The following is a 72,089-nucleotide window of genomic DNA, read 5'->3' as shown; positions in this document are numbered from 1 at the left end:
CAGGAGAGTGTTCACTTGTGTAGAAGCGTAAGCAAATCAGGTATGTTTTTGGTCACTTATCAATTGCGATACTATAGTTTTTATTAATCTTAGTGTTTGAACCTTAGATTTAATATCCCTAGAATATATTTGTCGTGCCAGATTTTATATCTAAAAGCAATTTTATGAGTTAATAGATGTGGCGACTACTGGATTGTATTTTGCTTACTTGTACTAAAGTTCGCCACACCTGACGACTACTGGATCATACTGTGTGCATTAAAGGAACCAATAATCGTCACGGGAATAAACACTATCAACACAACTTTCGCCCGCTTTATTAAATAACTGTGAGTCTTCCTCTCTCACTAGTTACACCCAGAGTCCGAAATCCTGAGGAGAAGGGGAATTCCCCCACAATATTTTTAGAAGCAAATTCCTCCCACTAAAAACCTTCTGCGGGAGAACAAAGTGAAATAATGTGAGAATAATTAGAGTAATTCAGATGTAATTAACATGTGTTTCATATCTAAAAATAGGTGATCTAGTGGTTAGCGGATAATCCTTTTATTTTTTGTACTCTCCAGTCCATGAAGAGCAAATGCACGAAATTCAATGTTGATGAGAAGGCTGATACTTAAGAGATGTGAGGCCGTAGGCCTAGTAGATGCGGGGGTCTGGGGTAGCCAAAGGCTAGTCTTCTACTAGTATTGAATAAATTTAAGCATAAGCAGAGAAACAAATTCATGTCGTCCTCAATGTAAAAGTTACCTATCACTTAACAAATTTCTCGTTCATTTCGTGGCTTAGGCCCCTACACAAGTTGACTATGCTACCTTTATTGTTAACGTAAAACACTTACACACCACAGCAGAGCAAGATATGTAACGTACTTCAGTAATGTTGATTACTCCGCATCGAGCCTGCTCTAAATTTTAAGATATTCAAAAACTTGCGCAATAGTTGTTTATTATCATAGAAAAACGTATCAAAATTACTTCTAAAGTATAATACAAGAAGTGATTAATTGCGCTTACTCTCGAAGCTAAGCACTTGAAGTGTCAAAACAGTAAATAATTACTCTGTTTTCCCAATCCTGTGCCATTTATTTTCTAGTATGTCGTATTAAATTTATACTATGTATGACAGAAAGAAAAATGTTTAACTCAGTATTAATGATCATTACAGGGTAAAAGAGAATCATTACCCTGTCCAAGAATGTCCCTGTCCCTGTCGTAATGTAAGAATAAAAAAAAAGAAAGAAATGAAACGATACAAGACTAAATCAAATAAATAAAAACAATGAATTAAGAATTGAGTATGTTTTTCAATATTCAAGAATCAAAAGTTAAATCGGTTTAGGTCCAACATGAAAACAAAATTCATATATTTGAGTTTTTTGTCAAATAAATCAAATAAATGTTTGCGTTTATATTGGGCATTTAACAGATTTTATATTTCTGTAAAAAAAACTATTTTTGATTTTTTCCAATTTTAAATTACACCCTTGTTTTCCATATACAGGGTGTTTCAAAACAACACCGACAACTTTTGCGAGGTGGTTCCTAAGACAAGAAGTATAGAGCAACCTGGGTGCGCAATTGCTTCCTTTCGGAGTTATATTCTGCCGGAAACATGAAAACAATGAACATTTAAGGTCCATAGCTGCAAAACTATGGGATCTACCGTAGTCGGATCAAGACTTCACTTAGGAACTAGTATGTGCCATATCCAAATATAAAAGTTTCAGAATTCTGCGTTACTTCCGCAACATTTTTTATAGAGTTAGTTGTTGAGTACTTCAAATTATATGCCAGTAGCCCAACTTCCACTTAAAAATTATTTCGTGAGTACCTTAGAATTTTTTGCGGGGGATAGTACACATTTCAATTCCTAAGTGAAGTCTTATCCGGACCACAGTAGGTGCCATAGTTTTGGAGCTATAAACCTTTAAAGTTCATTTTTCATGTTTTCGGCAGCCTATAATTACAAGAGGAAGCATTTGTGTACCCAGGTATGTCTATATTTCTTTTTGTTATCACCTCCTAAACGTTCTCGCTGTTGTTTTAAAACACCCTGTGTATCTAAGTTATTTCCTTCGTTCTGAATACCCATATCCTGTGACCTTACATTTACAAATAAAAATATCGATTTAAAAGAGCAGGAAAAAGATAGGTGTTTTGATTCCAAGTTTGAAATTGTCGCTCAGGAACGGAAACTGCGGGCATAAGAATAGAAAAATTTGAGTTCGAAAAACAAGGAAGCTAAATAAATTAGATGAAAATAAATACCTAACAAAAAGAACTTGACTAAAAGGAGAACTAATAAATACACAACAAGCTTTCGGGCGAGCAGAGATATCATGGGAACAACAAAGAAACGAATATAGGAATAAAATCGCAAAATTAACACACAAACAGAAGGCGGACACAGACATAGTTATACATGAAATAGAAACACTAACCAAAAGATTGAAGAAAAACATGAAAGGACACAAAAAACAGAAACCGATTACAAACAACAACTATGGACAGAAATAATTAATAAAGAAAACTAACTGAAAAAGAATTGGAGATACAGGAAATGTAAGCAAAAACAAAACCGGCCTTGATAATAAAACCGAATCAAGGAGAGACGTCAAAGCAAACAGCAGAAAGATTAACAGGAATTACTGATCCACGAAAAGAGAAGTTAAAGATAACTGGTTTAAGAACTACCAGAAATATGGTACTACTTGAAACAGCAACTAAAGAAGACATTAGGAAAATAATGGCTACAGAAGAAAAACTAAGGAGGAAACTAAACTTGCGAGGAAACTAAGAAGAAAAACCCGCTGCTGATTACATATGGGGTACCGTCTGAATTAAAGAATGAAGAACTACTTCAAGTTTTCATCCAACAGAATTTCAATGAAAACGAGACGGAAGAAGCCAAAAAAGACTAAACCAAGGTTTCGAGCAGGAAAGAAACAAGGAAAACGATGCCACTTGGTGATAGAAGTTGAACCGAAGATAAGGAAACTATTAGTGGGAAAAGCAAAAGTATACATCGATTATGAGGCACATAGAATAAAAGATTTCCTGGTCTTTCCACAATGTTTTATCTGCCGAGAATTCGGTCATGTTACGAAATATTGCACAATAAGAAAAAAGTTAAATACAGATATTGTGGCTCATTGCAACATAAAAGCGACTAATGTGAAGGCAAAGGAAAAAGGATATGTATACCATGTAAACTAAGACACAAAGTATGTCAAAATCCACAAACGGAACAATGGGTCTCATACAAAGTAACAAGAGAAAGGATAATTTCTAAAATAAACCATGGAGAGTAAAAAGAAAGGATTAGTAAATACAAAGAGTAAAAGGCCAATTAAAAAACGTAGGAACAAACAGATTGGAAAATTTTCTAGAGAGAAAAAGACAACTACTTAAAGAAGAGAGATAAAGAAACACAAATATATGATACAAAATAAAAAGAAAAATCGAAAATAAAAACTCAAGAAAACAAAATGGAGAAGTTAACAAAAACGATAAGATAAAAGGAGAACTGGAAACACTTCTAGGAAATAGGAAAAAGAAGAGGAAAAAGAAATTTAACGAAGAGAATTATAAATGTATGCAACAGACCCCGAACACTAATGAATCAGGGACATCATTTGTCTACCGTGAAGGAAAATATCTTTTAAAATTCAAGAAGAAGATATAGGACAAATCCAAGATAAGGAAGTTTTAATTACAGACAATATTCCAGTGAAACCATTAAATGAAAAAAATAGTAATAAATAATATACAATTACACGAAAATATAAACCATATGTATAGGCTAGCAAAATTGGAAGAAAAGCAGATCTTAATGTCTGCATTAAGACAGATAGTAATAGATATTCATATAAATGGAAGAACTAGAACATTTTCAACCTTGGAGAAATTGAACTGCGAATTTATGATCTCTCAGCAAACGGATAGGAGTTCTAAATCTAATGGATGAGGTGTTTGAGATGCGAGGGATATACTGGACGCTAGAAAATATTTACAAACAACTGATGCGTGCGCATTGTATGGTATACTTCGACCCAACGAAAGCAGAAACGGATGCTTACATATTTTATACGACGTATGGATAAAAATCCGCAGTATTTGAAAATTATGCAGAATAACGCACAAGGAAGTAAGATAGCCACACTGGAACTTAAAACACTATACGAAATAAAAAAGATTAATATCGCAGCAATACAAGAATCATATTTACTAAATGCGAAATTAACAATCTTTCCGACAAGCTAAAAATAATGTACGGAGGACAAGAATCTATAGTTATCATGAATAGAGAAGTTGAAGTACTAAAACTAACTCAATATAGTAACAATTGAATAGCAACAATTGGAAGTTAAGTGGGAAAATATGAAATTCTGGCTAATAAATGCGTATTTCCAATACAGCTTAGAAACACGTAATTTCATAGACAAAATTCAACAGATAACACGACAAAGGAATAATACCTAAATATCGTTCCTTGCCGATGCAAATGCAAAATCAATCTTATGAGATGCCCCAGAAATAGATGATAGAGGAGAAATAGTTGAAGATTTTGTAATGCAAAACGGACTTGTAATCTCAAACATCGGGAACAGACCAACTTTTGTTAGGAATAGAGGCAGCTCTCATATTGGTGTAACATGCGGAACATTTTAAATAACAAAAAGGATTGAAAATTGGCAGATTGGAAATAAACTCACTCTCAGCGACCACGAAATAATACTATTTGATATGAAAATTGAAAAAGTTCAAAAGAACATTTTTAATATAGCTAAGACAAACTGGATTAGTTTCAAGAATAAATTAAATCTATCCCAAATAAATGAAGATGAAAACTTGACGGAAATAATCAACGAAATTGAACAAGCAACAAGAAAAGTTTTAAAAGAGGTTACTCCGGAAAGTCAAGAAAGAAGGGTATATGAAGACCTTTGAACACCTAAGCTACAAAGATTAAAAGACTTGCAACGTCAGCCCGGAAAAGTTATCAAGCAACCTATAACCCAAAACTAAAGGAAAGAAGATTAGAAAAATATAGTAACGCAAAGAATAAATATAAGGAAGCAATATCCCCTTTAGGATCCCATGGTACAATTTGTACCATACCGGTGTTTCATGGTACATTGCGTTATTTCTCTTCTATTTGAGCTTTTTCGTCCGGTTTTTTTTTGTTTTGTTTTGTTTTCCAAATCCAGAGGCCTTGTAGAAGACATTACGTATGGTTTCAGACCGTCCTGCGTCCAGACATAGGAGGTGATGACGTCATAAGTTGAAAATTTATTTTCTCATTTTCTAAGCCTATGTTCAATATTTTTTGGCGGGCTTATTTTTCTACGTAGAAGATTGAAATTTTGCACAAACATTCAGTCCATCGAGTAGTATTTACCAGATGTTTTGTTCCGATGTCAGTGCTAAAACAGGGGGGAACCAGAGGGGCAAAGGGGTAAAAACAGGGATGTTTTTGCCCCCAAAATCCCGTTTTTGGTCATTTTCCCGCCTTACATACATGATAGGACCACGTGAGTCATACCGTCTGAAAGGCAGTTCCATTCTGAAGAGAATGACGGTCGAATTATTATTCTAAGATAATTAGGGCCGTCTCAGTGAATTTTTATCCGAATATACTTCTGTATAGGGTAAAAGTGGGGCAAAGTAGGGAAATTTTTTCTGGCGGGCCTATTTTTTCACGTAGAAAATTGAAATTTTGCACAAACATTCCGTCTACCGAGTAGTATTTACCAGAAGTTTTTTTTCGATTTCTGCGTAAAAACAGGGGGGTCCAGAGAGGCAAAAGTTGAAAAAATGGAAATTTTGCCCCAAAAAATCCCTTTCTTGAGGAATTTCCCACCTTAGATACATGATGGAGACATGTGAATGGTACCGGCTGAAAGACAGTTCTATTCTGAAGAGAATGATTGGCGGATTATAGTTCTAGGGTAATTATGGATGTCTCAGGATTTTTTTTCCCTCAGATCATTGTGTTTTATGGTACTTTGGGGCATTGTGGGAATTTTTGATAAAAATTCTGCCGCCCTTACTATTCAAGATAGAAACTTGAAATTTGGCACACACATTCAGTACACCAAGTACTATTTATCAGATTTTTTTTAGATGGCTACGATCACACAGGGGGGTCCAGGGGGGGCCAAATTTCGAGAAAAAAATTTCCCCTCCGAAATTTTCACTTTGACATTTTTTCTCCCCCTTCTGGTATATGGTATGAGCATGCAAGTGGTACCACTTGAAAGCCAGCTCTATTCTGAAGAGAACGAGGTATGGACCATGATCCTAGGATAAATAGTGACGATGCAGTAGCTGCTTGACTGAAAGTCTAAAAAATAGCCCAAAATGCCAGGATCCTAAAATGGATATTAGTGGCTAAGAAAAGAAGTTGGGATTTTTACCTCAAGAAAAATATTGAAATAGATAATTGGGGTGTACCATACAAACTCATAACACAAAAAATAAATCCATTAGTATTAAACACAGTCAAGAAATTATATAGATCATACACCTCAAACAGAGAAGAAACTCGAAATCTTAGCGAACATTTTTTCCCAGGGGTCAAAACAATAACGACACAGAAAGAAATATAGTACTAACAAACAAAATGGGTGAACTACATACAGGAACTGTATAAGAATCGGATAAAGTCACTAACGAAAAAATAGAAAACATCTTTAGAAAACTTAAAAACAAGAAATCTCCGTTGTAACGTGCCACTATGTGCTCCGTCCTGGGCCGCTGGTTGTAATAACCAGGACAATTATTAGTATGCGGGATTCGTAATTTCTATGTTTAATGGCTAATATTTGCAAGTAAGCATTTAAAAATTTCCATGGAGAATTATCGGGAGTTATTCTATATTTAGAGTGCATTTCAGACTAGTTCTAGCTTAAATATTACCAGAAAACTGCTATTATCTTTATAATTAAAAAAAACTGTGAAATTCTAAGGTAATTAGGATAATTAAAAGTAACTGATTTTCTAGCTGATAAATTTTATAACAAAATTCATGAAAAATTAAAGATGCAATACAGAAAAATCTATAATGAATTATCAACAATTTTTAAGCAAAATTGAAAATCCAAAAATATATATCTGAGCTGACTGGTACTATGCTTTCTTTTGAACAAGAATATAACTTTCGATATTGAATCCAATAAATATAATAAATATAATACCTCGTAATCCTTATAATTCCAATATGAATTCAATATTTGATCTGCAGGAAAAATTTAACAATATATATATTGAGAATATTAAATAATCAAGATTTAACACTCACCCAATTAAATATGCTTTGAACAACCATCAACAACCTTCAGGAGGACTGTTTCGAATAACCTCTGTTAACACGCTTTTCATATTATCACACCAAATATAGATATTTCGGTATAAAATATAGAACTCTCACAAAATTAATAGATTGATTTTTTTTGATAACTATTAACAATTTAATATCACGATAATATTTCGACTAAACCACTTCCTTGAATACCGTTAAAGATTCACATTAAGCAGAGATAAACCTTGCCCAGTTCGACATATTGTTTCGAATGGCTGTTCAAACTTCCTACAGCTCATTCGAACGTATGTGTTTTCAGAGATTTCCGCTAGAGGCGCTCTAGTACCCTGAAGTGTAGGTACTGAAAGAATAACCTTCTAGGATATCATTGACATTATAACTTTGTTGTTTTTTTTAATGTGATCTCATCACACGTAACAAATATCGCCCTCCCGGCTATAAAAAGTTGGCACAACTTTTTATTTATATTTGAAACCATAACAATATTCATAATACTCATCAAACATAGCACCATCATGTTTCCAATCACTCTTGCGCTTCGTTACATCTGGTTGAGCTTCGTTACATACATTCCATAAAATTTTCCACAGCGGAATTTGGACTAATACAATTTTTTACATACATTTTCGGGGCATAAATACAAGACATCCAGATCTGGAACACCTTGTAATTCAGGATTAGCTTCTAATACAACAGGATCCACCCTCAATGGGCTATCCATCTGGTCCGACTGGATGTTGGGACTGCTATCCAAAGATGGACTAATAGATGTGGAAACACTGCAAAATCCCTGTGCTGGATCTCCCGGATGTCTACCTCCATCCGTATCAAAAGTCTGAACTGTGGACCTTTCCACCAAGTCTGAGTCACGCAGAAATAATTTAGAAGTCTTGTGGTCAGGTTCACTGTAAAATAGATCACACGAACGAGTATCTCGATTTAAACAAGGGGGGTGGATATTTAGTGTATAATGTAACTATGTCCACTCTTTCCAAAGGGAGAAATAATTTATTATTCACTAAATCAATGTTCGCTTTCAGGAGTTTTAGTTCATTTATTCCCAGTATAAATAGTGGTTCTAAATTTTCAACTAGGAAAAACTTTAGTCTGTAAACACGATTTTTAAACTTAATGGGTATAACTACGCACAGATCCAGTGTTAACTTTTGTTTATCAACACCTACACCAATGAACTTCTCATTTATTATCTTCACTGGGTATTTCAACTGCCGATTCCATTGAATAAAGTTTTGTCTATTAATTAACGATGCTGTAGAACAAGTATCTAAACCTCCTCTAATACTTTTACCTAAGACAAAAGCATCGACAAAAGCCGCAGTCAATGTTCCCAATGAGAAAGTTTTTCTATTTTCACTTTTATTTCCCTCAACACTAATTTTGATCCCATCAATAGTTTGTTCGTTTTTATTATTATCTTCTATTTGTTTATAATTACTAAAAGAACGCATATCCTTTCTATATAATGGTTTGCTATTCTTACTGCTGTTCCCTCTAGAGCCGTCATTGCTTTTAAAGTTACCGTAATATTGCTCACGTATTCCTTTTTCACATTCCCCCACATTCACAGGATTCACATTGAACACCATATTCTTTTCTCCCAAATGTTCACTATTATGTTCCCCTCGGGATCGAGTCCGGAACCCCTCCATAGGAGTCTTCATCCGATCATTATATTTCGTATGTGTGTTGTAACCCGCACTACAATTATTGTTTCCACCTCCTAACAAAGTTCTTTCTAAATCTGTTTCTTCCCTTTCTGGAACTTCGGACCTCTCACTTTTAGTCTTTAACCGTGACCGTCGACTATTCCCTGCAAAGCTTCTTTTATCATTGCTATTATTATATCTAAACCGTTTGTTATTATCACCCACACTACTAGGTAAACCATTAGTTTGAACTCCGGTTCCTATAATCTGAGTCGGAGCCCTTAACCGGTCACTTTTAGCTGCAGAGCGTCTTTCCGAGTTCACATCCATATTTAATTTAACTAACTGTTTATTTAAAAGGTATTGTTTGTTAGAAGCACAGTTTGCAACGCGATGTTGTCCACCACAAAAATAACACTTAATCTTATTTCTAGGATTTTCACTTTTTTCCGAATTCCTCACCAGTGCGGTATACATTTCTAAATTACGTTGATGTTTTTCGTATTCCATTATATTACCCATAAGATCATCTAATGACATTGGATAGCTATATCTATAAATTTCAAATTTAATTTGAGGTTGCATCCCCTCCAATATAATATCCAACAATTCACTAGATCTACTATCATTAATAGGTCCGTAACATATTTCATAAGCATCACAAATATTATTAACATACTCAAGCAAATTTTCTTTAGGTCTTTGTATCACTTTTACATAACGATTTATGAGTTCTCGCCTACCTAAAGGAGTTATTAATCTACGACACAAATATCCTGATATTTGCAACCAATTATTAGTCATTTCATACAAAGCTACTAGCTCCTGATTTAAACGACCTTCAGCTTTACTCAAAGCTGCTATCAAAACAGACTCAACCGGGAATATTTTTAATTTAATTATTCTAAGAACTGCCACTAGAAATTGAAATAACTGTATATCGTCTGTTCCATCTGTTCTTGGGATATACTGTATTTTCTCATTAAATAAATTACTAGAAACACTTCCATTTAATTTATCAGCCCGTATTTGGAATGGCATAAAACTATTAACCAAAGGTTCGCTACTTGCATTTATTTCTTTTACCTCTATCGAGTTTTTATCTACAAAAGGATTTGTACTACGCTTTTCTTCTTTTCCATCAGCTCTTTGCCCCAAGTCAATAAACGGGTTTGTGTCTGTACTGACACAACTAGCACTATCTACAGACAAAAGCTTTTGGAACTCGTTATGCAACATTCCGCCTTCTGCTAAACTCGCAGTTGTGTTGCTTGCTATAGACCATGACTCAACCATTTTGCTGGGTTTATCAACAGCAGAAATATGTAATGACCTTGACTCCCTTCCGGAATCTAAATACGATAAATCCCATCGTTGACCTACAGTCTGCGGTACAACAACTCCAGAATTTCCATTTTCAAATCCATTCAAAAATAAACGTGGTTGATTTCTTTCTTCCTTAATTTCCATATTAATTATCAAGCAAACAAAAAGATCTATTCTTATGCAATTTAAATATCGGAAATAATTACTATTCCTTACGGTAAGCGACAACCCTTTAACAATCATTGGCAGTTTTATTGCTATAGGCTATATATTTTACGTACTCTAAATCTAATGATATTTATTCAATCCTAACTGAACTAATTTTAATATCCTCCTTAACATAATTCAAAATAGATAGATATATACAGATTGATCCTGAAAAATGTCCATATATTTAATAGCTTACTTAACAACTTTCCCACCTTAGTCAGATTTTGCCAAACAAAACCCGCAATCTTAACAAGTATTTTACTTCGTTTTTTGAAGTTAGATTCGAAACGATAGGTTTGTAACGTGCCACTATGTGCTCCGTCCTGGGCCGCTGGTTGTAATAACCAGGACACTTATTAGTATGCGGGATTCGTAATTTCTATGTATACTGGCTATATTTTGCAAGTAAGCATTTAAAAAATTTCCATGCAGAATTATCTTGAGTTATTCTATATTTACAGTGAATTTCAGACTTGAACTAGCTTAAATATTACCAGAAAAGTGCTATTATCTTCAGAAATTAAAAAAAAATTGTGAAATACTAAGGTAATTTGGATAAGTAAAAGTAACTGTTTTTCTAGCTTGATAAATTTTATAACAAAATTCATGAAAAATTAATTATGCAATACAGAAATTTATCAATAATGAAATATCAACAATTTTTAAACAAAATTGAAAATCCGAAAATATATATCTGAGTTGACTGGTACTATGCTTTCTTATGAACAAGAATACAACTATCGATTATGAATCCAATAAATATAATAAATATAATACCTCGTAATCCTTATACTACCAACATGATTTCAATATTTGAAATTGCAGGAATAATTTAACAATATATTTATATATAGAATATTAAATAAACAAGATTTAACACCTTCAGGAGGACTGTTTCGAATTACCTCTGTTAACACGATTTTCATATTATCACACCAATTATAGATATTTCGGTATAGAAAATAGAACTTTCACAAATATAATAGGTTGATATTTTGATAACTATTAACAATTTTCACATAATTCTTGAAATTTAAATCACGATAATTTTCGGATAAACCACTTCCATGAAACCATTAAAGATTCACATTAAGCAGAGATAAACGTTGCCCAGTTTGACATATCGTTTCGAATGGCTGTTCAAACTTCCTACAGCTCATTCGAACGTATGTGTTTTCAGAGATTTCCGCTAGAGGCGCTCTAGTACCCTGAAGTGTAGGTACTGAAAGCATAACCTTCTAGAATATCATTGACATTATAACTTTTTTTTTTTTTTAATGTGATCTCATCACACGTAACACCGTTTATAAATGGCATCAAAAACGAAATATACAAGAAGACTAAAGATTTATGGGTCTCCTACCTAACGAAGCTTTTCAGCCTACTAAAGAAAAAAGAAATTCCAGAGCCGTGGAAGCATCAAAATTAATTATTCTCTCTAAAGGACCAGAAAGGTATCCATCCGAAGTAAATTCATATAGACCCATATGCTTATTAAAAAGTATATCAAAAATTTTTGAGAGAGTTTTATTAAACATAATCCAAAAATACAGAGACCTAACTGAAGACGAAATGCAATTTGAATTCATAGTAGGAAAATCAACAGAAGGTGCCATAAATGCTCTTCTATATGGTATCAAAGAAAAGATACACGAAAAGAAATATGTATCATCGCTCTTCATTGACACAAAAGGAGCATTTGATAATTAATGGTTTCCATCCTTGATAAAAATGTTAAAAAACTGCAAATGCCAGAATACTTACTGAATCTTATACGAAAGTATCTAGAAAACAGAAAAATAATAATACCCAATGAAGAGGGCGACATAGTAATTAAAACAGAGAAAGAATGCCCGCAAGGATCAATATTAGGACCCCTACTATGGGACATAGAATTACAACATGCTTGGAAAAAAATAAAGATAAAGCAAGAAGTTGACAAAATAGTGGCATTCACCTATGATGTCGTTATAACAACATCAGGAAACAGCCGAAGAGAATTAGGAGAAAAAGTTAAAAATATAATAGAAACACATAAAGAATGGAGTATGGAGAGTAAGTTAAAGATAGAATCAAAGAAAACCAAATATCCAATTGTCATCACAAAACTACAAAGAAATCCGACCATAAAATTAAAAGGAGTAGGAGTAGAACGAGTTCAAAGCATAAAGTACCTCGGCATAATGCTAGACGATAACTAAAATTAGATGAAAATTTGAAATATATAGTGAAAAGAGAAAACAGTGTAGCGAATAAATTGACCACTATTGCTAGAAACAGATACAGGCTACCATTAAAAGATACTAAGACTATACCAAGAAACTATTTCGTCATCTACCATAGCGTACTTACCCAGCGTTTGGATTGATAGACTATTAAGAAATAAGATATACAAAAACCAAATCAATAGACCACAAAGAAACCTATTGATCAGAATGCCTGGAGCCTTTAACACCACTTCGCATAGCGCACTCTGTATAATCCTTGGTATTCAACCAATGAACTATGTGTTATTGCAAAGGGTGACTGGTTAAGAAAAGATGAGAAAAGAAAAATTAGTGAAACTTTTAACAGTTATCTAAAAATGAGAAAGAAATTAATGACAACATAATGCAACTACGGGATAAAGAATGGCAGGAATATAGTGGAGCACAACGTTTACATGGAACATTTCCTAGAATCGTCGACAGGCTAAAAATAAATCACTTAAATCCAACATAATGATTGGTTCATTACCTACCACGTCATGGACCATACGAACAACATCTCCATGGAATCAAATTAAAACCCAACCCAATGTGTGAATGCAGAGAAGAAGGAGCTCCTGAGCACCATGTCATGTGGTGTCCATTATTAGAAGAAATTTTAGAACTAAGAACTCAAATAAGAGAAAAACGGCTGAAAGAAATAATAGAAATATAGGAAGGCTGCAAAATATTGGAAAATTTGACAAATGAATATTTTGAACTAAGACGAGAACTTATAGAAGAAGAATAGAAGGGTGAGTGCAAGTAAAAGAATGTGTGAAGAAGTTCCCTGGCCGAAGAAAAGACTCCTGGAACCCAAGCACTGGATTACCGTGTTTTTCCCGAGGACCAGAATGCGTGCTGCATCTCCAGCCTCTCGGTTTGGGAAGCAACTCCGGTGAAAGAGTGAATGTTGTCTGAGCGCACGAGTAGAGGCAAAGCGAGGATAGTGTCTAGGAAACAAAACATAGAGAAACTTTCGTCAATAGGACGGCCTATCCCGGGCGTGCCGGCCAAAGGATAAAACAGACCAGGGCCTGCACTAAGTGCTCTGAGTGGTCCTGGACCTCAAGCCAGCACAAATGGGTGGAAATTGGCATTGATACGCAACTGAGAACACAAGTAACAGGAAATGCTTATATTGAAGCATAAGAAAATTAAAACTTAGAAAATGTGAAAACTTAGATATAAATAAGTATAGTATGTGTGTTTCTAGTGTAAGTATTAGTTGGTGAAGGTTAGTGATTTCATGAGAAACAGTCAGTGTCAGTGTCTGTAGTGAGTATAGTGTAGTGATGATGTAAGATAATAAAAAGAGAGAACAATATAATCAGAAGATGAATAGTTACACATAAGGTATTACATGAAAAACAATTTTCTTCAGAACAATAAAACAATCGAAACAGTGAGTAGCCGTCAGAGGTCCGAAATATGTTTTGCCATTTAGGCTCGAGCCCGGCCCGAGCTCGCGTGATAATAAAGTGAACCTGAAATAAGCCCCAATTACACAAACTTAATAATTAACACAAAATTGTACTTTTATGTACAGTAATTAGAGGTTTAATTTTGCAGTTGTGCTTTAAAGGTTCTCCAGAAAGGAGGATTCTATAAATATCGTTGTACAGTATATTTACAAAGTTGGGCCCGAGAAGGCCAGAGAAGCATAGTTGTATGTTTAAAAATTTACGCCTTGTGCTCGGCCCGGGCCCGAAGTGATATATGCTTTGTAGGCCCGAGTCCGGCCCGCGTTCTCGGCCGAGCTCATGCAGACCTCTAATGACTGTACACCCTAACAGCCACAGAGTGTACCGACCGAAAGACTGAGAGATCTGTTGAATAATAACAACATAAATCAGGACAATCATATGGGTTGGTGTTTGCATTCAAAATATCTATGTTATGTTGCTTTCTTATTATAAAAATATAAAAACAAAAAAAAATAACAACGGAGCAAATAACAAAAAGAGATGAATATTAACACAAAACTGAAATAATAATTTACTTTACTAATAATTCTTAAGTGAAAATTATCACAAGATTCGAATTTCACTTTCTGACTTCTGTCCTTAGGGTCAATCCATCTGAAGTGATCCAAAGATGGCGAAAATGGTTGCTCGACCATTCCCGAAAAGTATAGAGATTTGAGTGTGATGAACCTTGTGTATTAGAAGGTCAATAACATACAAGGTTCAACTTCAATTTATGCTAAATTTCAACTTTCCACGTCAACCGGAAGTACCCCTTTATTTTATGTCAGTTCATGTAGTTTTATACATACTTAGGATTAAGATAGATATAACGCAACCTTGTGAACACATTAACTTCCGTAACTAGAATTGGATTTCAATGATACTTTGCTGATACATTAAGTGTCTTAATGCCGCGGTCCAGTTTCACGATGGGTGTCGTGAGTGTAAGGGGGAGCTTATTCCCTTACCATATAGATGTGGCAATGATCATGCATCTAAAAAGATGGAACAAATGCCACTCGCAAGCTTTTGCACAACTGAACACAAAAAAGTAGCCTTAATTGCTGCACCATGAGTAGTTTTTGAGATCGAGCATGAAAAATATCCAAACATTTAACTTTCTGTGGGCTACGACCATCGTCACGCACGTGATTCCTTTGCGTTTTACCATGTTCTCGCTTTTTCTCCATGTAATATTAGTCATTTTTTGCAATAGTTTATTCACATACAAAATTACTTTGTGGTAAAGCAGCAATTTTTAGCACTGTGCCCTCCTGAGATATTACGCCCCAAAAATGGCATCAAAATCACAAACTTCAATTTTCGGACCCCCATAAATCTACAGTGGCAGTAGTATCATAGCTGTGAATATTTACGCAGACTCTTTAAATGCAATAGCATTCAGCACAAAACTTATGAGTCCCCCACTTTATGCCATTCCAAAATAGAGCCCCTTTAAAACTGTTATTTCCTGTAGTTTCTCTGGTTATTTCATGTATTGGTTTGCAACCCTGCATATTTATTTAGAAGCAAAATGTTATATTCTCCGTGTACCTTAGTCTCTTTTCTAAACATTCGTTTTTGTTTGGTGTTCGTCTGATTCGTATGTCCTGAGCAACTGCAGTTTTCATAAACGCTTGCAAATGAAAAATTGGCACTTCAACAACAACAAAACTTGTCACCATTCAGGAACATTTGTACATACGACAGCTTGAATGATGCTATTGACCTTATACACACGGTTCATCACACGTCAATTTCTATAATTTTCGGAGGTGGTCGAGCAACCCGCTCTGGACCACTTCGCATGGATTAACCCAATATATTAACTAATAATTCAACAAAAAATCGTCGTGAATCTCTCGTAACTCGGCGGAATTCTGGTATCTTCTAGATGAAATTACTAAAACCAGAACATAAATGTTTTGTACATAAATTTAGAAAAGAGACGAGAAAATATTTTCGAGAATCGAAGCAATACAGAATTTTCCAAGAATTCAAATTACGAGACGAGACGAGGAAACCTTATTTCTCATTTCTCGTCTCGTTCGCAGCACTAGAAGTTACCTGCAGAAACGTCTTATTTCTGGAAGGGTTGTGTTGCCCCGGTAGTAACCGACCGCCCGGAAATGTGCCTGAAAAAGAATGAAAGTGATCCAAAATTCTAAAAGTTCTTGAAACTAACTCATAATCGAAACAGAATACTCATGAATCAGAAAATGCTTGAAAGTAGACGAAAATATCAAATCTAGAACAACTGCAGAAAATAAATTTGTAAATAATTGCCTGCATATGGGTTAAGATCTCACATTCCGTATTTAAATCTAGAAGTAGAGAATATACTCTGGTTGTTTTTAATAGCGCACTCGCAAGGGAGTGTGGGCGCCTGGGAATTTTCGCCCCTAAGAATGACAGGAAATAATTCTGTAACTCAATATCCAGGTATGTTTTCTGACAGCAATCGCACCTTGAAACTTTTTTAATGAAACAGTTCCGCTGTTTATTTTTAATGTATTATTTATTTTAGAAACGATTTGATTGGAACATTAATACATTGAACGATGTGCTATTTGGCAACGAAACAACAACAATAATAAAGTATAGGCCATAACAAAAAGATCTTGTTTTTCGTATACAATGAAAAATGTGAAGATCTACACTTAAATGTGTAGACCTGGCAACGCTGAGACTAGGGACCACTATAAGTGAGCCACAGATGGCAAGATAGACGGAAAATATGCGAACTAAAAACAGTGTTGCAAATTTATGAACTCTAGTAGTTACTGTTGTTATAAGAATTATATTGTGCTATTAATGCAGAAAGAAAAAATGTGTAATTTTCTTGTGTTCATGTTATTCTTTTCTCTTTCATTGTTGAGTCGTACTCGAGAAATATATCCTTTTCTTTGTCGGTTGAACAATGAGGAGATCTATATATAATGAATATAAATACAATTGGTTATTATATGTTTTTTTATTTGAGTATAGCGTCCGTTTCAGCAGCAAGAGTATGTGGGACGTGGACCTACAGCTTAACTTGAGATCCGAATCACATGAGCTCCTGCCGGGATTCGAACCAGGGTCTCCCGTGGCACAGGCGCGTACACTATCCACATAGAGACGAGGGTGTTCTACAGTGAGTTATGAATAAAACTGATCGCTAAACTTTTTAAACCCTCTTAATCTACAGGTAACTTTTTATTTTCACTTTTCAACAAGATCTGCTTTCTAGCTAGAGAAGGAACTTAGCGAGTGTTATAGCAAGGGAAAGCAAGCGAGTATTATCAGTCAGCTTAACTTAGGATTGAAAACATAAGCACCCAAAGGGAGTAACCCCATTACTTATTTAAACAATGTGAAAAGAATCATTCAGCCACGATGGAGTATATTGTTTCTCTGGAATAGTTACTTAAGGAAGTGCATATTACACAACAATTGAATGATTCTGCTAACAATAGGATTTTGTTATGTCAAAATAAAGACGCTGTGTTTATAGTAATTTAAGATTTAAGTTGATTTGAATTTCGTGTTTCTGTGTAGCTACCTATCTTCCACTCTGTGTTTTATTGCTTTTGTAAGATAAAATGAAAGAATGTCCTACATTATAAAGGATAACCCACAATCTGCACTCACAATGAAAATACGATGTTTTAAAAATAATGATATAGGTAGATAGATAGATAGAGAGAGAGAGAGAGAGAGAGAGAGAGAGAGGGTAGTAGCTACCTCGTGCCTAAGTGGTTATCAGCGGGAGCACTGTATTTCGGATTCCTCATAAACCTGTAGGTCCACGTCCAATATTGTCTCGCTGCTGAAAGAGACGCTAAACATGAAATAAAAAACAATCAATCAAAAATATACGCGATCTTCTTTCTTAATGTGATGATCCCAGGTACAAATCCGAAGACTATTTATCCTGTCTGAGGTTTCTCGAAATGCTTTCCTCAAGTTCCATCAAGCAAATAAATGATAATACTAACATGAAAATGGTCCTACTATTTTTGAAACTACAATGTTAGTGTTTTTTACGTGGTTTAACGACTGGCTGCAAATTTGAAGTAGAGGTGCCACCTTTGTCCCTGATTCTCTGTAAATCGCGATTTTCTTTAAGAATGCAAAGTCGCATTCTGTAGAATTCCTAGGAAACGTCAATATGATTGAGTCCTAACTTGGTAAAGTATCCAGAATTAAAAAAAATGATCATAATAAATATTTATGCAAGACAATAAGATAACTGAAAATTTTAAAGAAAATGACAATAAATTTTACACAAAAATAGAAACTGAAAATTTACTAAATAATTAATATGAACTACGAGGGCTAGTCAAGAAAGACTTGGACTGATTTTTTTTTCTAGGCAATTTATTATTACTCAGCAACAGGCACATGATCCTTTTCAAAGTAGTCCCCGCCCATTTGAATGCACTTTTTCATTCGAGTCTTCCAGTCCTCAAACACGTGTCGCAGGCCATTCTTTGAGAGGTCCTTCAAAACCGCCTCCGATGCCTTGAGAATCTCGGAATTATCGGAGAAGCGGCGTCCACGCAGTCTGGATTTTAGGGCAGGGAATAGAAAAAAGTCGCACGGTGCGGTAGGCGTCTCCACCATCCTCAAACCTTTGCAACAGCTCCCTGCAAGTCTCCACTCGAACGGCCTTCTGCTCTGGTGTCAGGAGTCGCTGAATCCATCGCGCACACACTCGGCTCATGTGGAGGTGGTCATGCAAAATTTTGAAGGCACTGCCATGAGATATGCGTAGTGCGGCTGCCAGATCGTCGATACTGATGCGGCGATCTTCTCTAACAATGACTGCTGCTGTGTTAATGTTCACCTCAGTAACAGCTGACGCTGATACACCTGGTCCACCAGCTTTCGTGATTGTCATTCGGCCCTCTTTAAACTCTTTGAACCACCAGAACACGGTACTTCGTGGCAGAGCGTCATCTTTGTAGGCTGCTCTCAACATTCCTCGAGTTTCTGTTGCACTTTTCCCCAGGCGATAGCAGAACCGTATAGCTGCAAATTGTTCATCTCGTAATGACTCCGTTTCTTCTACAGGCGACTTCTAGAGGCGGCGCAGAACATCACCTGCAATAAAAAGTCGTGGTTACCAAACATGCAATGATTCCTTAACAACATTTTATATATATGCACAGCAAGACCCACCCTACTTGTATGCCAAACTATGAAGCTCCAGCGTTAACAGAACTGCCGGGAAAAAAATCAGTCCAAGTCTTTCTTGACTTGCCCTCGTAAAATTTATTTAACAAAGAACTAAAATTCATGGACGGTGTTTTCATGTTGGATATAAACAAATTTACATTTGGATCATTGGATGTGAAACAATATTTTATTTGTAATTCAATGTTACTCTGCGTAGTCGTTTTATAATCTATTGTCTGACGAGACATTTCTCTATAGATAATTATTCTTTTTTCCTGTAATGATCATAAATACTGAGTTAAACTTTTTTTCTTCCTGTCAAACAAAACATGTGTTTAATACAATATACCACAGAATAAATGACACTAGATTGAGAAATAAGAGGAAATATATATACTGTTATGACGCTACAAATTTTTAGCTTCCAAGAGTGCGTGATATTTATCATGTGTTAAATTATAACTTTAAAAGCAATTTTGACAACTTCTTCAGAGGTAATAAACAACTCGCACAAGCTTTTGAATACTTCAAGAACTAGAGTCGTTTTAAATCTTGTGTAATCGATACCCTTGAAATACGTTATAAACTTAAGTCTGGTGTTTCATATGTGTTTTACAGTAGGAGTTAAGACGTATCACACCTGTAGAAGCTTAACCCATTATATTTAATGAAGAATTTGTCAAGGATGTTATAAAATAGAGGATCTGTCCATAAAACTAAATCGTGAAGCCATACGTCACAGCTTCGCCACACCTACTCTGCCCACTCAGCGCCACTAAGATCGCAATGTTTGGTGCCAACAATCATGGCGAAAACGAGAGTAGCCAATTAGATGTACCGGCTCAGACGATGCTCATTTGCTTTTGGCTTCATTGAGTGCATATGATGAAGATACGTATGGGCAGATTCTCTATTTTATAACATCCTTGGAATTTGTGAAGTAGAACTAAGGGATACCTTGCACTGAAGACAATGTACGTTTATTTTTGTCTGCTTGTAATATCTATATAGCAGTTCATTCGATTTTTATGAAAAAAGAAATTTTCTTTCAGTTTTAAGAATTACCTTTCATTGAAAATATTTGTGGTCATGAAGGTGGTTCTATAATAACGCTTTCCGGCAGTTGATATGGCGTGTGGATGAAAGACTATATATTGTAAATGTTAATTTTGCAAAATTTTCCGTGCACCCTGTAACTGCATTGGATTCAAATCAGGCCCGTAGCCAGCCCAAAAATTTAAGGAGGGCGACCGAAGTTTGGGGGAGCCCGATCTAACCACATTATAGTTCATCACCATATTGTGGCAACACTCGTTTTTCAAGTTAATAATTAGGTATAATTTCAATTTTATTTTAATCAATGTTTATATTGCAAGGATCGCATATTGTAAAGTATTAAGGTTAAGGTGATTAAGTATTACGGAGTAGATATAATGCAAGCTGCAGAATGTTATTATTTAAGAGTCAGCACAATGTTGTAAATAGAATGTTAATAAAATGTCTTCGTTGAGAGTCTGGCAATGCAGGAAGGTAATGTAGACAATGCGTCTATTCTTGCATTGGCCAAATTCTGTTCATTGTAAAAAGAGAAACTGTAAGCTTCCACACATTTCACAAAATCACGGATATGAGGAAATTGCTTAGAATCGAGAAATCAGAGTGTGTCGAGAGTTGCAGTTTTTGAGTCTTGACACATGGAAAGAATTTGTTTTTCCAAGTGAAAGGGGGTCGCACGTGCCGTCCAGCAGACGACAGAAGTTGGACCGGATTGAACAAAACTGGAGAACGAGAGAGCTTCAGGAGGAGTTCGATAGATGAGTCTCCAGGATCAGTCTTCAGGAGGAGTTCGAGAATCGGTCTTGAGGATCAGTTCGAGAGATCAGTTTAAAGTGATCAGAATCTTAAACAGCTATTAGAATCAACGAGAAGTATTTAGTAGTAATTCACATGATCAAGTCTTAGAGAGATTCGTCTAAGATCGCCGGACCGTCATCTTAGAAAACATTATTCGGTCAACGTAGAACGTCGAGTCAACATAAGCATTTGGGAGAATTCCATAACTCAATGCTCGTCCACACCATCCAGTAGTTCGGAGTATCAGCTTGGAGAATCCACGTCCAACACCGAGGTCAGCAGAGGAACATCAGAACCATCAGGTATGTGTTACTCCTACTCAGGGCTCAAAGGCTCAATACTCGATCATAGCAATACTCGTCTGGCAAATATTCCGATTATCCACGATTAACGCTTCACGAACGCTTGCAGTCTCAAATCTTACTTATGAGAAATACAATTTTATTAATCTAATGAAGTTACTTTCTTATTTGTGTTAATCCCCATTTGGTAAACCTCTCGCACTTGAATACTGTATCATTCCCACTCATTCTAGATGGTGAGTGGAAGGCACTCAGGTTCACTCGAATTTGCATCCCCAAACTAGGCACAGAGTGACTGGGTTGTCATGGTGGAGATACTTAGGGTTCGAGTCCCGGAGCAGCTACGTTATGCAATTTATTAAGTAAAATAAGTAAGTCCCTCCCAACCCACCCATTTTGAATTATGTTATATTACGTTATATTAGTAAATAAAACCCACCCTTCCCACCCTGTCTACGATGAAGTGTAACATTAAGAATAGTTAACGTATTTTCTCTACTTAGCGAATTTTAGTTTTAAGGTGTTTACTTATAAGGTGTCAATTTTAAGTGAAATATTATGAAACGTGATTAAAAGGTTAGGCAATAAGAAGATAATTTATCCGATCCTCCCGACAATTAGTTAAAGAAGCTCAAAGTATACGTATTATAGAAATAATAATTAAAGTGATTTGTAATTAAATGAGTGACGATACAATTCGTACGAGAGCACAAAGAGCCGGAAGAGGAGTACAAGTCGGAAGCTTATTTAATATTGCCACCTCCAGTAGGAAAAAGCAAGTAAAGGTTACAGAGCAAGAAAGTGTTAAACCTAGTTTAAAATTAGGACCTGTAGAAAATTTTCCGTCAAGTCCCGTAGCAAAGTCGTATTCGGAAGATTTTCAATCTATTTTTCCGTTCGAGAGTAGTGTTATAGGTGATAAACAGTCAAGTAGTCCGAAAGAAAACAAGATGGCGACAGGTGTAATGTTTTATTCAGATGTGAATAAACTCCCGAAGTTTGATTTAAAGGTTGACAACGATATAGTCGGATTTTTCGATGAGTTTGACGACGCGTGTCAAATGGCACCTTGAGAGAGGACAAAAGAAAGGAACTATTGCCAAGCGTGTTTAAAGGAAATGGTAGGCAGTGGATCAAAGTATTTTTGAAGAGACGAAATATTAGCGATATTGGTTACAAAGAATTACAGAAGAGTATTATAGAGGAATTCACAAGAACGAATGTGACGTTAGATATAGAGGAAAGAATAAGAGAGAGGTTACATCTCGAGGATGAACCCATTATAAATTATGTGTATGACATGTTAGTATTATGCGAAAGGTTAGACGCTAGCATGGACGATAAAAAGAAGATAGGAATCATAGTAAGTGGTCTTCAGCCATATTTCATGGAGAAAGTTGGAACTATATCCTATTCTACGATAGACAAATTTGTGGAAGATCTCCAGAAAATTGAAAAGAATAAGTGTAAAGTGGATAAACGCGTTAAAAGAGAGAATGGAAAAGTTACAGTCAAAGATCTTCTTAAGAAAATGCGAGAACAAGTAGATGAGGAGGATAGTGACGTTGAAGTAGATAGATTGCTATTGAAGAAAGAGATTACGAATAGGGAAGATGTTAAAATTAAGCAGGAACCACCGAGTATCACTCAGTTAGGTGAGTTAGAGAAGAAAATAGAAAAACTGCAGTTAACGTTAGCAACAAAATTTCAAGACCAGAATAATAGAGAGGATAGAAGCGATAGAGAATCGAACCAACAGAAGAGTGGAAATAACTTTAGAGGGAACAAGAATTTTCGTAATAGAGGACAAAATTTTTATAGAAACAATGGAAATAGAAATTGGAATCGTGATAATAATAGCTATAATAGAAATAGAAGTACTAATGAATATAATAATAGAAGAGGATTTCGAAACAATAATTGGCGTGGTAATCGAGGCGGAAGAAGAACGAATTTTTGGCAACAACGAGGGAATAGTTGTTGTGCGGGTCGTTCAAATGGTCCATCATGGTGCCAGAATCATGGTCAAATGAGCGGTCAAGTACAATACGTACCAGTTGTACCAAACCAAATTAATGGGACAACGTACTATCAGGCTTCGAACGCAAATAATTTAAACTAAGTAATACTGTAAATGACAGAGGCGCATTTACAGGGTGTAAATCGAAGATTAGAGAAATAGTAGCCTCTACACTAACCGAAAATAACATGTTGTACGTTCCGATAGAAGTCGATGGGAGAAATCATAAAGCATTAATCGATACAGGTTCGCAAATATCAATAGTGAATGAAAAGCTAGTTCCACCAAGCGCAAAAGTAATTTCTAAACCAACACGTATTTGTGGAATAACACAGAATGTGTTAGTAGTGAATAAGATAGCTATTGTCAGATTTAAAATGGCTGGACAGACGTTTCATTTGGAATTTCGCGTAGTAAAGGATTTTCCGTATCAAGTTTTGATCGGGAATGATTTTCTACAAAGCCAAAATTGCCAAATAAATTACGGACTGAACAAATTAACTTTACAGAGATTTGGAAAACCAAGGTTTAGGAAAAAAGATGAACAGGAATCTGTTACTGTATCTGATAATGCATCTATTGGCATAAAACATTGTATTAGAGCGCGATGGGTACTAGGTCATAAGGTAAGGTTATTACCTAGGACGAAGACAACTGTGGAAGTTAATTTAGTTAACTCTTGGAATAACAAGGAATACTTGTTAGAGCCAGACAGAAGGATAGAAAGCCAAATCAATGTATTGATCCCACGCGCACTTTTATCAGCAGAGAATAATAAGATTGAAATTGTAAATCCATCGAATAGGTCAATTTTATTAAAACCAAATGTAACATTAGGACAAGCGGAGGAATGTGTAGATGAAGACCAATTGAAGCAGGAAGGATTGTCGAATGAGGATATAGACGGTATTTTAAGATCGCGGGAAAATTTTGACAAATCTCGATTGAAATTTGGAACAGAGACGAAACTTGAGATTAAAGAGCGAATTGAGAGCTTATGTTATAATTTTGCGGATGTTTTTGCATGGCAAGATGATGAATTAGGTCAGGTTAAGCATTTCCAGCATCATATCGAGTTGGAAACAAAAGTACCGTTTAGAAGACACCAGTATCCCATTCCAATCGCGCTAAAAGATAAAGTGAAGGAACAGATCAATATTTTGCTAAGACAGGGCATAATAGAAGAAAGTGCTAGTGCTTATAACTCTCCTATGCTGTTTATACAAAAACCATCAGGGGGTATCCGTGCCGTACAAGACTGTAGATTTTTAAATAAATGCGTAAAGCTGCACAGCATTGCGCTGCCTCCAATCCATCAAATCCTAACATGCATGGGAGGACATAAGTATTTTAGCATTTGAGACGTAAAATCGGCTTATCATCAAGTGCCTATCTCTGAGGAGTCACGAGAGTATACTGCATTCAATATACCAGCGTATTCATATCGAGTTCTTCCAATGGGTTATTTGCAAGCGCCCGCTATTTACACAAAAATAATGGCGATGACCCTGGCAAACGTAAATCCGTAGTCAGTTTCCTATTATATGGACGACGTATTCCTATACACTAACGATCAAGATAAAATGGTAGACGTACTACAGTCAGTGTTTAAAAGGTTGAGGCATTATGGTCTCAAACTATCAGTAGAGAAGTGTCAGTTTGTGGAAAGGAAAATTTTGGCTCTCGGACACATTGTCAGTGACGCAGGATACGAAGTTAGCCCGAAGATAATACAGGCAATTAAAGCGTGTAAGGCCCCGAGTAACGTCAAGCAATTGAAATCATTCCTTGGACTAACGAATTACGTTAGGAAATTTTGTAAGGACTATGCCAAAATTACTTCAACGTTCCGACCAATTTTGAAAAAGGGTCACAAGTTTGAATGGAATGAATCGTATCAGCAGGCTTTTGAACAATTGAAATCGGCGTTAATGAATGCAGCATTATTAGCCCCGTTTCGGGAAGATTTGGACACGAGGGTGTACACCGACGCATCGACTAGTTCGATTGGTGGCGTCTTGATGCAGAAACAGGCTAATGGTGAATGGACACCAGTAGCGTACTACAGTCGCGTGCTACGTCCACAAGAAAAGACGAGACATATAGTGGAATTAGAAATATTAGCAGTAATAAGTTCTCTAAGAGCATTCAATTATTACTTGTTTAATAAAGAATTCGAACTATATACCGACTGTAAGGCGTTAAAGTATTTACAAACATCGCCGAAGTTAGCTCCGAAACTTGTGAGATGGAGTTTAGATTTAGCCCAGTATAAGTATACACCGGTGCATTGTCCTGGAGAAAAGAATCCTAGCGATATTTTGTCCAGGAACACCGACATTGAACCAACAGTGGATGATATTGAGTTAGAAACGTTGAAAGTAAAGTCTGAAGATTTACAAGTCAATTTGACTTTTGACAAGGATATCGATGTAGGCGAGTTACAGCGAAAGGATTCATTTTTCGGTCCTATAATGCACGCAATTGAACATCCAGAAGATGCAGACGTAAAAGCCGAAAAACAAGCCCGATGGTATACGGTGAAAGACAACAGGTTATATAGAACACAGCGAATGGCAGGTGGTACGAAGTTATTGTTATGTATCCCTTATACATTAAGAGAACAGGTATTTAAGAACTTACATTGTTGTATGGTGGTGGACATTTCTCATACACGAAGTGTTACAGACGTGCACTGAAGATAATATATTTTCCCAATATGAAGAAATTCTTTATGGAGAAAATAGGTGAATGTATAAGCTGTCAAATACAGAAAAGGAAAACAGGGAGAGTACCATTTCACGCGCAGACGTATCCATCTTATGCTCCATTTCAGTCAGTCGTAATGGATGAGGTCGGTCCATTCAAGTTGTCTCGTAATAACAGAAATAAGTTTATTCTAGTATTTGTAGATAATGCTACTAGATTTGTTATCGCTAGAGCGGTACCCGCAGTAACGGCAGAGATCGTTGCTCAGGTAATTTTCGAAGATTTGATTACGAAACATGGAGTCCCTTCTCAACTCCATCTGGATAGATTATCCATCCACCGTAGCAAAATCTTGGAGGAGATGTCTGAAAAATTTGGGATGGAATTGCATTTCGCAAACACAAGTGCCCATTATTCGATAGGAAGCGCAGAAAGGGCCATAGGCTCATTACAACAAGTAATGAAGCATTATATCGACAAAGATTTTTCAAACTGGGATGAGATACTACCGAGTTTGATATTTACAATTAATACGCAAGTGCATGATGGTACTGGTTTTTCGCCGTACTATCTATTGCATGGAGTCGAACCAAGAACGTTTCTCGAGCAGGACCTAGACATTCCTTGCGAGTTCGTCGACAATGAGGTGAGACTTCAGAGCATAAAGGAGGCACGACAATTGGCGTATAAAAATTTGCAGAGAAGATTTAGATCTCAAAAGAAGCAAATCGAGAAAAATTCGACCAACCAAGTTTTGAGATTGGTCAAAAAGTTTTAATTAGAGAAATGCCAAGAGCAGGTTTGCCGGCATGTTTTGGAAATCGGTACAATACAAAAGGGGTAATTGTGGACAAAATTAATAATAACTCATATAGAGTACAGTATGAAACCAAAAAGGGTGAAAAGAAGAGTGACACTATAGACTTAAGACGGTTAAAATTATTTGTAGCTAGTAAAAATGGTGAAAAATTTGGTGATGTAGATCAAACATCAGATAGCGAAGAATAAATTTAAGTTTGGTGAAAAAAAATATTTTTGCAAACGTTTAACTTAGGGATTACTGTAACTATAGTACAAATTGGGTCTACCGATGAAGTGTCAGAAAGGGGGCACTTTCTCAACCAAACCTTAAACCCGAGATTGGAGGAAATGCTAATCTCCATCAGAAAATTTCCCGAATCGTTAGACACTTTTTGGATTGTAGTTACTAGAATTTTGAGTGAATAAATAAAAGTATGGAATGGGAAATTAAATTAAATCAAAATTAAATTGATATCTGGAACATAAAATGAAACATAAGATACATATAAATAAACAGATGAATAACAACAAGAAAAACAATTTGAGAAAAATATTATTAATTCTCTAGCCATGTGTGAAAATAAATTGCTAGAGAGAGAGTTAATAAAATATTTAATGACATACTAAGCAACCAATTATCCTATCATATTCTATCGAATTTAGATGTAAACCAATTTATAACTAGTCATGATATATTGAAGCATTCAATTTATCGTTTCGACATAGGAATGTTTTATCGAGTGTCATCAATTTACTTGATGAAATACAACTATAACGAAAACACGAGTTTTTAAGTGTGAAACAAAGTCTACAAGGTATGGTTAGATAGATTTCACACGTCGTTAGAGTTTTAACGGTCTTGCACGAGAATTACTGAGAAAGTAGCAAGTGTGCTCGACTCAGAATGAACAAAATGAGACTGCTTTAAAAATATGCGAATTTAAGGACGCAAAAGTGTAAGCAGAAACAAGATAGAAATATTAATTATTTAAATAATTATAATAAATGTAATTTACTACAGATTTTAAGTAGGCCTATCCCGACTTTATGTATTTCTCGTCTATTTCAGATAATATCCAAAACGAAGGGAATGGACATCAATACAATATTATTATTAATATCAACATTAGTTTTAGGAAGTGTATTAGTCGTAATAGGAATTGTTACGTGTTATATTTTGGTAAGATTAAGTAGGATAGAGAGAAAATACGAAAATAGTGTAAGAAATAGTAAAAATAATGTAAGATCAAATATAGATTTAGAAGTAAGTGGTAGAGAGAAGTCTGAAACTTACGTACTTTCACAAGTTTCACCACTCTACGCCACAATATTAAATAAGAATAAATCAACACTTAAAACTATGCCACAAAGCTCTGATATCACTATTTGTAAGAATTTGCCAGATCGTAGTAAAGCAGATTGTAGTAAGAGCACTGAAACTGAATGGCAGAACACACACTTGAACCACATCACTAAAGAAGAAACTGAACACACTAATACATTAATGGGACACTGTGAATCCACGAAAACCGACGTTTTTGTTGAAAATTTCGACAAACACGGTAAAACCGAGTGCCCGAAAGACATCAAAAGGGAGTTTTTCTTTCCTTGTGATGTCATTGTGCTATAAAAACACAATATTTTTGAAGAAATAACCTAAATTTCGTAGTGCGGATTAACAGCCAGTGTTCACCGAACCGAAACGACGCGCAAACAGATCTGTTGGAGCGGAAATAGTCTTAACCTTGATTGAATAATGCTGAAACAGCAGTGCCGAGCTGGAACTAATGCAGCGTAGCAAACGCCCTAAAGCAAAAGTTTATTTCCCTCAACATGAAAATATCAGTATTCAAATTTTATGATGAAAATAAAACAATTATATTTTTATTGTTTTAAAGTGCTACGATAATAATATCAGTGTGATATGTTTTAATAATGAGCTAAAAGTTTTGTTTTCTAGATTTTCAATCAAATGGCAATGGAAATGAACGATTATCAACCATTACTAATACGGCCAATAAATGCGTCAGTTGGTACGTATGGACAGCAAAAGTGATGGAAAATTTTTGTAATATGAAACCTAAAAGCGTTGTTGCGAGGAGAGATATAGTAAGGCAGAGTATCTGTAAATGTATATATATGTAATTTTGCACAGAGTACTTGTGTTAATGTGATGATCAAGTAATTCTCTGACAGCTCACTAGATGTCATGAGCATATACTTTTGTAAAGACAGTTTTCAAAGTTTCGCATCATATAATCTTATTAATTAAGAAAATGATTAAAGATTAAAAATATATATTTATAACATTAATATTTTAGGTGGAGGAAAGTCAATCATTATTTACAGTACTATTTTAGAGTTGCACATGTCCTAATCAATTACAAATTCATATTTATGTTTTATTATTCATTTTATATTGTATGTTGTACAGGGAGATCAATATAATATCGCCCTCTTACGAGGTCTAGTTTGGTTTGCGTAGCAACCAAGATTTTAAGGGGGGCATGTGGCAACACTCGTTTTTCAAGTTAATAATTAGGTATAATTTCAATTTTATTTTAATCAATGTTTATATAACAAGGATCGCATATTGTAAAGTATTAAGGTTAAGGTGATTAAGTATTACGGAATAGATATAATGCAAGCTGCAGAATGTTATTATTTAAAAGTCAGCACAATGTTGTAAATAGAATGTTAATAAAATGTCTTCGTTGAGAGTCTGGCAATGCAGGAAGGTAATGTAGACAATGAGTCTATTCTTGCATTGGCCAAATTCTGTTCATTGTAAAAAGAGAAACTGTAAGCTTCCACACATTTCACAAAATCACGGATATGAGGAAATTGCTTAGAATCGAGAAATCAGAGTGTGTCGAGAGTTGCAGTTTTTGAGTCTTGACACATGGAAAGAATTTGTTTTTCCAAGTGAAAGGGGGTCGCACGTGCCGTCCAGCAGACGACAGAAGTTGGACCGGATTGAACAAAACTGGAGAACGAGAGAGCTTCAGGAGGAGTTCGATAGATGAGTCTCCAGGATCAGTCTTCAGGAGGAGTTCGAGAATCGGTCTTGAGGATCAGTTCGAGAGATCAGTTTAAAGTGATCAGAATCTTAAACAGCTATTAGAATCAACGAGAAGTATTTAGTAGTAATTCACATGATCAAGTCTTAGAGAGATTCGTCTAAGATCGCCGGACCGTCATCTTAGAAAACATTATTCGGTCAACGTAGAACGTCGAGTCAACATAAGCATTTGGGAGAATTCCATAACTCAATGCTCGTCCACACCATCCAGTAGTTCGGAGTATCAGCTTGGAGAATCCACGTCCAACACCGAGGTCAGCAGAGGAACATCAGAACCATCAGGTATGTGTTACTCCTACTCAGGGCTCAAAGGCTCAATACTCGATCAAAGCAATACTCCTCTGGCAAATATTCCGATTATCCACGATTTACGCTTCACGAACGCTTGCAGTCTCAAATCTTACTTATGAGAAATATAATTTTATTAATCTAATGAAGTTACTTTCTTATTTGTGTTAATCCCCATTTGGTAAACCTCTCGCACTTGAATACTGAATCATTCCCACTCATTCTAGATGGTGAGTGGAAGGCACTCAGGTTCACTCGAATTTGCATCCCCCAAACTAGGCACAGAGTGACTGGGTTGTCAATATTATAGTTCACTTGTAAGCCTACCGTGAAAATTTTAGGAGGAGCTAGTAAAAATTTAGGGGGGCCGCCCCTAGACCCCCCCTGGATACGGGTCTGATTCAAATCTTCGTTTTGGGTCTGAGTCTAAATGAATAGTAGGCTCCGTCTTTTATAACCTCGGTATTACTTAAGGAAGTTAACACAATCTTATACTCTAATACCTAAAGATTCAACTGTTCAAAGATGAAGAGTTCAACTAATAGAGTACACAAAGCGGGTTTCCGCTTTTTAATCTCTCATGAAAAAGATATTATTAAAAAAAATTTTTCAATAGGAGGATAAACAAAAATTCTAAAGGGATAAGAACTTAAGAGCTTAACTCTGTTGACGAAGCTTTGAGTACAATGCTAGTTCAATAATTCCAACTGTAAAGAAAACTCTTTGCTTTCGTTTACCACACACGGTACCATTAGCTTAAAATGTAAGTATTCTAGTGAAAATACACACATTTTCCACTAACTGATTTTATCGAAAGAAAACAAGTTTTTTTTCCTTGGCTGCAATAGAGATAAGTGCACGTACAAGTCAGATCATGTGCGCACTCAGGAAGTTTCGTTAAGAAGCCGTCAAGTCCAAAGATTGGGAGGGTCAGGCCGTAAGAACCATCACAAGTGTGTCCCTGGAGGAGACAAAAACAAATGTATCATTCAGAAAGAGTTACCAAGGTTTTTTTCAAGACTTTTATACTATGCCATGCATAAATGTCGAAACTCTTATAGAACGGAGAGCTTCTTCGTGGTTAAGCGGTTAGCGTACGCGCCTTTGGCGTGGGAGATTCGGGTTCCACCCCGCGGGAGCTCATGTGGTTCAGATTCTAAGTTAATCAGTAGGTCCACGTCTCATATAGCCTCGCTGCTGAACTTGACGTAAAACTCAAAATCAACTCAACTCTTATAGAACGGCTTTGTCCATCCGTCCGTCCGTCTGTCCACAGGTATCAGAGCAAAATCGTTAATAGATATCTAGATGGCGTCTTTTGCAATCGATTCAGCGTCTTAAATGTAGGTTCCACCTCCTCCGTTAACTCTGAATTCAAAACCAAAGTTGGTTCAAATTAATCATTTCCGGTCTCAGTGTTTATCGCCATAGAACGAGAATGGTAACAGACATCAGGAAGCGACTTTTCGCAATCGATTCAGTCTCTCAAGAATGTGCTCTATCTCCTCCCTTAACCACTATTCAAACCTGAAGTGGCTTCAATTAACGACTATTTTGTTTCCACTTTTATCGCCATAGAACAAGAACAGTAAAGGATAGCGAGTAATTGGTTTTTGATAGGGACTCTGCGTCCGAGGAACAGGTTATATCTTGGATCTTACTACTGTATTTCAACCAGCACTTATAGATTCAGTACACAAAACTTGAGATTGAATTCGCATGGTTTCAAAGTTTCACACTGTGAAACGGTAATAACTTTATTTATTCATTTATTAAGAGAGATAGTCTGAACACAATGTACCCTGCCGCGCAGTGGATGCACCTATAATCACATAATATACAATTGAAGCTATGGCTTCATGGTTCATTGTATTTCTAAGAAAAACATCAATCTTTCTTATTTTCTATTTTTAATGGTTTCATAAAACATTTCAAATTGCATACAATAGCACTATAATTTCTGTGCTTCATCTTCTGTGATTGAGCAGTTGGTTACTCAGATGTGAACGTTACAGTTGATTTTAACTCGTTTTTCAACAATTGATATTATTTCGACAAAGGATATTGTATCAATAATTAGTTCAATACTTATAATAGTACTACTTGAAACAATCTTATATTTATACCAAGTGAATATTACTTAACAAGTAGCACTCTCATGAGTAGTGCTCTCAACGGGTCGGGTCGGGTCGGGTTCAAGATCGACCCGACCCGACCCGTGACCTGAATTAACTGACCCGACACGACTGACCCGAACCGTGATCCGACCTCATTGACCCGACCCGACAACCCGACCCGAGTTGACCCGACTGACCCGACCCGACCCGTAACCCGACCCGAGCTGACCCGATCCGAGTCGGGTCTGGTCGGGTCAACCCGATTCGTTTGAGAGCACTATGGTCACGACACTGGGTGAACGCCAAAATGCACTCCCATTGGGAATTAAACCCGGACCACGTGTACCGAAGTCTTACACGTTAACCACTAGTTAGATCAAGCGGGGGATTTGTATACATCTTAATGAATATTTGGCACTTTTGAGGTTTGGTTATATCTTTTTATAACTGATACCAATGTCCGACGTGGGAGAAGTTTGATTTTTTTTTTCTTGCTTTAGTTCTATGTGACGAAATTTTTATTCAAGGTCAGTGTTCTCACCTGCTTGGATGGCAGGGGGTCTTCTCGGAAGGCAATAGCAAGAGTCTCTTGGCGAAGACAAAAAGAAGTCGTTTAACTACAATAATAAGGGTTGAGGAAACAGGAGAACACCTGGATTTTTTCCAAGCCTTCAACTTTCATTCCAAAATAGGTTCTTATGATTCCGGGACTCGTGCCACTTTGATTTTTCTTTCTTGGTAATTAAAACGTATTTCACAGTATATATAGTTGCACGTAAGAAGATACATAATATGAATTTTGTAATTTAAAATTTAAAAATACAGTATGGTATTTAATTACAAAGTACTAATTTTATTTCATTACTTTCAGCCCAACAAATGAAATTCAAACAATTCGCTCCCTGGGTCTTGGTCATCAATACTGCGTCTTATTCTTTGTCTTGCAGTCAAGTCTTGGTCCTGCATTTCGTAGTTTTGGTGGTCTTTCATGCTATACAAGAGCCAAGAATGCTCGTCTCATCGGTACAAATAAAGACCAAGTGTGATTTTGATTATGGTCTTTCATACTATACGGGGGAAAGCAAGAAAATATGCTCATCGCTTCTTAGTGATCACCAAAACAATTACCACCACCTGAAGTGGCTTCAATTAACGACTATTTTGTTTCCACTTTTATCGCCATAGAACAAGAACAGTAAAGGATAGCGAGTAATAGGTTTTTGATAGGGACTCTGCGTCCGAGGAACAGGTTATATCTTGGATCTTACTACTGTATTTCAACCAGCACTTATAGATTCAGTACACAAAACTTGAGATTGAATTCGCATGGTTTCAAAGTTTCACACTGTGAAACGGTAATAACTTTATTTATTCATTTATTAAGAGAGATAGTCTGAACACAATGTACCCTGCCGCGCAGTGGATGCACCTATAATCACATAATATACAATTGAAGCTATGGCTTCATGGTTCATTGTATTTCTTACCATTACCTTAGTGATCACCAAGATTACTATGCAATTCGTCTTGCATATCCAATCTTTATCTTGTTCTTGTATCGATGTCCTTGGGCTTGGTGAAATAAAATGAAATATTCAGTTTAAGGTCCCTCGATTCTGCACCGAGGCTAAGGGATACGGTGACCATCGGAGAAATGAATACGGATACGGAGAAATGAATGAAATGGTGGAATGAAGAAAGTGGGAGGAAACAGAACCCCGAGAAAACCCACTACACGGCGTTTGTCCACCACAAAGCCTACTTAGCACAAGTTGGAATCGAACCACGGACACCATGCACCAGAGATGAATTCTCAACCACTGAGCCATCGCAGCCCTGCTTGGGCTTGGTCGTCCGTATCCAATCTTTCTTTTAGCCTTGCTTAAACAACTTCCAGTTTTGTTCTAAAACCAGACTCCATATTGGCGTAGATATTAATATTACAGTCGATTGGTAAAATCAATCTTCCACATTTAAAAATTAAAGTACACACAAGTATAAAAATAAGCATTTACCATAAAAACACTAGCTGCAAGTGTTCAAAATAGATTTATGGCGTCTATAAAATAAATTGAAAATTGCTATTTTTAATTAGGCAGCTAGTGAAAAACAACAGCTTTCGACTCCGGCCGAGTTTAAGCTCAACCTAAACTCAGTTGACCAAAGTGAGATGACCCGACTGACCCGACCCGATAACCCGGCCCGACAACCCGACCCGATAACCCGACCCGAGTTGACCCGATTGGCCCGACACGACAATCCGACAAGAATAACCCGACCCGAGCTGACACGATTGACCCGACCCGAGCTGACCCTTCTAACCCGACCCGAGTAGCCTGACCCGACAACCCGACCCGAGCTGACCCGACAACCCGGCCCGTTTGAGAGCACTACTCATGAGTACAGTATGCGCAGGAGTTTGATTTGCATGACACGTTATTGTCTTATTTAATATTGAAGTCGAAAGTTCTAGTAGATTTCTATCACTTCCAGTTCTAGCAGGAAATTTAAACGGTTAATGGAGTACATCCTGAGTCGCTTAATTGATTCTTTTTTTTTTTTCCTAAAAAAAAGTTTCTTGCTTTCTATTACAATGTTCACACAGTAACGAACAAAGTTAAAACTAGAAGTAATTCCTTTCTGATACTTTCGCTTTTAGTGAAGAGAATATATTCTTGGGACGCATACGCAATTGTAGATATCCGCTACTTCCCACTATCTATTACCGTTTTTACTCTAGTGATCAATTTAAAAGAAACAAAATTGTTTGTTTCTACCACTTACGGCTTGGTTATCACCTCGATCAACGAATTTGATTCCCACGTAACCCTTTACGTCCTCACCAAATTTGGTGATGACTCATCAAGTAATAATTGAGATCCTTTTTTCTCCAGATTGGACGGATAAATATGAGCAGCTCGAGCAAACGTAATGGTAAGTCACACTTCTGGTGAAATTGAGTTATAAGGTGGAAAGAGTTGTGATCGAACTTCAGAAGAGTGTGTAGGTAACTTAATGTCTGAAATGTACCTGCAAGATGACAGTGAAACTTGCTTTAGTATGTGTCATTGCATAGAATTGGTTGAGTATGGTCAACTTATTTTCAAGTCTACTCTTGGAACCACCGTGGCTCCGTGGTAGAGCGTTACCTCTGGTGCATGAGATCCTTAGTTCGATCTCACCTCGTGCCAAATGAGCTTTGTGGTGGACAAACACCGTGTGGGGGTTTCTCGTGGTTTTCCAGTTTCCTTCCACTTTCTTCATTCCACCATTTCATTCATTTGTCATCATCACCGTCTCCTTTAGACTAACCGGCATAACTGTGGGACGTAAAAACTCACAGAATTTATTTTTCATTTATTTTTCATTTTTTATTACATCAAATTTTCTGATAATACAAGGAGTGAGCTTGGGTCCAGCTTTCATCATGTTTAATGTGAGCACACAATAACTGTGCCGATAATGAAGCAGAGTATTATATTTATGACTTTTGCAAGTAATCAAATTCAGTTATGGCTTGGCATTCAGAATTTTCATATATTGTCACTGTATTCATTGTATGTTCATCAGAGAGCTCGTTTCTTTTCTACATAGCATTTGTATTCCATAATACCCGACTATTTTATATTACCCTCCAAAGCGGTTTCTTTACAAATTATAAATTTTGCCCACCCCTGTAACGAAACTTCTTTATCAATATACGCATAAATAAAGCCAAATATGTTAGGTGTATACTTGTTTTCCTTTTCGTTTCAATGTGCTATCATTAACTCAGTTATAAGGGAAAGAAAAATGGTATTCCATAATACCCGAACTTCCTCTACTATTACTTGCTTCACTTTTCTTTCCGGGTACGCAATACTCTAGCAATCCTAATTTTTCTGCTTTTTGTTGATTGATGTAATTTAAATGTTCTTTCATTTCAATTGTACATTCAGTTTGTCCAATATAGGCTTTCCCATATTCACAGGGAATATCAGTACACTCCTGCCCTAAGTTCCAAATAATCTTTCACTGAACGTGGTAAGGCCCTGTGTTTGTGAGGATTGTTTATGGATTGTTTCTGTCCCGTGTTTTCGAAGGATTCTTCTAATTTTTCCTGGAAGTTGCTGTATGTATGGAGAGCAGGCACTTCCTCTTCTTCTTCTTTTCCTGAATTTGATTTCTTTGTGGTGGCCCTTTTTAGGCTCCTTCCTATGCAATTATTGCTGTATTTTGTTGAGAAGTGGTCTTCAGATGATGGAGTTGTGTCTAAATTTCTTCAGAACGTTCCTTATTTTAAGACTCCGTCTTTGTTTTGCACCAGAATCTCCACGTTTATATTCAAGTATATAATTTAAGACATTCATCATTCTATTTATGATATTTACCATAATATTATTTAGAATGTTTATTACACAAGCCTGCCATAAATCCGGACTTGGGACTCGAGTGTGCCGTGTCCTCGTAAGTTTAGTCGGGATATGCTAATGTCCCGTATTTCAGTCCTGTCCAATTTCAGCTGTCAATATCAGCTTCTTATCGACTAGAAACCCTGTTTCTAATGAATGAACAGTAAGTTGTAACATTAAAAAGCTTTTAGCACGTTATCAATACCCACTCTCTCCGATTTCATAGGGAGCAAACCAATAGACTAGATTCGCAGTGCAGTTGTTCGTTTTCAGTCAAGGGGATCTGAAATCTTATATTAAGTGCACGACGTGAGCTATTTTTAATTTGTATCAACCAAAATGACTAAACAGACAACTAGCTCGGGAGAGTAATACTCCCGGAAGTAGGAACTAAATATACGGTTGTGATTGGTTGCCATTATCAATTTCCTACATATAGCAGAAATCAAATGTTTGCTGCAGTCTGCCCTCGTTGTCGAGTGTGCTAACGCTACGGGCAAGTAACGGAATTCGCTTTCGGCGTTGGTCGGAACCCAACCCAAGTATTTTTTTTAAATTTTCATTAATATTTTATTAAATTAAAATTAAAATAATACTCAAAGAAGTGATTTACTTACTTTTGTGGAGATCGGTAGTAGTAGTAGTAATAGTAGTAGTAGTAGGAGGAAGAGTAATTGGAGTAATAGTAGTAGTAGTAGGACGAGGAGGAGCAGGAACGGGTTAGAAGCCCCGCAGGGCTCGTTTTGTTCCACCTCGACCCCCATGATATAAATTTCCTGACCAACTTAAAACAACTCGCTGGGGTAGCGCGCGAAAAAGAAGTACTTCCGTGAGTATTACTCTCCCGAGCGAGTTGTCTAAACGAAAATGCACCTTTTCTTCTAATTTGAAGCGATTCAGATGAAAAATTCATGCAAATGCAAAAAACGCTCCTAGGAGTTCTCCAGAAGCATAAAGTTTCCTGAGAACATATTGTACTACAGATTGTTCGCTACTTCTTTGTATTCATTTCAAATAATGGAGTGCAAATATTTCCCCAAAATGTTGTAGAAATGCTTAGGAGGATAGGAGCTCGAAGATATCCCGTATTCTTATGAAAAAAACATGGCCATCTTATTCTTACAAGAGGTTAAATAAATTGTTGAAATATTTTATTATACCTTTGTTTTCATGAAATTATACTGTTCAAAAAATTATACCCCTTCCTTAAAGTTCAAATGAAGTATAACTGAAAATTGTATTTCCACAAATAACTGGTTAATCTGAGTATTCTCTTCTTCCGTTGCATTGATCATTAAATTACGAATTTTTAGTATAGTTTTAAAGTTGACAATGAGTTCTTCATAATATATATATGGCTGAAGCAATTATATGTAAACACAACAAAGACAATCCTATAAAAGACTTGAGATTGTCTAATACTTACTGCATAACCATTCACTACGTTCGTGGTTGTCGGCAACATAAAATTTTCACCGGTTTATTTCTTTATTCACAAAATAAAATACATTCATATGTTCGGACTGTAATTTACCCTTTATTCCAACTTTGAGTGCAATAACAGAAAGATATATCAACACATAATTGAATAATAACACATAAATGCGAATTACTAACACATACAGTAAAATACAATGTGCTTTCTCTTTACTGTTAGTTCTGATTTTGTGAACAGCAACCATTTATCGGCAGCTTTTATTATTAACCAGCATTACTAACAACTATTCATGAGCTCGTTGTGGTATGAGAATGCATAGATACACGAATAGTGTACATATCAGAAATTAAAATCCATTGACTTAAACAAGGCTTGTCCGTCACGTTTTATTCAATCCAAAACGATTTCAAATGTTGTAAACACAGAATGAATAGATAATCACATAATATGCCCCTTAACTATCTAGTCATATATGTTAGATATTCATTGTGTATTTACATGCATGAGATTGCTGATCTAAGAATCACTGTGATTATAATATATCGTGAGTTCCAAATTGAAATGGAATAAAACAACATTTAGGTTAGTTTTTATTAGTTTTCAGTAGAATAGACAACATTTAATGTGAATGTGTCCGGTCCCTTCTTAACAAATTCCCCTTGTATATAAATACAAATACGTGAATCTTATCTTGAATATACATACAGAGCTATTATTTATAGATCAATGCCAGGTGTAGTTATATTAATATGCATTTTGTAATCAAATTTTTATTAGGCGACTGGATTGAAAGTGTAACATAATTGTCGTAACAGCCCTGAGACATCCTCTTTTAATTTATGTTGTCTCTATCAACAAATTTCAATTTAACAAAATAAAAAGAAAGTATTACTAAAAAATGGCTTCAACACGTTGATAGCCTCAAAACGCCTACAAAAACTTCCCGTGTTTTCCTTTGCTGATGATCTATTTATAATAAGTGTTCAAACACATTGTATTACTTAAAATGATATAAATAAGAGACAAGTTAATATTCGAGAGATGTGCCATTACTTTTTTAATAAACTGCAAGTCATAGTTTCAAATATATCTCAGAAAACATTCAAGGGTATGCTTTTCCTAACCACAGTCTGGAAATTGTTATAATTGAAGCCTATGACATTTGATACACAGTGTAAAATTGTAAACAGATCTTCGAAAATGTTATTTTGATATTCACAAAACTGTCTTTTTTACATTAAATTGTCACAATGATTTGAGTAAATAACATGTAATAGACATATTTAAAATGAACAAGAGACAATTAACACCACGTCTTGAAATCTTATGGTATCCATGTGAGGGACACATTAAAATAAATTTTTCCGTTACATTATATTACGATCGGGTACATCCTTTTTCTCAATAAGTCCCTGTATAATCTATTAATATATTCACATACTAGTCACACATTATGAATTTTATACTAGTGTTATTTTTCCCTGACCAAAATTCTGATATCATATTTTCCTTTGAACAATGCCACAACTTAACAAATAATTTGAAAACAATCTATATTTCTCCAGTTTTCGTTTCCAGATGCTATTATTGAGATTAATCACGTCGTCGAAAACTAGTTTTATGGCTTAGAACTAAGAAAAGGAAATTTACCTAATATAATAACTACGTACAAATATGAATACATTTGATAAGATTTCTTCCGTAAATTTGAAGCCATAAAATTTCTATTTTTGCCAACCTGACTTCCCTCACAATTCCATCTGTTTACTTTGAAATTATTAGAGGAACATGAAAATCAAACCATTATGTGTAAAGATAACAAAGAAAGTTCTGTCACTTTTCACCCATCACCTTCGAATATCGATATATCACCTAAGAGGTACCTGGAAGATTAGAAATAGTCTCCGTCAGCATCGACGATATTCTGCTAACGTTCTGGAAAGCCATGGATTCCATCGCGGTAGAACTTGATGGGCCGTGAAACGAAGAAAGTATCAATTGCATTTTCACCTCTGCTAGGGATTTGAACTTTCGTCCTCTAAGGTGATTGTCCTAGGAATGTAAAAGGTGATAATTGAACGGTGCAATGTCCAGGAAGTATGTCGGATGCAATAGTGCTTCCCATCCAAGGCGTAGAATGGTGTCCCACGTGTTCCTAGCCACGTGCAGTTAACAGTACATAGATTCGTTGATGCTCTGAAAAGCTGGTTGCAGTTCCCGAAGCACGATGCCGCGAGCAGTCCACCAAATACACAGGAGGACCTTCTTTTGGTGTAGGTTGGTTTAGTCTGTTTTTTAACCGGTTCATGGGATGATAACCAATGATGACAGCGCCGTGGAATTTCGTCCAGGAGCCACTTCTCATTGCATGTCAATACCCTGTAAAAAAATGGTTCCTTCCTTAGACGAGACAGCAAAGAAACATGTGTGTCTGCTCGCGTTGCCTTCTGGCTCGGAGCCAAATCATGTTTGGCCCCTATTCTGTAGGTGTTTTCCAAGTTGTTGGAGGTTCTACCGAATGGTTGCTCCACTCACACGGAATTGCAGTCCAAGTTTCTCATAATATCTGGCCACTGTTCACCTTAATTGCTGCCTGAAGACCTTCGTTGTGTACGTGTGTTGGTCTTCCGGCAAGTGGTGCGTCTTCGAGTGTTTCGTCGCCCACATTAAACTTGTTAAATCAGCGCTGCTCTATCCGCGTTGTCACGAGACCTTGTCCAAAAGCCTGGTGTATATTCCGCCCCGCTGTAGCGGCGTTTGACCTCATTTTTAACTCGTACACCATACACGCTCTTATGACGCTCTGTGGAGGTCTTATATTCACTCTGCCCTTACGCAATTTCACGGTGTAGAACAGATTTTCGCCTTGTCTTCATTCCCATTCAACTCACGTTGTGAGGACCAATTAAACACGGATCTCTACAAAAACTACAGAACTTTCTTCGTTACTTTTATATTATATTCCATGCAGCGTTGAAAATGTTTCCGAATAAAAACATTTGACTACGTCTTTCAACAACTCTTGTTTAATACATACAACGAAAATTAACAAAACTAAGTACTCAAAGCCAAACTCCTATATACGAAAATAGGCCTGACAAATACGAAATAAACAATTTCTGCGAGGCTGATCATGCTGGCTCCCAAGAATAATGAAATTACTCCTCCAAGATACACTGAAAAGAATATAAAGGAGAATAATAATATTTTAACCATTTAAGTTCAAAACAAGAGGACTTAGAATAATAATAATGCTGGATCAGTGTTGTGAAATAACAAACAGAGGTGTCATTTACGAACTGTTTACCCCAGAGCTTGAAACAACAGAACAAAGAAAATAAAGGAAATATTAAATCTTGTGTTTTCGGTTTGTTAGCTCCTTTCCGAAAACTAAGCCGAAGTCATCCGGCCGGAGTCATTTCGAAAGTGTAATCCATTTAGATATTTTATTTCCATATCTTATAAAATGCTAAAATTCTCATAGCAGTAATATAGTTTCCATACATTGTATATATGAACAAGAACCAAAGAGACGCCTCAAAGAGAAATCCAGGTTTTCGAATTACCAGAAGTATATGAAATAAAGATAAAACTTTACTACCATAACACAAATTGTATTAAGTTGTTTTCTTCTAAAAATAAAAACCTCATTTCGGTAGTAAATATGTGATCATAGATGCATTGCAAACTTATTATTTTATGTAGCAAACTGCGATATGATACCACTAAAATAATTATTTATATAAATACCCACTATAAAAGAGACCAGAAAGTGGTATCACATCATACAATACTTAAGTTGTAATTAAGTTGTAAAATTTGATGAAACTAAGTTGAAGCATTATGTGTGTTTGTGATATACATTTTTAATTTCCATCCCTAGATTATATCAAAATGAAGTGAGATACAAATTTTGTCATTTCAATCATTATTCTCTACAAATTCATGATTAAGTTTTGAAATAAAATTGTGTGAAATCATTGAAGTCCGTGGTCATATATTTTCAGGTTTGTCAACATATAATATTTTAATTTTTTAAGAATTCTCAGATATATCTAGTGGTGAAGATAAAGAAACACGTCCCACCAGAGCTGAGCCTCTATTAGACATACAACCAACTCCAAGTGATCACTTGGCACCCGATCAGGGTGAAATAACAGAGGAAAATGAAGTTCCTCTGGAACAAATGCAAACATGGATGCGATCAACTCCTTGAGTGTTACAGAATATGGCTCAAGACAAGAAAGTGGATACTGAAAGTCGCCTTTCATTTCTTTGATATGTGTGTCGTGAACTCGTGGTTATAGTGCAGAGAAGGCTGTAGAGCCAATTGAATTCCAAGGAAGGAAATAGACGACTTATTGGATTTCAGAACGGATTTGCCAGAAGCATTATTATCAATACCAGATTGCAAAGAAAGACGAGAAGATGCTTACGAGATTGAAGATTAATCTGATTCCACCCAACGACATGCAAGAATGATCTACAGGCCATCTAAGAAACAGTAAAGGACAAGAGATATAACAGTTAGGTCCACTGGCCAGAAATTGACAGTCTGACATCAGTCAGTCTTGTCGAATGGAAGGTGTGCCAGAACAATAAGAACTCAATGTGTGAGGTATGACTGATATCTTTGCCTTACCAAAGAGAAGAATTGTTTTCTTAAATTCCACATGTAATAAGTTGGCATGAACGTCGATGACAATTGGACGCATCGTTTTGTTAGATGTTATCATAATATCATTTGTCATGCTTATGTAGTACAATCAGGCCCGTGCTGGCCCAACGGGAGACCGGGACATGTCCCCGGTGCGCCCTCCGAAACATCACAGTATAAATAAAGGTACAAGTTTTAGTAATAAATTCTTACACTTTTATTGGCAAAGAACCCGTGAAAGGTGCAGTGTGCCCTTTATATTAGGCGCCCCTGCGAAACTACATTAAAGATGATTTTATTTATTCTTCTATATACCACAGTTATGTACAATAAATACACTCGTGAAAGTTGCTAAAGGACTCATGAAAGTTATAGTGCACCCTTTGCACAAGGCGCCCTGCGAAACATCACATTATAGATAAGTGGTTTTAGTTGTTCCGTATACCAGCTTTGTATAATAAATTCAAATAATGGCTATTAATAAGGAACCTGTAAAGCGTACAATTCGCCCTTTACATAAGATACCCTGCGAAATATCACATTATGAAGATAAATGTTTTTTTTTTTAATATTCTTTTGTATACCAGTTTGTATTACAAATTCATACAGTTGCTATTGGTAGAGAACAGATAAAGAATAGAATCACTTATTAAAGTATGTAAAAAGTTACGTATCTATAAAACAAAACAATGTGAGAAACCAACAATAGTTCGAATAGTCAAATGTACGATGCATTCATGAAATACTATATTAACACTAGACTCTGTTTCTAATTTATGATTTTTTCAGCATCAAAGCTTACACAGTCATAATGTGCATCCACATATCCGTGCATATTGATTGTTTCTGTGTGTTTTATAGCAGTATTCGGATAATCAGTGCCTATTGTATTTCTAAAATATAGCTATATTAATTTCCGTGAAAAGTGGCTTTCCTATCACCACGGCATGGGGCGTCCTGAGGTTGCGAATCGAGGAGAAGGCCTCTAGATAAGGAGGTTAGTTGTGAATATACTAAATAAATAGTCGCAGACGACAAGGGGTGTTCTCCAGCTTGGGAATTTGGTGTGAGGCTAACAACCTCATCCTATATAAAAAAGTTCATATACATTCGCAGAATCTTCGGATCAGAATTGATAACTTGGCACGAACTCAGCAAAGTAAAATTGACATTTTAATATAAGAAAAAAATAGGGCAGGCGAGTTAAAATCTGTAACGAATGAGCTAAAGAAATAGAGGATAGACCTAATAGATTAACAAGAAGTTAGAGGGAAAGGAAATGGAACAGTCAAGTCCGGATATTTTACGTTCTTTACGGGGAAGGAATTAAAAATTACCAACTAGGAACATAATTTTTTGTTCACAAACGAATAATATAAGCAGTTAAGCGAGTTGAATTTCTTAATGACATATTTTCTTTTACTTCTCTTAAAGGTCGATGGTATGATATTATTGTTTTAAATATACACGCCCCAATAGAAAATCAGAATGATTATGTAAAAGGCAGTTTTTACGAAGAAATAGAATGGGCATTTGATCAACTCCCGCAATACCATATGAAAATTCTATTAGGGTGTGTTTGAATACGAAAGTAGAACGAGAGGATATTTTCAAACCGAATATAGAGAGTAAAAGTCTGCATAGAAAAGTTGAGACAACGGCTTTAGACTCGTGAATTTTGCAAAATACAAAACCTTATCGTGAAGAGTACAAAATTTCATTTCAGAAATACAACCCTTGTAAAACAGTGTTTCCAGTTTATCTTATACTACATTAACCTCCAGTTCGCCCAGTCCTTTGTCAGTAGTAGTGTCAACAACCTCGAGTTTAGTGTTCTACATGAATAAAGATGAAACTGATCTCCGATATATTTCACGAATCACGTAAATACATACAAAATATTTTGACTGAACAATATAATAAATATTAAGTAAAAGTTACTTACCGGCAACATCAAGTGTATCCATACTTATGCTCAGTTTTCTTTGATATTCACTCAGTTTAAAAGTATATTTGAATTCCATTGTTTGTAGGCCTTCAATCTCTTTAGGGTCTCTCAGTCTTAAAAGAATCAGAATATTTTTTAATTAGTAGTGTTAAAAATGTACTGACTACATTCAACATATAACATCATTACTCAACAATGCTTATAATAAATCCTAATAATAAACGGTAAAAGTTTCAATCTATCCTTCAGAATTCTCAATCTGTCCATCACAACTCTCAATTTGTCCGTCACAAGTCTTAATCTGTCCGTCACGCTAACTATTAATAAGAAACAATCACGCTTATGGATGTCACTACGAGAGTATGTAATTAGCAGATTTAAAACAATTGTGACTATTTAAATGCGTCTTAGAACAGTATAGGCTCAATGTAACCGTTTAACCCTAGATTAGGCGCGTGAGTGACAGGTGTCCCCCAGTGAATTTTGTCTCAAACTTCCAACAGTGTGTGTTGGTATTCGGAATCGTGCCTTTCAGTAGCTGAACGTTAATTGTTGATATTTGTTATGGTGGCAATAGCATATTTCTGTTTCCCGTATGCAGTTGGTAAGAAATAAATTCCCTCTACATCGGCGTGTTTGGGTTGCAATTATCAACCGCGCACCTATATACGTAGCCAGTGAACTGTCTAAACGTCGGAAGATAGAGATGAAAAAAGATAAGAATCTTGTTCTGCAATGGCTTGAGAAGGAAAATGAAGAGCTGGTGGTATGTTCTGATGAAAGTGCATTATGAAATTTATATCGTGAGTGCAAGTGGCCAAAATACTGAATCGCAACAAGATAGCCAATAGTGATATTTTTTGGTCCTTTAAAGGTATGTGCAGTTAATGCACTTTGCATCCTGACATTCAATACCAGTTCACCAGTTCACCTGTGCTGTATTTCCAAAATTCCAGTTGAAATTAGGATGGGGGACCAACTCCGACTGTTACTTGGTGTTGAGGAAGAGGAAATTATCGATCTTGACAAACCATCAGGCTCCAGAGGGCGTTGCCATGCTTGTGGAAAAGAAAGAAATAAAATTAAGGAAGGGGTGCTTGAAATGTAAGAGATGGATGTGTGGAGAATACTTTAAAGACATTTGTGATTCATACTTGGAATCAGTCTACTAGTCATGAAACGAAAGTCCATTATATTCAGTAGAACACTCTGTACAACCAAAACTATGACCTGTAATTAATATTGTATCAAATTATAAATGAAAGAATCGTGATTTAATGATGATTTTACTTATTCTACATACGTGTTAATAGGTGGGTGATACCTGTCACTCACATGCCTAATTGTAAAACCCAAAGGTACACGCCTAACGCAGAGTTAAGAAAACAATTTATTAAATCTATTATGGTGGTGAGAATAAAATACCCACTTCAGATACACAATTTACAAGTGCCAAAGGAAGGTAAATTATACAATTTCAGGGATACCAGTAACCACTCGCCCGCTCACCCGGACGAGTGGTTCATTGATGCCTGCAAGAATTTAATATCATACCGAAGGTAAGTAAATGATTTCTATTGTGAGATGTGGGCTAGTAGCTTTTATACTTGAGTTAATAAACTTTTGTTGCTTATTTACATCATTGTACTTTTTGGTTAATCAAACTAGTCGTTTTCTGTAGATACACAATTTTTATTACCATTTAGCTAAGAATTGTATAACGTGGCGACATAAATTGTATTCCGTAGTGAAATACGTCCTCAAAAATGGACACATTACTATTCAGTTAGATAACACTCGTGTTTTCTAGTGATCACATAGCACAATTTAGTTTGTTCTCTTTGCACATTAGTGTGTATCTCTATGTCTGAATATTGTATTTCTACTCATAATAGTTAGGCCCTGCAAAAGATAATCTGCACCGGCGGTACTCAAGAATGCAACTCCTGTCACAGGAAATAATTCGTAAGGTTCTACGATTGCATTTTCTGATTAAAGAAATATATATTGCATGTATTAAATTTTATACTCGTTAAATAGGACATCACAAAAAGAGTTGCTCTAGGATGCAACCTGACTTTCATCTAAACCCCTTTTAGTAGGTTTTGTGCTGACCATCAAGTTTAATGTTCGAGCCAGTAAATACAGCATATCGCGTGGAAATATGTATAAGATACAGACCACAATAAAATGAATAACATATATTTAATGCACATTATTCTTTATTATTTTGCTGGAACTTGTCACTGACATTTCAAATATTTTCAGCAATGTGTATATATAAAGCTTCACCCAGTAGTTTCGCCTTATGTGGTTATACTAAATATTGCACTTCTTTGTTGTATGTTAATAATATTTAGAATATTATAAAATTGTGTCGTTTCTTGCCTTCTTTGATTTTCTCTCTAATATATTACAAACTGTCCATTCTTAAAAGTAACTCTTCAACTTTCAGAAAATTTGCAGCATTGAGTATTGCATGTTTTCGGAAACGAATATGAGTATGATTCTTCTCCATATACGATGTAAAATTGTCCCCAACATTGCGGGCGTGATGACAGTAAATGCACGTCAGACAGCATACTTAAATTCGTCAACTGTCTCGTAACGTGTGGCAGCCATCTGTTTGTAAATGAACCTCCATAAGGCATTGTCCAAACGTGCAGTCAAACAGCCAGAACCACGTCCTATACATTTACCAGGAAATTCCTCATTGAGATATTCTCTAACGGCAAAGCATAATGGGCTTGTGCTCCTTCCTGCTGGAACAGTGCACAACCGAGCAGTCCCCGATCTTGCAGACGTGGAATAAACCAAGCACAAAACATGATTAGGTACGAACAGTGATTCACAACACCGTCAAAGAAATATTAACCTATCTACTGAGTTGCAGGCATTGCAGCCTAGGTCATGATATGAGGTGGGTTGTGTTCAAGCTCTTCATATAAATGTGGGTTTTCTTTACTCCAGAAACAAACATATTCTTTTGGACAGCGATATATTGCACACTCGTCCGAGAAAAACACTTTGCCCCTTGAAGAAAGAGCTGTAAAAACATTTGCTGACAATCCTATTGACATTTTTGCATATCGCTATCCCTCATTTCGCTTACATACGATAGTTTAAATGGCTTTAACTGCAAAACCTTCGTCAAATGTTTTTGTAATGTCGAGTATGGGGCACATACTTGAATGGACACTTACGAATGGACACTCCTTTGACCTCTTACGAATGGACACTTTTTTAATGAAAGTTCAACAGTATTGCAGCCTCCGCAAAGCTTCCAGTCATGTTGATGGTGGTCCTGAGCTGGCTTATCTGTTATGCAACCAGTTCCAAACAGTTTTCCTCCCTCCCAAAATTATTGAGCTTTCGAAGAAAAGGTTTCTGAAACTTTACAGCGAAATCATGCTGAATATGTCTAATTAATTTTCCTGTATAGGAGCATTCGTGAGCCCATGTGCTCATTACGATCCTTTCCTCCATAGTACATCTGCCAAAATTTAGATGTACATCAGCACCCGCAACAATAAGAAGCAACAATTCATTACCATTTATATAACATATATAAGAGGTAACGGAATTTGTGATCACTCTGTATTTGTGGTCTATAAGAGAATGTGTGGAAGAGAGTAGTGGAGTGGATTAGAGGAAAAATTCATAAGAATCATGCATATTGTGATAAGAACATAACATTTTGCAGAGTCTACTAATATAGTAACAAAGAAATTCTGACGTAGACCCCAAAAATCCGACGCCAATTTCCTGGATTCCAGGCGCTGGAACATCTGGAGCACTGGAGAACGATATGTTATCGCTGGAATAGCTATTATGTGAAAACGGCTTGACCTACAGAGCCAAAGTAAGGCTCAAATGCAAGAGAAATAACAAGCCTTTAATTTAAATTCTATATTGTCTTAATTGAACATCATCCAGGGCCGTACGAGGGGCCCAAAATGCATTAAAAAACAAAAATACCTATGGCGTTTGTTTATGGTTTTATCTATCTGGAAGCTTTGGTTTAACAGATATCGCAATAACACTCTTGTAAATCGTTTAGCAAAACCTTAAGCTTTACCTTGATATCCTTTTAATGTATATGAGATCAGTAGTCTCGGAGCTATGTGCATTTAAAGTGATGCGCTACACCACTGGTTTTCGTTCATGTTAGTATTGAATAAACGCCAGTAGCCATCACACTTTACTTTATCATTTTGTGGGCAAAAAAATGAATGCAAAAGTGACCCACCCAGTGGTTGTATCTGACACCGAAGGAAGCATAACAAAGGCATGTCAGTGTTTCCTTCCAGTATACAGTTTCAAATGTTTAGGCAGCAGTGAGAAATTAAGCGCGGCTACATAGATGTTTGTAGATAATTGCAGTGGCTGGCTACAGTGACTCCCAGCTGAAAACATGGTTGTAATGATAGCAACTTTGCACCGTAACTGAAGAAATCTATTTATATTTGACAAACGAGTTGTCGTCTTGAAAAATCAAATTATATTTTATCATCAAGAAAGCCATTTAATATTACATATGCGTGAAAGAAGGTTGAAGGTGGAACTTTAAATAACCAGCCGGTCTTTCTGCTGTTCATTGGGATGCATGCTGATATTCAGGTAATATTGATAAAGTTTTTGTTTAACAGAAACAGAGTTGAGAGAAGATTTATATATCACAAGAATCTTCGTTGTTTAAGCTACCAGAATATATAAAAATTCCTACTTAACTACTGAATAACTTGCTCGCAATCTGTATGAGAAGGTGCGTTACCAGCGTGGTATACAAATGTCCCCTGGATGACTCCACTGAAATCCAATGTACCCGTTTCGACCATAAATCCTGATGAACTACCTGAGCAAAGTAAGCTATTGTCAGGCAAGTGGCTGGAACACATCCAAGCAGTTGCAACAGAAAGTCCTGGAAATACGCCAAACATGACATGGACAGCTTTTTATACTTGTGAGTATCGTGGTAATGTTCTATCTAAAAGTCAGTGTGTTTTACTTCCGTTACTTTCAGATTCCACAAATTCGCCTGCAATGATCCGGCATTGCTTTGATATAATCAAGAGAACTTTATCTTCATTGAATCCATCTCAAGTACCTGTCATTAGCCTGCTTATGCGATAGCAAAGCAAGTACAATGGATGCTGCCCAATTTGTATGGAGAAGACTTAATTATAGTTATGATGGGCCCTTTGCGTATCGAGATGGCGTCACTGGAAATGTTGGGCACGTGGTTAACTAGAAATGGATGGACGGATCTTTTGGTTGAGACAGGCGTAACAACTTCTGGAAAGGCCGATCAATGTCTGCATGGTTCTCACGTTAAGCGAGCTAGATATGTTCACGAGGTAACATCAGCAGCATTGTACATTATTCTAAGGAAAGCGTACGTAGAGTGTGTGGCTTCTGGTTCTGACAAACATCCATCATTTGAAGAATGGATTGATATTCGACAAAGTAAATCGGTTTAGTTTAAATACTGGTACACAGTATTACAGTTGGAATTGATGCTCTTAATCTTCCTATACAATGTGCGAATATCAGATTTTGAACAGTATGTAAGCTCACTATCTCAAATGTGCCCTTGGATGTTCGCTCTTGACCATACTGACTACGGGAGATGGATGTCAGTGTTTGTTAAATCTTTACAGGAACTTAGGGTTAGACATCCTTTCATTTATGAGGAATTTGTTCGTGGAGCTTTTGTAGGTTAAAGAAAAAGTCAACCACATTCTTGTATGGGACATGATCAAATGCACGAACAGTACAACAAGACGGTGAAGTCTGAAGGTGGTGCAATTCGAATTCTCGACAACTCAAGTGCGTTGCTAAAATGGATGGTGTCCGGACCTGTAATTGCCAACCTTGTATCGGGTTTTGAGGAAGAGTGTGGATTGATCTCTGATAATGGTGATCTCAGAATACGCCACAAAGAATCATCTGGTGCTAATATGCGATTTACAAATGATGTCACAGAACTGGTACGTGTGTTCTCAGAGAATGGCAACAATCCTTTTATTCAAGAAGGTAATGAACGTTTTTGTGTTGCGACTAATTCTATAATGCCCGATGATTCAGTTAAGTCGGTATACATTGCTGAAACTCTTGGAAGAGATCAGTAAAACAGTTTTAACCCTCGAGAAGTCGCGCTAAAAAAGTAACGCGAGTAGTCGCGCGCGGTCGAAAGGACCGCACGAACATAATGTGTAACAAATATCGTTTTAAAAATTTTTCTTGTATTAGAAACGTAATTTTGTATATTTTCTGATTAAGAGGGAATAACATTTTTATTATTATGATAAGTTTTATAGTAATAACTATTAGAGGAACCTACAATTAGATATGTACTGTTTTTTATTTTTTATTTGGAATAGAATGTTTTTTTCGTTACATATTTCTTTAGATAGATAGCTACTCACTGGTTTTATTGAAAATTCTAAATCTGATGACGATCTTTTGTTTTTGTCAACTCTGGTTCGTCTAAAATTAGAAATGCAATAGTAAATTAGTAAAAAATATACTATATAAACATAACACTAAAACAAAGCTTCACAGCGCATTTTATATTCAATTAGAGCTCACTCGTAGCTAAGCGGTTAGCATACACGCCTTCGCCGTGGGACTTCCGGGTTCGATTCCCGGTGGGAGCTCATGTGGTTGGGATCCCACGTTGAGCAGTAGGTCCACGTCTTACATAGCCTTGATGCTGAAAAGGGCGCTAATTTGAAATCAAATCAAATTTACATTGAATTATTTTACGGTCCTATTATTTTGAAACTCCACCTATACAGCACTACATTTAATTATTTTAGGTTATCTTCAAATTTACACTGTTCTACACTTCGTTGTCGCTTATTTCGTCCTTTCCTGCTCTGACTACATTCGGGGAATCGCTGGTCATTTCTGGTTTAAGATCTTCAGATTCGCTCGCAGACTCCTCAATTCACCTTACGTGTTCACTCACTTGCATGTATATATTTCTTATGATCTTCCTCAGACAAAGCTTTCACAAGATCATCTCGGCTGATTTATCCAAATAGCCCATTCCTAACATTTCCCTCCGTTGTTTTAAGCTGTTCATTTCTAATTTTCTCTTTTTTCACACTTGGTATCAGTTTTTAACTCTGTCGACCTCTCTTCCGTCCATTAAAATAATATTTATGTTTATAAAGCTTAAAACATCTCCAAAGCAAAGGTCATGTGCAGAGCGAAACACTGAGAAAAAGCATTACACGGTTAGTCGCGCGCGGTGGAAAGCACCGCAGAATTACTAAACAACCACTAGTAGTTAAACTAAACAACGGATAACGGAGTGATTGAGCAGGAATGTTCGGGAAGGTGAGGGGGAAGATTAGCTACACGGAGAAGTCTGTCGGACAAACAGAATAGACACACGATCAAAAAAAAAAATCCCTGCGGTGCTTTTGACCGCGGCGCGACTACTCGAAGGTTAAACAGGAAGGGTTGCAGCTGTGCAGTAAATCACTGTTTGAACCAATTAAACGAAATAACCTTGCTCTTTGTCGGAAGACAATGAAAAAACATAATCCTGAACACCGTAAGCTATCCATATTAAAAATGACTGTGCTCTCTTCAGTCGTCTCTTCATAGCATGTCAGAGTCGACAGGGAGATCTATCCGACTTTTTTGCTCATAGAAATCTGGGATATTCTCCGTCAATGTCCGAAGATGGATTCATAAGCAAAGGAACTAAATCAGATGTAGTTACATGTTTAGAAAAATACGGCGATACCCAATTTACCCCTTCACCTGCTACATGTATGATATTGGACGGCTCTGCTATCATCCATATGTTTAAACCATCGCCATCACAAACATTCCATGATTACTTGCAGATGGAAGTACATCGTTATATTTCATCCATTCTATCATAGAAGAGCAGAGTAGATCTGGTGTTTGATCGTTACTTGCAAGATAGCTTAAAAAGTGAAGAGAGACAGAAACGAGAGTCAGTATCACAAGTTCGTGTCACAAACTCTACTCCCATTCCGTAAAATTGGAATCTGTTTTTACAGAATGAAGAGAACAAAATAAGTCTTTTTCAATTAATTGCAGGATCTATGAACGAGGCTGAAATACCCAATGAGAAAACTGTTATTTGCACTAAAGGTATTGACATATGGCGTATATTTGATGTAAATATACACGGTCCACTGGCACCCTGTACGCATGAAGAGGCCGATACGAAGTTGCTTCTGCATGCCAAACATGCCAGTAAAGCAGGCCATAAATCCATTATCATCAAAACGGTAGATTCAGATGTAGTTGTCCTGGCTTTGCATGCTTTCCCCAAACTACTACTGTCCCGCCTGTTGGTTGAATATGGTGTTGATAAGCATAAACGATTTCTTCCTATTCACCAGTACGCGGAGAAACTAGGGACAGAAATCTGTGACGACATCCTGTTTTGGCACGCATTCACCGGATGCGATACTGTATCTGCCTTTGCAGGTCGGGGAAGGAAAACAGCTTGGGAAGCGTGGCGGACAAATCTAGAAATTACTGCTGTATTTGTAGAACTTTCACATGCGCCTTTAAAATTCGACTATACTACATTCATGAAATTGCAAGATTTCACCGTGTACCTATATGATCGAACTAGTGCTCTCAACGGGTCGGGTCGGGTCGGGTTGTAGACCGACCCGACCCGACCAGTGACCCGAATTGACTGACCCGACCCGACCCGACTGACCCGAACCGTGATCTGATCTGAATTGACCTGACCCGATAACCCGACCCGAGCTGACCCGGTTGACCCGACCCGAATAACCCGACCCGACAACCCGACCCGAGCTGACCCGATTGACCCGACCCGAATAACCCGACCCGAGCTGACCCGACAGACCCAACCCGACCCGAGTAGCCTGACCCGACAACCCGACCCGAACTGACCCGACTGACCCGACCCGACAACCCGACTCGACCCGTTTGAGAGCACTATGGTCACGACACTGGGTGAACGCCAAAATGCACTCACATTGGGAAACTAGTTTTAAAAGCATAATTTTAGAAAATAAAGCATAATTTAAAATATATAGCACAATTCTTGGAAAATTCTCTTTAACTGAAAGTTTAACATACTGTGTTAATATTTTTAAAGCCAATATTTACGATGCAAAATCATTGAGAACATAATGCAACAATGAAAAGCTTATTTTCATTTCTGTAAACTTTTCGGTGTAATCCTTTGCTGTGGAGAAAAGAAAGAAGTAAAAGAAGAAATTTTTCCGCCAACAATGAATAGTATGCAAGAACTCCATACTATATTGTTACAGTGACGACGCCAGCTTTAAGTTCTTAGGGGAACAAAAGAGGGGCAGATACATTCTCGGGGGGCGGCTATTTGCCATACCAAAAATGACATATTTATTACGTTTGACTTATTTTACATTACATTGTGTATTTCGTTGCTGTTTTTATGTTAGATCTATATGGTTATAAATTAAACTTATTTCAAATAAAATTTGGAACTAACAAATAAGTAACGTCTGCACATGAAATATTTTTCAATGAAACTTTTGAAGCCTAAACATACACCGTAAATTGAATTACTTTCGCGTATGCTACAAGTAACACATTCGTCTATATGCTACGTATCTCTCTCTCTCTCTCTCTCTCTCTCTCTATATATATATATATATATATATATATATATATATATATATATATATATATATATATATATATATATATAGCCAGAGAGAGAATTTACGAGGAGCTGCTGAAAATGTCGTAGTCCAATCCAGAAGGAGTATAGGTACTAGGTAGAAAAATGAAATCGTAGTTTAGAAAAACATCTCTGTATGTACAAATATAAATTTTCATATTAATAATGAAATTGTTATTGTTTCTCAGGCCTCTGAAGTGATTATGTGTGCCCAAACAGATAATTTCACGAACATCCAGATCCTTATTGTTATAACATTTTTGTTCCACCAAGGAAAGTCACCGAAGTAAATTAATTAGGAAATCAGTGAAACACCACGGGACTCTCCTCCGTTATATATAGTGGTGAAGAAGTAAGTGGCTTAGTATAAACGTAGCAATTTCTCAACAAATTATGCTTTACATCCAGCATGATTAAAAGCAATGACTCTTCCTGGAATCATGGATGCAATTTGTGACATTATTCTTGAAAATTGCAGCATGTCAGCCAGTGGTGGATATAGCCCGGGGCCGGAGGGCCTAGGCCAACAAAAATAATTTAAGCTATTTATATTTATTATAGTCTGAGGTCTCCACCCCGCTTTCTCAGTTTTTACCTTCTCAGCAAAACTTGTGTCAGAGATTCTGGGCATTTCTTTGGAACTCGTCGGTAGCATAATTCAGAATGGCTTGGGTATGCGCAAGTTCTCGGCATAATGGGTTCCCAAAATATATGTCAGGAGAATAAAAGGGTAACGGCATTAAGAGAAGTATTCTTCCAATTTGGCCGTAATGCTGATCAATTTCGCTGACGAATAGTAACCATAGATAAAATATGGTTGTACCACTATGATCCTGAATCGGAAGAACAGTCAATGGAGTAGTAGCACTCATTTCTCCATCGCCCCAAGAAGTTCAAGACACAGAAGTAGGTTGAGAAACTGTTTGGAACATTCTTCTGGTATAAGTATGGAGTGGTATACTACCTCCTCAATGGTCAGATATTTAATCCAGAATCTCTACATTACTTACAAAACTGAAAGAACAATTCAAAGTTCAACGCTGCGGAAAATGAAAAGGAAGGAATTCTGTTCCTTCAGGAGAATACACCTGCCCATCAAGCCCCTGCGAACATAACTGACATTGCATAATCTAAGATTTCAATGTCTAGATGATCATTCTTATTCCGCAGATTTAGCTCCGTCTAACTATTACGTGTACTTATTTCCCAAACTTAAATAACACTTGAAAGACGCCATTTTAGATCTGATAGGGGTAATGCTACGAAAAGTGGTGCGAGGAAACCTAGATTTTTTTAACTTTTCTGCAAAAGCTGGAGCACTGTACAAGGTAGTATATTGACTCTCGGGGGAAGAGAAGAAGAAGTAAAACTTCACCAATCCACGTGCACTCCTTCTGGCTTGGGCTACGAATTTTTCAGCAGTTCCTAGTCAATATGGTAGACGTCACGTCAGTACTTTGAAACAAAATAAGTAAAGGAGCACTAGTATAAACCAATTACTAACTAAAGATCAGCACTCTGACAATACATTTTATTGGGAATCAATTTAATTCCATAATTTTATTATTATCATTTGCAGGAAGGGAAAACACAACTCTTTTTATCTCCTTCAAAAAATTAAGCCCTGGTAGTTGCAAACTAAGCTGTTATAAGCACATCCTCTGAATATTGGAAGCCGAGAATAATGTTTCAGAAAAAAGAAGTTTTAAATAAAACAAAATATGAAACTGAAAACTTCAAACCTGGATAAATAAAAACAAGTTACATAACTGGTTTTACCTTTCTTTTGTTTTCAATCGAAGTTGATCCAATGAAAAGAAAACAAGTCGACCAAATCTACTATTGTTCGCTAGGCACAATTATTAAAAATCGTAAGAAAGAAGTATAACTAAAATTTACCTCAAAAGGGGCTAAATTAGAAAACAGAAACATGCGTGCATACCCAGACGCTCAAAGAAGAAAGCTTGAGGATTAATCTGCCACATAGTAAATTCATGGAAAGTAGACTACAATTTGTCAATGAGATTGGTTATGATACTGATATAAAATACTACATGAAGAATGATTTAAGATTGTACGAGTCTGGGGGTGCAGTCTTGGTGGCAGTCAGGGGGGCAGAAGTAGCTACTAGGGGGGCGCTCGCCCCCTTGCCCCCCTTTGGCATCATCACTGTATTGGTATGTTTACTTTTTGAACTTGAGCACTTTCTGTACTTTTTGATGGCATATTTTACTTTCCCTTTCTGTATATATGTACCTGTAAGGCGCACATAAATGATAGAAAAAAATTTATTCGAGCAAAGCACATCTCTTTACAATGAATTAAGTAGAAAGTTCATTAAATATGAGAGAAACTAGTTGCAAAAAAATATCAATAAATAGATCAAGATATTTAGAATATTTAATGTATAATAAATATACATTATACACGATTAATGTAAAATAATCATTGAAATTAACAATAAAGCATAATTTAAAAAAAAGCATAATTACACAAGAAATAAAGCATAATCTGGGTTGCTCTAACAATTAAGTTGTATGAAGACGAGAAGAAAACGAAAGCTGATTCCTTAACAAATTTCGTTGATCTTCTTTGTGTCTACAAAAACTCCTAGAAACCTACAAGCTAGATATCATCTCTGTGATTACATCAGTTTCTAGTGCTACATGTGAAAGGTCATTCTCTTCTTTGAAAAGATTAAAGACTTGTATACGCAATTCAATGACTCATGATAGGTTGAAAAACTTAGTGTTACTTTACTGAGAAGAAAATTGCTAAATCGTTAGATCTTTAACAAGTTGTAGATATGTTTGCTGCTGCCCACACGAATAGAAATATCCTCTTCAAGTAGAGGCATGAACCTATAAGTTATTTTCTTTACCTGTAAAAGTGTATTTGCTTCCACTTAAGTCAACCAGCTACACATATTTTAAACGCCATGATTAAATAACTATTTACTTATATTAGAAATCAATTGCATTAATGAATCCTAGTTGTTTGAGGTACAAAATTCTTATATTTTCACTGTTTTCCAAAGAGTAAAATCATGAACAATAAAGATGGAAACATTCACCTTGAATATATATATATATATATATATATATATATATTGGAGATGTCCCCCTGAAAATCCTCTTGGGCCCTTCATTGGCCCCCCTGAAAAAAAACTCTAGCTACGCTACTGGACACCATGCACCAGAGATGAATTCTCTACCACTGAGCCACCGCGACCCTGCTTGGGCTTGGTCGTCCATATCCAATATCTCTTTTGGCGTTGCTTAAACAACTTCTAGTTTTGTTCTAAATCCAGACTCCATATTGGCGTAGATATTAATATTACAGTCGATTGGTAAAATCAATCTTCCACATTTAAAAATTAAAGTACACACAAGTAGAAAAATAAGCAATTATCATAAAAACACTAGGTGCAAGTGTTCAAAATAGATTTATGGTTTCTATAACATCAACTGAAAATTGCTATTTTTAATTAGGCAGCTAGTGAAAAACAGCAGCCTTCGACTCCAGCCGAGTATAACTCAACCTAAACTCAGTTGACCAAAGTGAACTGACCCGACTGACCCGACCCGACAACCCGACCCGATAACCCGACCCGAGCTGACCCGACTGACCCGACCCGATAACCCGACCCGAGTGACCCGACCCGAGCTGACCCGATTGACCCGACCCGATAACCCGACCCGAGCTGACCCGATTGACCCGACCCGACAACCCGACCCGAGCTAACCCGATTGACCCGACCCGACAACCCGACCCGAGCTGACCCGATTGACCCGACCCGAGTAGCCTGACCCGACAACCCGACCTGAGCTGACTCGACTGACCCAACCCGAGTTGACCTGACCCGACCCGTAACCCGACCTGAGCTCGGGTCGGGTCGGGTCACGGGTCGGGTTGGGCCAACCCGACCCGTTTGAGAGCACTAGATCGAACCAGCAACCTGGAAAATGTAAACGAATGTCGTCGAATATTTGTAACTAAAAAATGTCGTCAGTTGGAAAGTGTACCTCCCACTGAGGCTATACTTCTTCAACGTGTGAAAAGAGCCATTTTGCAAGGAGGATATATTTGGTCACAGTGGTCTGCACTACAACCTAATTAGCCAGATCCTGACCAATGGGGCTGGAAAAGAAGTGATTCAGGGCATACACCTTTATGGTCTGTGCTACCAGAACTTTCCAAGCACTGCCAAGATCTTGTTCGTTGCGGATGCAAATCTCTGTGCACTAATATGTGTAAATGAGCTGGCCTATTCCTTAAACGCACAGCCTTGTGAGCCTGTGGTGGTATGTGTAAATGACTATAAACTGATGCAATTACTACAGCAAGAAAGTGTGGTTTACTTAATTTAAATTTTGACTTTATTACTATTTATGTAACTTTTCTTCATGAAGTGACCAAATAAAAAGCACAAAGAAAAAGTATGCCATAGATTCTTTGTTTTTTAATGAATTTTGGGCCCCTGGATGATGTGCAATTAAAACCATATAGAATTTAAATTAAAGGCTTGTTATTTCTCTTGCATTTGAGTCTTTCTTTAGCTCTGTAGGTCAAGCCGTTTTCACGTAATGGCTATTACAGCGATAACATACCATTCTCCAGTGCTCCAGATGTTCCAAGGCCTGGAATTCCAGGAAATTTTCGTTAGATTTTTGGGGTCTACGTCAAAATTTATTTGTTACTACGTTAGTAAGCTCTGTGCAAAATGTTATGTTCTTATCACAATATGCATGATGCTATCATTATGCTACCCCACTAGAGTATCCTGTGAAGGAGATGCCACGTTGAGTAGCCAAAAGTGTATGAAGTGCCCACGCTTGGGCACCAAAAGTTCGTAAAAGATTCCTCAGCTGAACATCACATTTATTTTACGGTATGTTAAAATTGATTTTCGTAAAGGGATGAGTACAGACATTGAACATTTGAGTCATACAAATCATAAAGAAAAGGCTGTTTGTTTGGGAATATAATATCCCTAAGCAGATACAACAAAGCGTGAAGAGAATTGCAAGAATAAAAATAATAAAAATATAAAAACTCCACCCAAGTTATCGAAAAGGTGAATATAATAAAATTTCACTAACATTTCTAGAATTTACTCTCTTTCATTAGCTAGCTGCATTGATACCCATAGGTTCGAGTATTCTGCTTTCTATACCCTATTAGAAAGCTGACGACCATAACGGAAAGTACAATAAAAACCCTCATGGAACTGTCCTGATAATTCAACATGTGAATAACACAGTCAATAATCATAGTACTCACCAATACTTGAAACAGAGGGTAGTTCACCATAGCGTAATAGGATTCTAATTCAAAAAATAAGTATATATATAATATTCTGATCTTAAACTCTAAGACCTATATTTAAAAAAAGAAAAAAAAACACTCCTTGAGGTGACCTTTACGTGGCGCTTTACGGACATTGAGAAGAGCTGAAATGTCCAAGTTGAAAGCACTTGAAATGTGGTGTTGTCGCAGAATGCTGCGCATATCATGGACCAAAAGGAAAAGTAACGAAGGTGTACTAAAAGAAGCTAATGAAGGATGACAGATAATGAAGATAACAGGAAAAAGAAGAAACTGTATGCTTGGCCATTTTATTCGGCACTCTGATTGGATCACCGAGCTGATAGAGGGAAAGGCAGCAGGAAGAGGAAGACCAAGGATAGAATATTTAGATGCAGTTACGAAGAAAAGGCCTTATGAAAATATAAAACAGCTCTCACAAGGGAGAGAGAAATATTAAAATTTCCATGTTGCCAACCAACCTATGGTTCAGGTGAACAAGAAGAAGAGGTGACCTTCACTCAAGGATTCCCTGAGAAGCCTCTCTTGAGTGAAATCGGTATTTATAACCCTTCATTTATGTCAAGGAACCCTTGGGTTCAAGGAAGGCTTAATGAAGATCTATCATTGACTCAAGGTAGCTATCGACCTACCTTGAGGCTTGCTTGAGTGCTTTGTAGCATAAACAGAAAACTCGTTCGTATTACAGGCATGGAATTAAACAATTTTATTGAATTCATAAAGTATTGTGGAAGAACTGAACTACGAAACATTTGATTTGCTTAGAGTTTTCGTGCAGCTGAGAAAACTGTAAAAATATGGTTCTCTACGCTAGTGTTGCACGGATGTGGAGCACCTTACTGGCATAATGAACGAAAGTATTCTGAAATGAAGAACATGTGTCTCCGAATACTATAATGTTACGATTGTTTGAATTATCAGTTCTTTTATACTACTGAGTGTCAACAGGGGTAATGTTGTGTACAATGTTGATATTTAATAGTGTAGTATTTGGTGCATGAAGTAGTATTAAAGTTGAGAAAGAAATAAGCAGAACCTAACCCACTTTCACTCACTACATAATACTCTGTAATTTTACGCGTAAGAAAGGTTGATTAACATCGCTGTTCGTCGCCTTGCATGGATACTTATATTTGATTTAAAATTTATCTACAGAAAGTGTAAAAACGTGATAGTTCTAAAATCATTATGTGCACGCGTCCAGTTTACAATACGACGGCAAAATAAAACTGAAAGCTTATTTAGTTCATTTATCTGGCTTCAAACAATGATTCCCTAAGACATCCTGCATATGTTTCTCTGTTATTAATGGAAGTTTGGCCATCTGCTACGAAATTGAGAAGCTGCTTTATATTCTTTGGCCGGGAGGAGACAAAAGGCATGAACGAAAAGCTAGAAAACTATCTCGGAAAAGAAAAAACTTTAAATACGGTGTCCTCATCCACTGGGACTTGCAATATACTGTTTTTGTAGAACAATGACAAGAGATACTCTCGTGAAACCTTATGTAAACTCCGGGTATATTGAGCGGTTAATATTGTGACGCAGAGATTTGAAAGTCACTCCTGGCTCAAATGCGTAGCCTAAATAACACAAATTCACCATAACTCTGTTTATCCTTACGTCACGAGGAATCATTGCAATGCTGTGTTCACACGGCATTCGGACACTTGGTTGAGACGAAGCTTATCTGATACACCAACAGTTAAAAATGTGATTGAGGTCAACCAGTAAGTTGTGTCAGTACTTCACTTTCGTTTCGTAGATATGTCGATACAGTGATTTCAAACACCTAACATTAAAAACCAACAAAGGGTTGTGTAACATGTTTGGTTGGTTGGAATTAAGGTTAGGTTAAGTTAGGATTTAGATGTATGGGCTTTCAGCATCTAACGCCATTTAGCCCTTCACGTTTGAGGGATGACGTCCCTCTGCAAGCACACAATCCGGGGAAAGGGAAGGAAGAAAGGGAGCGGCCTGGGACCTATAACTTAGGTACCACCCCGACATTTGACTGGTGTGAATGAGGAAAACCCAGGAAAACCGCATTCAGGGTGGCTGGCCAGAAAAAGCGTTTTACACTTTTTCGACCGAGTACCCCCACCGGGAATCGAATCCGGGACTGCTCGCACCGAAGGCGAGAGCGTTAGCGATTACGCTACGCGGGGCCACTGGTTGGAATTAAATTTGGCGTCCCATTCAGATACGATACTACATGAGATAAGGTAGTACAGCTTAATATTGGACCCGAACCACATGATCTCTGACAGGAAATTGTAATATAGAGGATACCTTTTTGTATCTTGCTTGCCACACTTATTTTTAATGAAACTACCCAATGTCCTCTCGAAACCACTCTACAATACTGTGTGAAACCATATACAGTGTGTTCGTAAAGTTGTGCAATCCAAAGTTTGATCCCGTATATCTTTTGAACCAAGAATGATAAAGACCTGAGATTTAAAACAAATGTAATCGTGTTCCATGTAAATATTATTGAGATCATGATCGATGTTGAAATTTGTAACGTTGTTATGTAGTAACGAAATAAAGTATCGAAAGTGTAAAATAAAACATATACACAATGAAGAAAGGACCTCTTCCGTGGCTAAGCGGTTAGCGTACGCGCCTTTGGTGTTGGAGGCCCGGGTTCGATTCCCGGCGGGAGCTCATGTGCTTCGGATTCCACGTTAATAAGTAGGTCCACGTCTCATATAGCCTCGGTGCTGACAAGGGACAGACAGACAGACTGACAAGAGAAAATCAATATTGAGTTGCAGAAAAATTATTTTCTGCGGTGAATCTCTGTATATATGTGCGTATGCATCAACATTTATCTATTGGTGCGAAAATGTAACAAAGCTGAAGTGTTGCCATGTAAAAAAGATATTTAATGCAAGTCCATGAAATTGATATTTTTTGACAGAAACGCGGTCCCTGGAAATACTGCTGTCGTAAAATTCTGCAACAGGTGTGTTTTAGGTTAATTAATGATAAGCAATGAGAATTTGCGCATAATTGATAACCTGAGATTTTATGCAAAAATTTGCGGTCAAAGTTACCTTCAGCTGGCAACCCTGGAATTTTACTGCGACGAGAAGGGCACTTTACACCAAATTCTCGAAGTAGCTGCCGCGTTCTTGTAGACACAAAGTTACACGCTTCATCAAGTTTCTTGACATCTTTTTAAGACTGTTCCTGGTGAGTGATTGAATTTCTTTTTCAATGTTCGTCTTCAGTTACTCAATGGTCCTAGGGTTATTCTTGTATTCTTTTAGAAACTTCTTAAAAACCTTGGGGGAGGTAGGGAAAATTGACCTATTAACCTTCTCCTCCCACTACATGGTAGTAAAACAAACATTTTCTCCGAAATCCGGTGTTGCCAAGAAATTCAAGCTAGCTGACAATTTTCGACCAGAGGGGTGAGTGCGTATTCCTCTCTGTCACTTGAGAAAGGTTTTGGCGAAAAAGAAAAAAAAAGTAGCGTGGAAACTCCGAATGGTTTGTGTTGTTTTGTTATTTGACACTTTGAGTGGGAAAATCTTCCTTCTTCCTTTGGAGAGGAACAAAATTCAAACTGGACGGCAGCTCTCGGCAAAAATAGGGGGTGAGCAAAAGCTGATCTTCTCAGTCATATGAATATGGAATGGAATGTCTCAAATATTTTGGCGAAGAAAAAAGTAGTCTGGAAACTCCGAGTGCTTGATGTTGCTGTTATTTCACACTTTCAACCTGCTTTCAACAGAATATTTCTTTTTCCATTGAGACCTAATGATCTATATATGCAGGCAAATTGGTCAGTGTTTGTTTATTTCCCCCTTCTCTATATAGAAAGAAAGAACCCAATGTGTAAGCCATTAATCACAGTGTAATGGGGACCAAAGCTATGGCAATGTCGTTGAACATAAGTTAAGTTACAATGTCACTAGTAAGAGGATATGATTGTTCGGACAGTTTCGATTACCACCCACTAAGGCTTTTAAGATCCTGCCAGTTCTCTACACCACATTTTTCAGGTAATCCTATAAGAAAAAGTCAGGTGATGTTAAGTTCGGAGAATAGGAGGACCAAAATCTTTTGGAGATGATGTGGTCACTAAAAAATACCCGTCACATTTGCTGTAAAGCGCCCTTCTCTTTCTACGAGGATTCCAGGTTGCCAGCTGCAGGTGAGTAATTGTTTTTGCAAATGTTTGCATAGAAACTCAGGTTATAAATTATGCTCAGATTTTCAATGCTTGTCATTAATTAACCTAAAAACACACCTGTTGCAGTAATTTTACGTCAACAGTATTTTCGCGGGCTGCTTTTTTTGTCAAAAACACCCAATTTAAAGACTTGCATTAACAGCTTTTTTACATAGCAACACTGCGTCAACGTTGCCACATTTTTGCACTAGTGAATAAATGTTGATAAATGCTGCACAAATACACAGAGATTCAATTGCAGGAAATCAGTTTTCTGCAACTGAATATCCATTTACTTCATTTTGTACATTTTTGTTTTACACTTTCGATACTTTCTTTCGTTACTACACAAAAACCTTACAAATTCCAACTTTGATCATGATCTCGAAAATATCTACATAGAATCCGTTTATATTTGCTTCAAGTCTAAGGTCTTTATCGTCCTTGGTTCAAAAGATAGACGCAATCAAACTTTGGGTTGCACTACTCTACGGACACACTGTATATTTCTTATATACAAGTATGTAAATTCTGAGTATCACATGTCTTTCTTTTTTCTCTCAAAACGGTAAGATCTAACTTCTTCCCTCTCTGAGAAATTTGGCACTCCGAGATAGAAAAGTTCATGCTAGAACGTAAAGTAACGTTTGTAATATAGAACTTTGATTTAATTAATTGCTTGTGGTTTATGGGGGCATCAACAGCGAGGCTATTTCTCTCAGTTGCGAAGCTAAAACTTTCCTCATAATTAGAGGCTTTATTTGTATTATACATTATACACCTAGTTCCTTTCCCAGATATCTTTCCCAACTAATGTGTCACGACACAACTCCAGTGTTGCCAACAGGACTCATCTCAAATAGCTCAAAGGTTTGTCAAACATCGCTAAAAAGTTCTAAACTCATTCAAAATTATAACTGATTTTTCTAGCTAACAGAATTTAAAGAGAAAGCAAAAAACATTCCATAATTTTGTTGTACATACTTCAAGCATACCATCATAGTTTCCCTAACATTCTCAAATCAAACATGTCTACCGTTAATTCAAGTTTGAAATATTTACAGAAAGCTTTGCTCGAATCATTGACTTGACGTACTAAACGTACCTTGAGTTTTTTGTCCATTTCAACTTTTACGATAATAATAGTGTGGTGGATACATTGATAATTAACAGGTCAGACAGCATAAGAGTATACGGAAACTAACTTAAGAATCTCTTGCATTGTTTAAAGCCAAACTTCCGTGTAAAGAAATCTGTATATGCACATTAAACCATAGGCTTCACAATCAAGGAAATACGTAGAATCATTTGTAAAATTCTAGAGTCAGGTATAAGGAAGTCTTACTACAGGGAAAGACAATTGAGTCATCCACGAAGTACTTGTAGCGGCAGGAATCTAAAATATTGCAAGAAACACGGAAGGGAGTTTTCAACCTGCATGTAGAACACAAGGAGAGCAGTCTCGGTTAAATTCTCGTCTCAGAAAGATCTCGGGAATTCGGCGTCCAAATTTCTATATCTTTAGTGATTATAATTCCAACACCTCTATAACAGGACTGGAATACAACAGCAGCAACCAGGTCAGTAGTTTCTCTTGAGATGTCTAGACCTAAATTAAGCAACTATTGTCAGAACCAAATGATCATTAGCTTCAACTAAAATCAAATAAAGTTAACTATAATTAAATATATGTACTTGTGTTCAAACCGTAAACTTAAGATCTTAGAAAAGAAATAGGAAAGTAGCTAATAGTGACACTGCCCATGCAAGACCCTAGGTCATTATTGATTTAACTGTAATGAGGATTAAGAATAAATGACTTAATAACATACGTTAGGTGCAGTCATTTAGTTTGTTGTCTGGTCCGCTATCATCGAACCCAGATTGATCAGGTTATGATAATATTAGCTGCCATTAATTAACCTCTATTTTAAATCATCAACACCGAACCAGACACGACACTAGTTATAAGTGGATGAACTATTGATTCAGCACAATACTAAAAATTATTATCATGAATATCATTAAAACTCTAATGTGCATTTTTATCACGCGTTGTGATTAGCAGTTGAAGAGTGACGTATCCGAAACCACGATTACACCGTGGTATGGAAAGGGGAATTATAAACTACATTGCGATGTAGGAATGTAAATAATCATTACTGTGAGCACAACGAAGTCTTGTTTTATTTTTTCTCATATTTTATGTTAGTTTGCTGTGACAAAAATGTTAATTACTACAAAAGGCAAATCCATAGAAGTTGCTAATTAACTCTTTAAGGCACCTGGGTTTTGGGGGTATTTTTTAGACTTTCACTCAAACATCTACTGCATCGTCACTATTTAACCTAAGATCATGGTTCATACCTCATTCTCTTCAGAATGGACCTGGCTTGCAAATGGTACCACTTTCATGCTCATACCGTATACCAGGAGAGGGAAAAGTGATGTCAAAGGAAAAATTTCATGGGGGGATTTTTTTCACACTTTGGGCCTCTCTGGAACGGCCCTGTGTGAACGTAGAGATCTCAAGAAAATCTGATAAATAGTACTTGGAGACTGAGTGTGTAAGCCAAGTTTCAAGTTTCTATCTTGAACAGTAAGGGCGGGAGAAATTTTATCAAGAATCCCCACAATGCCCCAAATTACCGCAAAACGCCATGATCTCAGGTAAAAAATTCCTGAGACATCTCTATTTACCCTAGGACTATAATCCGCCAATCATTCTCTTCAGAATAGAACTTCCTTTCAGGCAGTATTATTCACATGTATCCATCATGTATCTAAGGCGGGAAAATCCCGAAAAAAAGATCTTTTGGTATAAATATCCCTTTTTTCAAATTTTAGCTCCTCTGGACCCTCCTGTTTTAACGCAGAAATCTGAAAATGTCTGTTAAGTAATACTACTCAGTGGACTGAATGTTTGTGCACAATTTCAAACTTCTAGGTGCAAAAATAAGCCCGCCGAAAAAATACCGAAAATGTCCCATATTGCCCTATACAGAAGTATATTTTGATAAAAATTCCCTGACACATCCCTAATTATCCTAGGGTCATGTTTCGCCCATCAGTCTCTTTAGAATAGAATTGCCTTTCAGACGGTACGACTCACGAGTCTCCATCATTTACGTCTCGGTTTTGAAATGAGACGAGGCAGGAAAAGTTCTCGTTTCCTAGCAACACTAGCAAGAGCTCGAAAAAGTTTAGGTTCATGTGGACACCGAAACATTACGCTGGTAGGATTGGCTGGGAAAGAATGGAGATATGTATGGGCCGCCCAGGTCCTTTTTAGTACTGATATCATTCAGGCATAGGCCTGGTGGTACTGAGGGAAACCCTGACAACTGTCAGGATGGCCGAACCGGAATTTAGCATTGTAAGTAGTGTGTGGCATGTACGTCCCTCAGCCAGTATAAAGTGCGGGGTGACGGGAGGTGCGGAGGTCCTGTTGCATGGCCTGGCTGACCACCTGGACTCAACCACTTACACTTGTACTTGTGGGTACATGTGAAAAGTCTCGTGTATGCCGAGCACGTTCCTGATCTCCAAGCACTTTAATAACGTATCCGTACAACCTTTGACGAACTTCGGGGGCAACATGTGCGATTGGAGCAGGTTCGGTGATCCATGATGCGACGAGTTGCTCCATGCATTGACGCGCAGGGAGAGCACTTCCAACATCTACTGTGAAGTTTCCGGAAGAAATAATAACCCTGTCGCATGCACTAAGGTACTGTAAGAATACAGGTTTACATATTATTGTACTATACGAATGGTCGAATGACATATTTAGAACTGGTTAGTTCTTTACTTTGTTTCTCTTTTACCCTGCTGCAACTTTCCCTGATTTCCACTGTTACATAACACGAATATGGTGACGTTATCTGTCCAAGGCCTAGGTCGTTACCTTATCTCCTGTCACATGCCACTCACTGGCTGAGGGACGTACATGCCACTCACTATTTACATTGCCAAATTTCGGTTCGGCCATCCTGACAGTTGTCAGGGTTTCCCTCAGTACCACCAGGCCTATGCCTGAATGATATCAGTACTAAAAAGGACCTGGACGGCCCATACATATCTCCATTCTTTCCCAGCCAATCCTACCAGCGTAATGTTTCGGTGTCCACATGAACCTAAACTTTTTCGAGTTCTTGCTAGTGTTGCTAGGAAACGAGAACTTTTCCTGCCTTGTCTCATTTCAAAACCGAGACGTACATTCGAGACAAGACTGACCTACTAGTTTCGTTTACTTGGTCCACTCGTACAATACACGTGCATGTTTGTCTTATTTAGTACACATATGTTCCGAGTTCTTGTACAATATTTTCATCTTTGTTATGACTAAGTCCCATGTCTTCGTATTGCAGTTCTCTACATAATGTGCTACTTACTTTAATTCCAACGATCCCTCTCTCATGTATGGTAACTCAAGAGCACATTCTTCCTTGTTGTAACTCCTGCCTGATGTTGCAGGTATGCAACCCTACATAGCAAATGTAAACTCCTGGGTTATATTGACAATGATGGCGATATGACATTTCCGATAACAAATCATTGCTTACTGTAAGTATAAACTTCGAACCGTGCAATTTTAGACCCACATTTCTACAATACAATTTCCGGGTTTCCCCAATTTCTTTGTGGAATTCCTTGCACACAAATGTCACGATTTCAGCATGGACATTTTTGGATAGAGCAGGTTCGGTTTCTTTGACGTAACCTTGCCGCCTTAGCTCTGTCATTAAGGATAGTGTAGCTATGGAGCTCTAAAATTAATTTTCCCACGCTTTCGGCGTCGTGTGTCTCCCAAACTATTGATCAGCTTGCATATGTTCCAAGGACCTTTTTTTCTCGTACAGGTGTCCGATATCACCTGCTGAAGTTTGTCCACATAGTTACCGTTCACCCTGTAGTCTCTCTCTCTTACTATATATATATATATATATATATATATATATATATATATATATATATATATATATATATATATATATTGATAGATTGATTGATTGTACAGAAGAGACTTAAACCAGGATTTATTGGTGCTTATGGAAAAAACATACAATAATACCTGATATATCAAACTTAAAGAACGTTAACATTCTTACATGTATGTTTTCTTCTGTATTACTTCCCACGCATTCAAACACAGTTTCAGACAATTGCATCTTTTGAATACATGAGGTGAATGAATTTTGCCTAAAAGACAATATCTAAATTAGTATGATAATAATTACTATTCTAAAAAGAAAAATCGTCATGAATACTCATAAGAAACATATTGTAAATGAAATATCATATTGTTCGGCAACTATATAAAGTAGAACGGATTTGAATAGAATATAAGTTCTCGATTGTAATGTAGCGGATTTGAATGTAATTTCTTAATCTAAATTAATACGGTAATTTTAAATTTGTAACATAGAAGTATGGGGCAGTAGGATACAATTAAACAAACCGTTAGTCTTAAATAATAAATAAAACTTGAGCAATCTAAACAGTTAGATATGTTTTACATATTCCACAATTCCATCATTGCCGACACCAAACACATTATGTTGAATTGAGTTGATTTTGAGTTTAATTTCCCTTGCACAGCGAGGCTATATGAGATTGGGTCTACTGATTAATGTGGAATCCGAACCACATGAGCTCCCGAAGGGAATCAAACCCGGGTCTTCCACGCCAAAGGCGCGTACGCTAACTGCTTAGCCACCAAGGAGCTCAACACATTATGTTATTGTGTATCAGTCAGATAATAAATCTGAGGAAAGCTAGGATATATTACCTAAATTGTATCCCAGATTAGATATAATTAGTCTTCTTTTAGATTTACATTCTTATTTATCTTACCAGTATAAGTAGTTTCAAAGGTAGAATGTGCCGTATTCATCCGTTTATGTAATGAAATGTTACTTTCTGAAGTCTGCTGAATCACGTATTATTAATGAATATATTGTGTCCCTTAGAGCATATCTCCTACTTAAACAAATACCAACATTAACCAGTTTCAGAATAAATAAAATAAAATTAGAATATTTCATAAATATCATCCTTTTCTTCCTAAGAGAGGACCTTCCGGTAAGTATTCGTAGTATTCTACGTTTGGAGACGACGCGGAAAATGGTTCTGTTGTTCTTCAACTAAATCTTGAACTGCTGTTGTTACCAGTGGTCCTCCACTCCCAGGTTTTGCCATAGTCCATTCTCTGGTCTCCCTACTCTACATCAGGATTCAGTAACTTCTTCACAGTCCTAGGATCACAACGAAAATCTCTAGCAATGTGAAAAAATAACTTACCATTAAAAGTATGATCAATAATCACGTGTTTTTGAGCGTCAGCACATTCTAGTTGTCCCGTTTCTCTGTTTCTCAAACGGGATACCTAAATATCCCGTTTCTAAGCAAAAGTTAACAAAGAGTCCTGTAGGTGCTATTTAAAATATAAATGATAATAGCAGATTATACGCTCTTTTGATAAAATTACTACGTATAGAGTTACTTTCCCTACCATCGCTCATTGCGAATTTTTATAAGAAACAGTTCACTTCATTGGTCTAATAGTTAGGGTGTGTGGCTTTGGTTTACATGGTCCCAGTTTGATTCCCGGGAGATCATAAAAATCAATTATACAGTCATTTATTTTCTTTAATCATCCATCAACTTTATTCTATGGGTTATAGCGATGGAAAATGAAACTAAATAGTTTCATTTCATGTCGTTCTGGCCATGACTGGAACGTTTAGATATTCTTGACTGTGAGTAACCTTTGAGTGCATTACCTATCTTTTTTTCTTTACCTTGAAGATATTGCTTGTGCCCAATGTAATATGCCTTGAGGTTGTGACAGTCCCCCCCCATTAATCTGTGTCCGTTTTTGAAAGTTAGATTATGGTCATCTTTAAAAGCCTCTTGTTGAAGGCATCTTTGGTGACACCAATTAACTCATGGACGAAATACTCCACTGAATGAATGAATGAATGAATGTGAAAGCGTGCGTTAGATTAGAGTAATATTACGTGATGATTTACTTATTGCATCATGTCCCATTATTGTGGGTGCTATTTACGTTATTTTTGTAAGGAAACAAGTTACTACTCACAAATACAAATATAATTTAAACATATTCCTTCCTTTTTAAAAAGAAAGATACACCAATGGAGGACTGAACTTAAGCCTCGGATAGAAGCGTTTAAACAACATAAATTTGCAGTAATAAACAACTCTAGTACAAGACTAGAAGCAGCCAGTCGCCACACAAGTCACTGTAACACACATGTTCGCATGCGGCAACTAAGCATTTAAACAACCCCGCAAATGGCAATCACCTTATTTGATGGCCAAGCTGGCAACTAGCATCACCTACACGGTAAAAACAATAAGATGTCCATTGGACTAAAATGTTTGCGTGAGTGCTAGCAGATAAAAATTTAAAGGACAACCAAGTGTACTGGCGGGAAGTGTGCCAGGATGAAACAAACGTACTCTAATACAGGGCGCAACATTTCCGGTCGGCAGGTCGCCATTGGTGACTAGAAATTTACAGCTGGTGATCAGTGTTCAGTAGGAATGTTTTATATGTATATGAGTTGTCTAATTCAAAATTGATTATCCTTAACACTAGAAGGACCGGATGGGTCAAAATGACCCATCACCATATTTTAATATTCCACTGTAAACGTACTTGAAATACTAAGTGAATAATATTTTATGAATTTGTTAGTGCTAATGTTAATGTTTGGCCTTAACAAATTCATAAAATATTATTCACTTAGTATTTCAAGTACGTTTACAGTGGAATATTAAAATATGGTGATGGGTCATTTTGACCCATCCGGTCCTTCTAGTGTATGGTTTTGAA

The sequence above is a fragment of the Thermobia domestica genome, chromosome 14 (assembly GCF_964235325.1).
Source record: "Thermobia domestica chromosome 14, izTheDome1.hap1.1, whole genome shotgun sequence".
NCBI classification, from domain to species: Eukaryota; Metazoa; Arthropoda; class Insecta; order Zygentoma; family Lepismatidae; genus Thermobia; species Thermobia domestica.
The sequence above is the reverse complement of the archived record's forward strand: the minus strand, read 5'-3'. Positions refer to the sequence as shown.